General features: G+C 37.6%; 2 protein-coding genes across 2 annotated transcripts; both read left to right on the top strand.

Annotated features, from left to right (window-relative positions):
- The first annotated feature begins 13000 nt into the window (after positions 1 to 13000).
- Positions 13001 to 24820, top strand: LOC139714163 (uncharacterized). Its single transcript, XM_071625882.1, has 5 exons — positions 13001 to 14299; positions 15494 to 15556; positions 18769 to 18834; positions 20197 to 20274; positions 22073 to 24820. The coding sequence occupies exons 1-5, from the start codon at positions 13015 to 13017 to the stop codon at positions 22273 to 22275; spliced, it is 1695 nt and encodes a 564-aa protein (XP_071481983.1). The 5' UTR covers positions 13001 to 13014; the 3' UTR covers positions 22276 to 24820.
- A 4215-nt stretch (positions 24821 to 29035) lies between these two features.
- Positions 29036 to 54185, top strand: LOC139714162 (protein unc-80 homolog; the record flags this gene model as incomplete). The annotated part of the gene is made up of 11 exons (XM_071625881.1): positions 29036 to 29044; positions 29435 to 29586; positions 31468 to 31676; positions 35636 to 35674; positions 48521 to 48636; positions 49557 to 49668; positions 50408 to 50601; positions 50903 to 51127; positions 52395 to 52530; positions 53088 to 53408; positions 54039 to 54185. Coding segments are annotated over exons 1-11 (1660 nt in total), but the record flags the coding sequence as incomplete, so codon positions are not given.
- Between the last annotated feature and the right edge of the window lie 1411 nt (positions 54186 to 55596).

Below are 55596 nucleotides of genomic sequence, written 5' to 3' on the forward strand. Positions count from 1 at the left end.
AAGTTCATTGTTGTATTTGCAGTGTAATATTCTCACACATTTTTGCAAACAAGTTGTGTGTTCTTTAATGTATCAGGGGGAGGGGCATGTCTACACCATTGCCAGCACACTGGACCAAAAATGAAATAGAGAGAAAGACAAAGAAGAGAAATTAGCATAGGAAGCAATGTAATGTCCTCATTCATGTAAACAATTTCTGTGTCAAATTTGCAGTGTAATGTCCTCATACATTTATTGAAACAAGTTCAATGTTGCATTTGCAGTGTAATATTCTCACTCATTTATTTCTCTCCGAAACTACTTTGTTCTTTAGTCTATAAGGATGGGGGAGGGGGAGGGGGAGGTGTATGTCTACACCCTTGCCAGCACACTGCACCAAAAATGCAATAGAGAGAAAGAATAAGAGAAAAGAAGAGAAATTAGCATAGGGAGCAATGTTGTGTCCTCGTTCATATATGTAAACAATTTCTGTGGTAAATTTGCAGTGTAATGTCCTCATACATTTATTGAAACAAGGTCAATGTTGCATTTGCAGTGTAATATCTTCACACATTTATGCAAACAAGCGCTGTGTCCTTTATTGTATATGTTGAGGGGTAGGGGGGTATGTCTACATATTTTCCAGCACACTGCACCAAAAATGCAGTAGAGAGAAAGAAAAAGAAGAGAAATTAGCCTAGGAAGCAATGTTGTGTCCTCATTCATATATATAAACAATTTCTGTGCAGTGTAATGTCCTCATACATTTATTGAAACAAGTTCATTGTTGTATTTGCAGTGTAATATTCTCACACATTTATTTCTCTCCTAAACTACTTTGTTCTTTAGTGTATAAGGGAGGGGGGAGGTGTATGTCTACACCCTTGCCAGCACACTGCACCAAAAATGCAGTAGAGAGAAAGAAAAAGAAGAGAAAAAGAAGAGAAATAGCACAGGAAGCAATGTAATGTCCTCATTCTTATATATAAACAATTTCTTGGATGAATTTGCTGTTGTGATGTCCTCATATAGTTCTATATTTCAATGATGAAATGTTTTATGTCTTTTTCTTATGAATTGCAGTCCACTCTGGCTAAGGAAACCCCAGTAAATGGAGGAAACAGCGGAAAAGATGCTCATGAAGATATGGAAGAATCTGTGGTAAGTAATACCTGTAAAGGGTTTCTATAGGGATCCTCAATAAATATGCTGATAGCTCAGCTATGGTATGTCCTCGTTTGAATATGATAACAATTTCTGTGTAAAATTTGCAGTGTCATGTCCTCATACATTTATTGAAACAAGTTCATTGTTGTATTTGCAGTGTAATATTCTCACACATTTTTGCAAACAAGTTGTGTGTTCTTTAGTGTATCAGGGGGAGGGGCATGTCTACACCATTGCCAGCACACTGGACCAAAAATGAAATAGAGAAAAAGACAAAGAAGAGAAATTAGCATAGGAAGCAATGTAATGTCCTCATTCATGTAAACAATTTCTGTGTCAAATTTGCAGTGTAATGTCCTCATACATTTATTGAAACAAGTTCAATGTTGCATTTGCAGTGTAATATTCTCACTCATTTATTTCTCTCCGAAACTACTTTGTTCTTTAGTCTATAAGGATGGGGGAGGGGGAGGGGGAGGTGTATGTCTACACCCTTGCCAGCACACTGCACCAAAAATGCAATAGAGAGAAAGAATAAGAAGAGAAAAGAAGAGAAATTAGCATAGGGAGCAATGTTGTGTCCTCGTTCATATATGTAAACAATTTCTGTGGTAAATTTGCAGTGTAATGTCCTCATACATTTATTGAAACAAGGTCAATGTTGCATTTGCAGTGTAATATCTTCACACATTTATGCAAACAAGCGCTGTGTCCTTTATTGTATATGTGAGGGGTAGGGGGGTATGTCTACATATTTTCCAGCACACTGCACCAAAAATGCAGTAGAGAGAAAGAAAAAGGAGAGAAAAGAAGAGAAATTAGCCTAGGAAGCAATGTTGTGTCCTCATTCATATAAACAATTTCTGTGCAGTGTAATGTCCTCATACATTTATTGAAACAAGTTCATTGTTGTATTTGCAGTGTAATATTCTCACACATTTATTTCTTTCATAAACTACTTTGTTCTTTAGTGTATAGGAGGGGGGGGGAGGGGTATGTCTACACCCTTGCCAGCACACTGCACCAAAAATGCAGTAGAGAGAAAGAAAAAGAAGAGAAAAAGAAGAGAAATAGCACAGGAAGCAATGTAATGTCCTCATTCTTATATATAAACAATTTCTTCGATGAATTTGCTGTTGTAATGTCCTCATATAGTTCTATATTTCAATGATGAAATGTTTTATGTCTTTTTCTTATGAATTGCAGTCCACTCTGGCTAAGGAAACCCCAGTAAATGGAGGAAACAGCGGAAAAGATGCTCATGAAGATATGGAAGAATCTGTGGTAAGTAATACCTGTAAAGGGTTTCTATAGGGATCCTCAATAAATATGCTGATAGCTCAGCTATGGTATGTCCTCGTTTGAATATGATAACAATTTCTGTGTCAAATTTGCAGTGTTATGTCCTCATACATTTATTGAAACAAGTTCATTGTTGTATTTGCAGTGTAATATTCTCACACATTTTTGCAAACAAGTTGTGTGTTCTTTAATGTATCAGGGGGAGGGGCATGTCTACACCATTGCCAGCACACTGCACTAAAAGTGCAATAGAGAGAAAGAAAAAGAAGAGAAATTAGCATAGGAAGCAATGTAATGTCCTCATTCATATATATAAACAATTTCTGTGCAGTGTAATGTCCTCATACATTTATTGAAACAAGTTCAATGTTGCATTTGCAGTGTAATATTCTCACACATTTATTTCTCTCCTAAACTACTTTGTTCTTTAGTGTATAAGGGAGGGGGGAGGTGTATGTCTACACCCTTGCCAGCACACTGCACCAATAATGCAGTAGAGAGAAAGCAAAAGAAGAGAAAAAGAAGAGAAATAGCACAGGAAGCAATGTAATGTCCTCATTCTTATATATAAACAATTTCTTGGATGAATTTGCTGTTGTGATGTCCTCATATAGTTCTATATTTCAATGATGAAATGTTTTATGTCTTTTTCTTATGAATTGCAGTCCACTCTGGCTAAGGAAACCCCAGTAAATGGAGGAAACAGTGGAAAAGATGCTCATGAAGATATGGAAGAATCTGTGGTAAGTAATACCTGCAAAGGGTTTCTTTAGGGATCCTCAATAAATATGCTGATAGCTCAGCTATGGTATGTCCTCGTTTGAATATGATAACAATTTCTGTGTCAAATTTGCAGTGTTATGTCCTCATACATTTATTGAAACAAGTTCATTGTTGTATTTGCAGTGTAATATTCTCACACATTTTTGCAAACAAGTTGTGTGTTCTTTAATGTATCAGGGGGAGGGGCATGTCTACACCATTGCCAGCACACTGGACCAAAAATGCAATAGAGAGAAAGACAAAGAAGAGAAATTAGCATAGGAAGCAATGTAATGTCCTCATTCATGTAAACAATTTCTGTGTCAAATTTGCAGTGTAATGTCCTCATACATTTATTGAAACAAGTTCAATGTTGCATTTGCAGTGTAATATTCTCACTCATTTATTTCTCTCCGAAACTACTTTGTTCTTTAGTCTATAAGGATGGGGGAGGGGGAGGGGGAGGTGTATGTCTACACCCTTGCCAGCACACTGCACCAAAAATGCAATAGAGAGAAAGAATAAGAAGAGAAAAGAAGAGAAATTAGCATAGGGAGCAATGTTGTGTCCTCGTTCATATATGTAAACAATTTCTGTGGTAAATTTGCAGTGTAATGTCCTCATACATTTATTGAAACAAGGTCAATGTTGCATTTGCAGTGTAATATCTTCACACATTTATGCAAACAAGCGCTGTGTCCTTTATTGTATATGTGAGGGGTAGGGGGGTATGTCTACATATTTTCCAGCACACTGCACCAAAATGCAGTAGAGAGAAAGAAAAAGAAGAGAAAAGAAGAGAAATAGCACAGGAAGCAATGTAATGTCCTCATTCTTATATATAAACAATTTCTTGGATGAATTTGCTGTTGTGATGTCCTCATATAGTTCTATATTTCAATGATGAAATGTTTTATGTCTTTTTCTTATGAATTGCAGTCCACTCTGGCTAAGGAAACCCAGTAAATGGAGGAAACAGCGGAAAAGATGCTCATGAAGATATGGAAGAATCTGTGGTAAGTAATACCTGCAAAGGGTTTCTATAGGGATCCTCAATAAATATGCTGATAGCTCAGCTATGATGTCCTCGTTTGAATATGATAACAATTTCTGTGTCAAATTTGCAGTGTTATGTCCTCATACATTTATTGAAACAAGTTCATTGTTGTATTTGCAGTGTAATATTCTCACACATTTTTGCAAACAAGTTGTGTGTTCTGTAGTGCATCAGGGGTAGGGGGATGTCTATACCATTGCCAGCACACTGCACCAAAAATGCAGTAGAGAGGAAGAAAAAGAAGAGAAAAGAAGAGAAATTAGCATAGGAAGCAATGTAATGTCCTCATTCATATATATAAACAATTTCTTCGATGAATTTGCTGGTTTAATGTCCTCATATAGTTCTGTATTTCATTGATGAAATGTTTCATGTCTTTTTCCCATGAATTGCAGTCCACTCTGGCTAAGGAAACCCCAGTAAATGGAGGAAACAGCGGAAAAGATGCTCATGAAGATATGGAAGAATCTGTAGTAAGTAATACCTGCAAAGGGTTTCTATAGGGATCCTCAATGAATATGCTGATAGCTCAGCTATGATGTCCTCGTTTGAATATGATAACAATTTCTGTGTCAAATTTGCAGTGTTATGTCCTCATACATTTATTGGAACAAGTTCAATGTTGTATTTGCAGTGTGATATTCTCACGCATTTTTGCAAACAAGTTGTGTGTTCTGTCGTGATTCAGGGGGAGGGGGATGTCTACACCATTGCTAGCACACTGCACCAAAAATGCAGTAGAGAGTAAGACAAAGAAGAGAAATTAGCATAGGAAGCAATGTAGTGTCCTCATTCATATATGTAAACAATTTCTGTGTCAAATTTGCAGTGTAATGTCCTCATACATTTATTGCGACAAGTTCAATGTTGCATTTGCATCGTAATATTCTCACATATTTATTTCTCTCCTAAACAACTTTGTTCTTTCATGGATAGGAGGGGGAGGGGGAGGTGTATGTCTACACCCTTGCCAGCACACTGCACCAAAAATGCAATAGAGAGAAAGAAAAAGAAGAGAAAAGAAGAGAAATTAGTTTAGGAAGCAATGTACTGTCCTCATTCATATATGTAAACAATTTCTGTGTTAAATTTGCAGTGTAATGTCCTCATACATTTATTTCTCTCCTAAACTACTTTGTTCTTTAGTGTATAGGAGGGGGGAGGGGGAGGGGTATGTCTACACCCTTGCCAGCACACTGCACCAAAAGTGCAGTAGAGAGAAAGAAAAAGAAGAGAAACTAGCATAGGAAGCAATGTAGTGTCCTCATTCTTATATATAAACAATGTTTGGATGAATTTGCTGTTGTAATGTCCTCATATAGTTCTGTATTTCAATGATTAAATGTTTTATGTCTTTTTCTTATGAATTGCAGTCCACTCTGGCTAAGGAAACCCCAGTAAATGGAGGAAACAGCGGAAAAGATGCTCATGAAGATATGGAAGAATCTGTGGTAAGTAATACCTGCAAAGGGTTTCTATAGGGATCCTCAATAAATATGCTGATAGCTCAGCTATGATATGTCCTCGTTTGAATATGATAACAATTTCTGTGTCAAATTTGCAGTGTTATGTCCTCATACATTTATTGGTACAAGTTCATTGTTGTATTTGCAGTGTAATATTCTCACACATTTTTGCAAACAAGTTGTGTGTTCTTTAATGTATCAGGGGGAGGGGCATGTCTACACCATTGCCAGTACACTGGACCAAAAATGCAATAGAGAGAAAGACAAAGAAGAGAAATTAGCATAGGAAGCAATGTAGTGTCCTCATTCATATAAACAATTTCTGTGTCAAATTTGCAGTGTAATGTCCTCATACATTTATTGAAACAAGTTCATTGCTGTATTTGCAGTGTAATATTCTCACACATTTTTGCAAACAAGCCGTGTGTTCTGTAGTGCATCAGGGGGAGGGGCATGTCTACACCCGGCCTTGCCAGCACACTGCTCCAAAAATGCAGTAGAGAGAAAGAAAAAAAAAGAGAAAAAAAGAGAAATGAGCATAGCAAGCAATGTAATGTCCTCATTCACATATATAAACAATTTCTGTGTCAAATTTGCGGTGTAATGTCCTCATACATTTATTGAGACAAGTTCAATGTTTCATTTGCAGTGTAATATTCTCACACATTTATTTCTCTCCTAAACTACTTTGTTCTTTAGTGTATAGGGCAGGGGGAGGGGGAGGGGGAGGGGGAGGTGTATGTCTACACGCTTGCCAGCACACTGTACCAAAAATGCAGTAGAGAGAAAGAAAAAAAAAAAAGAGAAAAGAAGAGAAATTAGCATAGCAAGCAATGTTATGTCCTCATTTATATATATAAACAATTTCTGTGTCAAATTTGAAGTGTAATGTCGTCACACATTTATTGAAACAAGGTCAATGTTGCATTCGCAGTGTAATATTCTCACACATTTATTTCTCTCCTAAACTACTTTGTTCTTTAGTGTATAAGGGAGGGGGGAGGTGTATGTCTACACCCTTGCCAGCACACTGCACCAATAATGCAGTAGAGAGAAAGCAAAAGAAGAGAAACGAAGAGAAATTAGCATAGAGAGCAATGTTGTGTCCTCGTTCATGTATGTAAACAATTTCTGTGTTAAATTTGCAGTATATTGTCCTCATACATTTATTGGAGCAAGTTCAATGTTGCATTTGCAGTGTAATATTCTCACACATTTATTTCTCTCCTAAACTACTTTGTTCTTTAGTGTATAGGGAGGGGGGAGGGGGAGGGGAATGTCTACACCATTGCCAGCACACTGCACCAAAAATGCAGTAGAGAGAAAGAAAAAGAAGAGAAAAGAAGAGAAATTAGCATAGCAAGCATTGTAATGTCCTCGTTTATATATGCAAACAATTTCTGTGTCAAATTTGCAGTATAATGTCCTCATACATTTATTGAAACAAGTTCAATGTTGCATTTGCAGTGTAATAATCTCACACATTTATGCAAACAAGTGCTGTGTTCTGAAGTGTATCGCGGTGGGGGTGGGGAGGGGGAGGGGGAGGGGCATGTCTACACCATTGCCAGCACACTGCACCAAAAATGCAATAGAGAGAAAGAAAAAGAAGAGAAATTAGCATAGGAAGCAATGTTATGTCCTCCTCATATATGTAAACAATTTTGTGTCAAATTTGCAGTGTAATGTCCTCTTACATTTATTGACACAAGTCAGGGAGGTGAGACAAAAAGGAGTGGGCACTCTGCCCTGAGGGTTTTCCCTATCACTCAACACAGGATTATAGGGATCAGTGCCCCAACGAACAAGTAAACGACCTCTTACGTAACGAGGTCAGTCTGATCGTTATCACTGCTGTTTGATGTTCGATCCTCGGGGCCGCGGTGATTTGGCCCTCTATCGTTAGGAGTATGGACAGGCCAGTTGACTTGTGTCTGTTCACAAGGACGTGTATGAGGGTTTTACATTCTTTATGCAGGCTCACAGGGCATATACTCTTGGGACCTGCTAGTCTAAGAATTCAGCTCTCGATAGATACAAAAATTTTGAAAATCGGCCAAGAAGAAGTTGAGTTTTGACAATGTAACTGTTTAACAATAGCCATTGTTTTGTTCTTGTCTTAATCAAATTACGACGCAATGTCAAGTGTAAATCCTGACTAGTGCTGACGAAATTCACCTGTAGATCAGCAGATGTTGGGGTTTTTCTTTAGTCTGATGTATCACTTCATTGTTCGCTCGTGTTGGTTCTCTTGTCATATTTTTTGGGAAACTTGCGTACATCCGCCAAGACATTTTTCTGGTCCCACTAACATATTTTTGTGAGCAATTTTAATTCTCCAGGGGATGAAAACACTATTTGAATGTTTTTTTGTTGTATGCTGGGGATATATTGAGGCAGGAGGGCTCGAATCTACAACAGAGTGGTCATGATGGAGACTACTATAGGACCTAATCTTGGTGAAATAACTTGCCTCCTTGCCTGGTGTATGGTGAAAACATGTGAGAGTTCAGTGAGAGCTGAACTATCTCACATGTCCTGTATCACTGTATGCCTGATAAGATATTCACCATGGCGCTTTTTTTGTCTGTCTCTCTGTTTTTGTTTTATTCTTATTTGAAAGCTGAATGGGTATTTTTATGATGGTTGTTGCTGTTGTGGTTGGTATTTTCTGTGCTAGCTTGGTATTAAAATTATTATTATCATCAGACATTATTAGGGCCTGTGTTCCACTACTCAGCTGTTCATGTTTCCTTCATATTCTTACAATCAGTATATCATTATTGGTGCTGCTAATCATTATCATTAAATGTTTTTAAGTCTGTGTTAATTTGTTTCCATTTCATGTAAAAGTTATTTCACCATAATAGCATGCAAAGTACATTTGTTCCCAAGAAATCTTATAGTACATGGACATGTAAATGCACATTATAATACCTTGAATACTAGCTGCAAAATTCAATATGTGACCATGCAACCAGTTCACTGCACATCACAATGCACCAGTGTTGTTTGCAGCAGGGAGGTGAGAGGAAAACCTCCCTGTTTGCAGGCACAGCAATGGGTAATGCACTAGTAATGCACCAGTATACACCACCCATCCAGTACCACGTGGAGTAATCCAGGTTCTGGCCAGGGAGGGGTGAGACCCACCAGCCTGTTGACAAGGATTGCGCATGTGCACTGTGCGGCCAAGCGGCAGTAATCTAGTTAGTGGAGTGGTCTCTTGGGGAGTGCGGCTCCGAGGATGGTTCAAAAGACACTAATCCAGTGCCCACTCCTTTTCCTCTCACCTCCCTGCACAAGTTCACCGTGCATTCGTGATGTAATATTCTCACACATGTATTTCTCTCCTGAACTACTTTGTTCTTTGGTGTATAGGGAGGGGGGAGGGGGAGGGGGAGGTGTATGTCTACACCCTTGCCAGCACACTGCACCACAATGCAGTAGAGAGAAAGAAAAAAGAAGAGAAAAGAAAAGAAATTAGCATAGGAAGCAATGTACATAATGTCCTCATTCATATATGTAGACAGTTATTGTGTCAAATGTGCAGTGTAATGTCCTCATACGTTTATTGAAACAAGTTCAATGTTGCATTTGCAGTGTAATATTCTCACACATTTATTTCTCTCCTAAAATACTTTGTTCTTTAGTGTATAGGAGGGGGGGGGGGAGGGAAGGGTGTGTCTACACCCTTGCCAGCACACTGCACCAAAAATGAAGTAGAGAAAAAGAAAAAGAAAAGAAAAGAAGAGGAATTAGCATAGGAAGTAATGTAATGTCCTCATTCTTATATATAAACAATTTCTTTGATGAATTTACTGTTGTAATGTCCTCATATAGTTCTATATTTCAATGATGAAATGTTTTATGTCTTTCTCCCATGTATTACAGTCCACTCTGGCTAAGGAAACCCCAGTAAATGGAGGAAACAGCGGAAAAGATGCTCATGAAGATATGGAAGAATCTGTGGTAAGTAATACCTGCAAAGGGTTTCTATAGGGATCCTCAATGAATATGCTGATAGCTCAGCTATGATATGTCCTCGTTTGAATATATGCAAACAATTTCTGTGTCAAATTTGCAGTGTTATGTCCTCGTACATTTATTGAAACAAGTTCATTGTTATATTTGCAGTGTCATGCCGTCAATCTCTCGTTTGAGGCGAGACCCCAGCCGAATTTTTCCAAAGTGGGGTGCTTTTATTTGTCGTTTGAGAGTTGGGAGTCGAAGTACTTGTCCATTGCAAATAAACTTTCTGCTCGGCGTGACAAACCTGGAGGCCAAGCCAGGGTTTGATGACTCCAGCAGCTGTCGTATTACGTAAGAGCATGATAAGGATATCTGCCTGTGGCAGACCATTCAAAGTGAACTCAATTTTCTCTATCCTTTTTAAAGTTTTCAATTTTATATTCTATTGAGAAATTCTATGGTAATCCATTTTACATTTCGAACGAAAAAAATTGACCCGTATATAACGAAAATACAGGAATAAGAAGGAGAGCATTACCAGTTTGCCGGTGCTGACAATGTGCTATTTGGCAGTGAGTTACAAAGGGGAGGTGAGACTACCTCCCTGGTTACAACAGCCTGCTGACTGGATCATTGAGAAAGCAGCTGTCGTATTACGTAAGAGCATGATAAGGATATCTGCCTGTGGCAGACCATTCAAAGTGAACTCAATTTTCTCTATCCTTTCTAAAGTTTTCAATTTTATATTCTATTGAGAAATTCTATGGCCATCCATTTTACATTTCGAACGAAAAAAATTGACCCGTAAATGACGAAAATACATGAATAAGAAGGAGAGCATTGCCAGTTTGCCGGTGCTGACAATGTGCTATTTGGCAGTGAGTTACAACGGGGAGGTGATACTACTACCTCCCTGGTTACAATCAGCCTGCTGAGAAAGAGAGAGAGAGGGAGAGAGAGAGAGAGAGAGGGGGGAGAGATGGGGGAGGGAGAAGGGGAGAGACAAAATGGAATGACAATAGTTCCAGTCACTGCCGTACAGGCATGCTCTGTCTGCATACGCTGAATGTCTACACTCACACACACACACGTACACACACACACACACGCACCATGGAGCTACATAGCCCATGCCAAAACCAAAACAATCTCCTCCTCTCGCGGTGCCCCCCCCCCCCTCCTGTGGTGCTGTGGCGATGACTGATGCTTAGATTAGGCCAGGGTCAAGAAACAGGTGTTTTATATCTTTGATTTTAAGTCATTGATTGCCAAGATATGCACTGGCATTATTTACTGGGGTGTAGCCTCTTCAAACGAGAGATTTGCGTCATGAATATTCTCACACATTTTTGCAAACAAGTTGTGTGTTCTTTAGTGATTCAGGGGAGGGGTATGTCTACACCATTGCCAGCACACTGGACCAAAAATGCAATAGAGAGAAAGAAAAAGAAGAGAAATTAAGAGAAATTAGCATAGGAAGTAATGTAACGTCCTCATTCTTATATATAAACAATTTCTTTGATGAATTTGCTGTTGAAATATTTTATGTCTTTTTCCCATGTATTGCAGTCCACTCTGGCCAAGGAAACTCCAGTAAACGGAGGAAACAGCGAAAAAGATGCTCATGAAGATATGGAAGAATCTGTGGTAAGTAATACAGTCAAACCTTGTTATAAAGAGCACTGATCTAACAAACTCTTGTTATAACAAGGTATTTTTTCTGGTCCCAACTCTTTGTATTCTATTGTATTTTATGCCCTGATATAACAAAGTTTTGAGAGAAAGAAGTAATTTCTCTGGTCCCAAGCACCTTGTTATAACAATGTTCCACTGTACCTTCAAAGGGTTCCTATAGGGATCCTCAATAAATATGCTCAAATTGCTTACGTTGTAGTAGTGATACATGTATGTCCTCGTTTTAATATGTAAACAATTTCTGTGTCAAAATCCATCCATAGAGATGATGCAGAAAATACCAAAGTTTAGGTATGAAACATATTTAGGGTTGACCATAAGTATGTGGCATTGAAAGTAAATTGAGACTTCTCAGACTTTCATGACATTTCTTCTGTTCCCCAATATTAATTAAACATGTAAATAATTTGTTTCCCTCCCTGTTTTCTTTTCATTAAAATTTACTTTTCCCAGGGTTTGGTTTCTTTCAATTGTTAGATAACTAAGTGTGGTCTATCAGTAGATTCTAGTTCCGTGGGGGGGGGGGGGGGGGGGGGGGGGGGGGAGGGGGTGCTGTAAAAGAAAGAAGCAGATATTTAAAGATTGATGTGTGTTGTGTCTGGTATCATGTCATAAAGTGACTTATAGAGATGACTCTTTATGGGGGGTATTAATAGAAATAGGTGATAATTATGAGGAGACATTCCTCAGCTATTTTCAGATCCAGCTTTGCTTGGCAAAATATTTCATTTTGATTATTGCATTTGCATTTACTTTGTGTTTTATTTGTTTCCATAGGAAGAAATAGATGATGATGATGATGATGCTGACCCAACATGGGTGAATCCAAGTGGAGTCAGCAGTGATGATTGTGATTCTGATGTCTTTCCATATCGCTTACCGCGTACATCCAGAGCAGCTCATCCATATGAGGCTAATACTAGTCAACCTGGCTTTACACATAGGTCAGAATCAGAAAACTATGCTGGAAATCAAGAGATGGACATACCGTGTACATCCAGAGCAGATCATCCATATGAGGCTAATACTAGTCAACCTGGCTTTACACATAGGTCAGAATCAGAAAACTATGCTGGAAATCAAGAGATGGACATACCGTGTACATCCAGAGCAGATCATCCATATGAGCCCAATACCAGTCAACCTGAATCAGAAAACCATGCTGGAAATCAAGAGATGGACATGGCAGAGAAACCTCAGGATATCAAGGTTCTAACAGCAAATAATGCAACTGGAAGGAAGTGGGACAAACGTCACTTTTGTGTCTTTTGTGAAAAAGACACACCAAAATTTGCCCGACACATTGAAATGCATCATTCCAATGAAATTGAAGTGAAAAGAATCATGGCACATCCAAAGAAGTCAAAGAATAGGCATAATTTACTTGAGATTTTGCGCAATAAGGGCAACCATTCCCATAATCTTCAAGTTCTAAGAGAAGGAAAGGGTCTGATCATTCCTTACAAACGACCAACATATGAAACAGCAGTGAAAGACTTCTTGCCTTGTACTCAGTGTTTTGGATGGTTCATTAGGAGTGACCTATGGAAACACAGAAAGAAGTGTGTTGGAAGCGAAATAAAGGGATCTGGAAGTTTTCAGTCTCAATGTTCCATGATGCTGCCAATGCCAAAAGAAGTGCCTGTAAGACTTCGGGATGAGGTCTTCCGTCGAATGACTCATGATGATGTTAGTTTGGCAGTGCGGCATGATGATTTAATCATAAAGCTAGGTGCACAACTTCTGTCAAAGTTCCAGGATTCAGAAAACCATTACAACTATGTTGGACAAAAGTTGAGGGAAATGGGTCGGCTACTCCTTCAAATGAGATCTATAAGACCAGGCATCAACTGCTTGTCTGAGACCATTGACCCACAGGTGTTTGATGATGTGGTCAGAGCTGTCAACAATATAGCAGGCTTGGATGAAAGCTCAGGGAAGTATAAGACACCTTCACTAGCGCTGAAAGTAGGACACTCACTCAAAAAGTGTGCCAGGATTCTTATGGCTGATGCACTGAAAAAAATGGACACAAGTCAGAAAGAAAAGGCTGAACAGTTTGGTGAACTGTGCTCTATTGAATGGGCTGAGAAAGTTTCAACAGGTGCCCTCAAGACTCTGTACGCAGCAAAGAGGAACAGACCAACAATAATTCCTTTGTCATCTGACATACAAAAGGTGCACAAGACCATCCAGGGCCAGGTGCAGGAGTCAATGGCACACATCACAGCAGGTTCTGTAAGCAGGGAAGATTTCTCCAAGTTGGGTCAAGCTATGCTTGCCCAGACTGTCCTGTTTAATAGGAAGCGTAGTGGAGAGGTGGAAAGGATGACAGTAGAAAACTACAAAAAACGTACTGGAGAAGTCAACAAAGACGTTCTACAGGGCCTCAACAAGCTTGAAAAGGAGCTTTGCAAGAAACTGTCAAGAGTTGAAATACCCGGAAAGAGAGGGAGAACAGTTCCTGTGGTTCTGACGAAGGGAATGAAAGAAGCACTTGATGTTTTGGCAGATGAAAACGTTAGGCAAGATGCTGGAGTCCTAGAGTCCAATATGTACCTGTTTGCACGCCCAGGTTGTACCACACCGTATAGGGGTTGTGATGCTGTGAGAAAGTGTGCTCAGTCGTCTGGAGCAGAACATCCAGAAAACATCACATCCACTCAGCTGAGGAAACATGTGGCGACCATGTCCCAGATATTATGTCTGAAGGACAATGAACTGGATGTACTCGCCACCTTTATGGGCCACAACATTCAAGTACATAGAGAATTTTATAGATTGCCCGAGAACACACTACAGGTAGCTAAGATCGCAAAAATACTGCTGCTAATGGAAAAGGGACAGATGAGCGAGTGTTCTGGGATGTCCTTGGACAGTATCAATGTCAATCTTAATGGTGAGTACAAGTATTCTTAAACATCTTTATTCCAAAACACTTTTCCATTCTGATATACGAGTACAACATTAATCCACAGAGGCTTATTCATATATGCTGGAAGTATACATTCACCCGCATGTTCCTAGAGTTGTGGTAGTACAGCCCAGTGTAGTGAAAAAAATATCCTGGTTCATTCGATGAGGAAAAGGGAGGGGGAAGGTATCTAGAAACCCATGGAATGATTTTTGATCCAGTTTAGTTCTTTAGATCTATTGACAGTCACAGTAACACAGAGGTACAAATTTCAATGTCTGGGAGTATGACATCTTTTTAAGACATTGTACAGGAAATGATCACACCCACTTTTCGAAAGAGTGCTGAAAGGCAGTGTTTTAGTATTTTTCTTGTAAAATATGCATAGAAGAAAAACATACGTGAGAGAGAGAGGTGTGCCACTTTTGTTTCTCATTCCCACTCAGTTTCTTTGACTCTTTTTTCCTGTAGTAGCGTTGCAGCTCATCGCAGATATGTTGATTCAGTTGCATTTGTTGCTGAGCTTGTTGTTGTCTGTACTGGCTGATCTGACTCGGTTCAACATAGTCCATCAAGTCAAGACTCTCCTTGATCTTCCTGAAGAGTTCATACTTCTCACACCCTTGAACCAGAATGTAGAACGTCTCTTTGTCCTTCTTCGCCTTCTTTGAGAAAGATGTAACGCCCACCACTAATGTCACTTTGCTCCAACCTCTCGAGGGGTTTCTTCTGAGGTGCTTTGGACATCTCAAAGGCTTTCTCTTCCGTTTTCCAATCCCTCCCTGGGCAAGCGCACACCCATGACATCCAACACCTGACGTCCAAGGATATTCCCACTCTTGTTGTCTAGTGTCGACCAGCTGGATCTTTCTCCTGTTGAGCCCACCTACACATGATGTAAAACATTTGAAGGTGAAGAGGTACTTGGAGTACTCTGTGCCCACTTGAGGTGCGGTGTATAGGGCCACAAGGCTGTGACGTCCAGAGGAGAAATCTGTATAGTAGGCTGTTGAGGGATCATTTAACATAATTAGAATGACAGCTACTGAAAGTGCCACATACCGGAGAATTGTGCTTTAAGTAGGTCAACCTTTCTGAAGTCAACTGTCTTTCTAAAATTTGAAACATTGGACAAAAACCCCCTCTCCCAAGTCTCTCATCTCTCTATTTTCACTGCAGAGTCGTGTGAAGAAGACGATGCCCCTGATGGAGATGTTCAAGAAGATGACCAGTCAAGTAGACGTAAGTTTATTTAATGGGCAATTGCACGATAACACTGTGACACTTTTGATTAGATTTTCACTCAATAAATGTAAATAATAAACAAACAGTGAGACTTGAGAACAAAGTTTTATTGTGTATCTATGACTATCATCACAAGCAACTTTGAAAAGAAAAGAATGAATAAAACTTCACAGTGATAAATGAGTTATGAGCTATTAATTAGTACCATAACACCATGACGCAAAATGGACATGGATATTTGCGCACTTGATTTTCTGTCCAAACTCTGTGAAGTTAATGAACATTTTGAAAACTGGTAATGTTGAATGGGTGTATCAGAGACTCAATGACAATAACCAAGTAGAACCCAGTGAAAGAAAATTTTGATTGACAGTAGAATTGTGACTTAGATTATAACTAAGTGCACAGTAATACCGTGACTGTAACAACGTGACTTCAACAAAGTGTGTACAAACTGTATGTAAAATCTTATTGTCGTACTCACAACTCATATATTTTTCCCTGTAGGTAGTTAGAAGCAATCATTTACAGTGAATGTTTGACATAGCTGTGTAACACGTCAAGATAAAACAAGACATGATTGAAATTATAAATCACTAATAAAAAAACAAAATAAGGTAAACTTTGAACTGTAACACTGACACTTTGATTAGATTTTCACTCCATAACTGTATTAAAATAATAAACAATCAGTAAGACTTGAGAACAATGTTTTATTGTGTATCTATGACTATCATCACAAGCAACTTTGAAAAGAAAAGAATGAATAAAACTTCACAGTGATAAATGAGTTATGAGCTATTAATTAGAACCGTAACACCGTGACGCAAAATGGACATGGATTTTTGCGCACTTGATTTTCTGTCCAAATCTGTGAAGTTAATGAACATTTTGAAAACTGGTAATGTTGAATGGGTGTATCAGAGACTCAATGACAATAACCAAGTAGAACCCAGTGGAAAGAATTAATTGACAGTAGAATTATGACATAGATTATAAATACATGTTCTGTAACACAGTGACTGTGACACCATGAGTTCTGAAAAGTGTGTACAAAACGTATGTACAATCTTATTGTCATATTCACAACTAATACATTTTCCCCTGTAGTTAGTAAGTAGCGATCAATTACAGTGAATGTTTGACATAGCTGTGTAGCACTCCAAGATTTAAAACATGACATGAATGAAATCATAATCCACTTATAAGAATAACAAAATAAGTAAAACTATGCACTGTAACACTTGTAAAATATGCATAGAAGAAAAACGGACGAGAGAGAGAGAGGTGTGCCACTGTTGTTTCTCATTCCCACCCAGTGTCTTCGACTTATTTTCCTGTAGTAACGTTGCAGCTCATCGCAGATATGTTGATTCAGTTGCATTTGTTGCTGAACTTGTTGTTGTCTGTACTGGCTGATCTGACTCGGTTCAACATAGTCCATCAAGTCAAGACTCTCCTTGATCTTCCTGAAGAGTTCATACTTCTCACACCCTTGAACCAGAATGTAGAACGTCTCTTTGTCCTTCTTTGCCTTCTTTGAGAAAGATGTAACGCCCACCACTAATGTCACTTTGCTCCAACCTCTCGAGGGGTTTCTTCTGAGGTGCTTTGGACCTCTCAAAGGCTTTCTCTTCCGTTTTCCAATCCCTCCCTGGGCAAGCGCATACCCTGACATCCAACACATGACGTCCAAGGATATTCCCACTCTTGTTGTCTAGTGTGAAGACCAGCTGGATCTTTCTCCTGTTGAGCCCACCTACACATGATGTAAAACATTTGAAGGTGAAGAGGTACTTGGAGTACTCTGTGCCCACTTGAGGTGCGGTGTATAGGGCCACAAGGCTGTGACGTCCAGAGGAGAAATCTGTATAGTAGGCTGTTGAGGGATCATTTAACATAATTAGAATGACAGCTACTGAAAGTGCCACATGCCGGAGAATTGTGCTTTAAGTAGGTCAACCTTTCTGAAGTCAACTGTCTTTCTAAAATTTGAAACATTGGACAAACCCCCTCTCCCAAGTCTCTCATCTCTCTATTTTCACTGCAGAGTCGGGTGAAGAAGACGATGCCCCTGATGGAGATGTTCAAGAAGATGACCAGTCAAGTAGACGTAAGTTTATTTAATGTATCTTAGAGTTACACCTTGTTTGCACACCATCCTATTACTGATATTCAGTTACTTTTATATTTATATTGCATCTGGCATCATTTCTTTTTTTTAAACAACTGTGTCCTCATGATATTCAAATTAAAAGAAGTTAAATGTACCTAGAAATACATCTACTGACATCACAGATATTTAACTGGTTAGTGTAGTGTTTGGTCAGTAATCCATATCTCAAGGTTTCTCAAAGGAATTTGTGTCTTCCAAACTTCTTTATTATATATTCTACTTCATTTTTTGCCAATAAAGTATTTCATGAAAACATTGTACTTCATGAAAATATGGGTGTATGGTGGGTATCCCTATGTCTACATGTAACATATCATAAGCTGAAATTGAGTAAACATGTTATTAGTAATGTGTCATGCTTAATCTTATTTTGCTCTTTCTGTTATCTTGAAGAATGTATGCATGGCCTAAATTTTGTATGCCTTCACCCACCAAAGGTGGGTGCTGGAGGGATTATGTTTTCGGGTTGTCCGTCCGTCAGTCTGCTGTCCGTCCATCTGTCCGTCCGTCCGTCGCGTTTTTGTTCTCGTGATGACTTCAGAACCATTTGACGAATCAACTCCAAACTAGGCTCATGTATGCATATGGGAGGAACAATGATCTGATTAGATGAGTGGGTCTCAAGGTCAAAGGTCAAAGGTCATAGAAGTCATATACATAAAAATGGGTTGTTCTCACAATAAGTTAACCATTTGACGGATCAACTTCAAACTTGGCTCATGTATGCATATGGGGAGGAACAATGGTCTGATTAGATTTGAGGGTCATGAGGTTAAAGGTCAAGGTCATAGATGTCACTGTATACATGAAACACGGTGTCATTTGAATAAGACCAATTTCCTACTTTAAATGTATCCTGATACATTTCCCATAATTAAAAGTGATATTCATGCACACTGGAGTGGTATGGTGCCATGGTATATTATTTGTAGTAATCTCAGATATTAAATGCAATAAACAGCATTAAGTTGTGTGGAGTGATTTAGTTGGCTATAAGATTGTACTTTGTGTTGCAACTATTTTTTTTTTCTAGAGCCCTCAGATGAGAGGGATGGAACTAAGTTAAGCAAGAGCCATGGAATTGGAAAGAGATCAAGAGGTAACTATTAGTACATATTTTTCTGATGGTCCTATTTCAACTTGGAAAAAGTTAAAAGCAAAGAACATGTATTTAGAAAGTTTTATAGAAAAGTACGAATGAATACAAAGTAGTCCAATTAATATCTGGGGGAGGGGAAATGCTTTTTCATTGGCTTTTAAAAGAGGTGCAAAAAAAGGCACAATAGAGAAAGAAAAAGAAGAACGGAAGAGAAGTTACAAATTCAACAATGGAATGTCCTCCTTTGTATAGGTGAAAAATGTCTGTGTCATATTTGCAGTTTTGATGCCCTCATACTTTGTGCGAACAAGCACTGTGTTTTTTTCTTTGCTGTTTAATGTCCTCATACATTTATGGCAACAATTTCTGTGTTACATTTCTGTGTAAGGTCCTCGTACATTTATGCATACTAGTTCTGTGTTTCATATGTAACATTAATCCAAACAAGAACTGTTATTTTTGCAATGTAATATCCTCATGCATCTATGGAAATAAGTTCTGTGTTACATTTCTGTGTAAGGTCCTCGTACATTTATGCATACTAGTTCTGTGTTTCATATGTAACATTAATCCAAACAAGAACTGTTATTTTTGCGTTGTAATGTCCTCATACATTTATTGAAATAAGTTCTGTGTTACATTCACAGATGAATGTCCTCACAAAGTTGTTCAGTAAAGTACTGTACTACATTAGGAATACAGAATTTCTACACAGACACATGAAATTTTGTCCCAAATATTTCTCTCGCCTGCATAGTAGAAGCGAGACATAGGCGCCGTTTTTAAATGGCGGCGTCATCGACATAAAAAAACCTAACCTAAGGTTAAGTTTTCGAATTTTTAACATAATTTAGAAAGTATGCACATGCACATTCTATACAACTTTTAGGGATATTAAAGAATTTGTGTGATATTTCCATGTCACAAAGTCAAGAATGTTGCCATGAATTGCATAATGCAGGGGAGACTGCCAGTTGCACTCCACTTGTGCTAATTTATATGATTTTTTTTTTTTTTTTAATACCACAGCCAAACTAAATTTGAAGGAGGTGTATAGGGATCAGCGTGTGGTTGGTCGGCTGGTCCGTCCGATGCAAATCTTCTTCCTCAGTTTCTGAGCAATGCTCATAAAATTTGGCACACACATTGGTCTTATGGTGAAGATATGCAAGACCTCTTTTTTGAATGTGTCAGAAACTGCATTGCCATGGTAACGGCATATGGCAATAAATCAGGTAGAAATATTGCGGATCGAACTACTTCCTAAGTTTTCAAGCAAGACGTCATGTTTTAATGTGTTGGAAACTGCATTGCCATGGTAAATTAATGTAGGATATTAATGGGTTGTTTTTTTCTTCCCAGAGCTCTCAGATGAGAGCGATGGACCGTGTGGGACTATGAAGCCAAGCAGGAGCCATCCTGTTGCAAAGAGATCAAAAGGTAACCATTACATGTAGTTCATATTTTGCTGGTAGTCCTATTTTAAGGGGGTGTATTTACTTATCTCTCGGTCAACCCAAAGGTGGTGCCAGAGAAATTGTTTTCAGGTTGTCCATCCATAGATCCATCAGCTTAACCTAATCTCAAGAACTGTTTGAGATTAAAACTTTGAACCTGTTCAAAGCATGTATCACCCTGGGAAGAAAATCTGGAGATCTAGAGTATGAAGGTTAAAGGTCACAGGTCAAATTTAAAGAAATTTCAGGTTATAGCTTCTTTAACCCGTTGCCTATGGGAACCGGGTGGGCCCTGTACAAAGTCTATGGGGATTTACAGAATATAGTAGTGAATGGGTTAATATGATATGTCAAGGTAGTGAAGAGTCAAGACAACATACCTGTCGCGCTATGTTCAGGTTTATAATTCTATCACAGTTAAGTTACGTGTGAATACACAGAAAGTTGACTCAGACGTGAATCCATTTTGTTTGTATTAATCTTGAAGACCTTATTGGAAGCAAAAATTTGAATTGACAAATTAAACACTAATGGAATGCTTGTAAGCTACAAAATACAACAATGCAAGTTTCATGCATTTTCACGGATTGCCAGCCGAGTATTTACTTTAGAACTCAAATTCACAAGCTCTGAAGATGGGCTGTATTGCATTGTACATCAGCCAGAATTCTCTGACATCGTCTCATGAGAACTAAGGTGTGATTACTTGCGTTAGTATTGTGTTTGTTTACTAGCCGGTTTCACGCAACTTGCTACAACCAATGACGTCACAGGCTTTGGAAAGGAAAAGACGACTGGTTTTTGCCATTTCTGGTCGCTAGGAGGTGCATATGAAAATTGTGACTGTAATTAACATATTTGAGCATTATAGATAAATTTCTTCTTACATTTAAGTTCTTTAGCTCACAAGCTTTCTATTGATTTATAATAAGCCATTCTTTGAGGTTCTACTATAAAAAATTCAAATTCTTGATGTGGAAAATAAAAAATAATCCATTTCTTCAATGTAAAACCAATGTAATCACAGCCTTGCTCTCTCATGACATGATGTCAGATAATTCTTCTTCTTCTTCTTCTTCTTGGTAAGCCCACGTCCTTCACTGGAACATGTGAGGGGTGCAATGAAGCCTATATTTGAAGCTTGCATATTTTAGTGTTGCTGAAGCAAAATGCTCAGCTGGTAAGCGGTGAAAATGCACGAAACTTTCATTGTTGTATTCTACTTCTTAGCTTTCTACTGATTGGTTTTGCTTCTGAAATGGTCTTTAAAGAATACTGCATGGACAAATTACCGCCATTTATTTTGATTCTTTTACCAAGCTTAAAATACACCACACTATTAGTAATTCAAGTGGGACAATATAGGGGTTTGAAAAAGGTCAAGTGAAAAAATGATGAAATAATACCTACCAACTGTACCTGTTTGACAGAGACAGTCCCTATTTCTCGGGTTAACAGGAAGAGCAAATTTCACCCTTCACAAACTTTTTTTGTAAAAAAAAAAAAAATAGATAAAAATTTGTCCATAGTAATGTATAGGGAATTCAGGAATGTCCCAGTGTTTGACATTTTCTGAATCATTTGTCCCAGTTCCTTCGTTCCATGGTTTGCACGTACATATATGTGACATCTGTACATTACTAAGTAAAACAGATTTTGAAAAGTTTTCAATTTTAGTCGAATTTTTGCATCACATGTGGCTGTCCTGAAGTTATCAAATACGTACGTGAATTCTTTTCACTCACCTACAAAAGCTCTTCTTTTCTTTTTCTTTTTTTCAGCTGAACGTATTACCTGGACAACAGCCCAACAGCATGCTGTGGACACATTCTTCAAAACAAATTATAGGACTTTCAAAGTCCCAGGGAAAGTAGAATGCATTGAGTGTCAAGAGAAATATCCTGTACTTGCGAAACTACCCTGGACTAAGATTAAATACAGGGTTTATAACATTATCAAACAAAAGAAACTAAATTCTCATTGAATTCCTCTTAACTCAATGAGGAAAAGAATACAAGAGCTATATATGTACACACACAAAGATATGGGTCGCAATTATTAGGGATCACCATGATGAAAATCATAGCTGCAAGAAATGGTTATGTGTATAAACTTCCATTGAATTATCAAACCATGAACAAACATTCCATGCACAATTGCAAATGTTTTGCATGACTAATTGTATTTTCTAAGAAGGTGTGAAAAGAAACTCATCACATGACACTTGTGAAAGGTAAGATATCATAAATTCATTGCTGAAATAAAACAAACATCACAATTGTATCTATCCTTCCTGAGAAGTATGGAAGTTATTGACATTAGATCTGCATGTTATACCATGGACTGCAATGGATTATTTGTAATCAAAGAGAATGTGTGTGTGTTTGCATTTAATTTTTTTAACAAAGTGTATAAAGGAGGAAAGCGTCCACTTGTGCAGTATACTACATCCACATTTTATTGTGCATTACTTGAAGCGGACATGTTTTTGTAGCATATCTGATATCTGTCCTAAGTATATTTGTGTCAAAGGTCAAACAAAATATTCTATATTTGCCCATTATTTGTCAATAAGCAATCATTGCCTTCACAGGAAGTGAAGAGGAAATAGAAGAATAAGGCATTCACTTGATTAGATTTAGGGTGAAATTGGCCTGAGGTCAAAGGTCAAGGTCGGATCATGAAATTTATCCGTTTACGCGATAACTCAAGACTGGAACGAGCAAATTTCCCCAAACTTGGTGCAAGGATGAAGTGTGATGGGGCAATCACTTCAGTAGATTTGGGGTGAAATCGGCGAGAGATCAAAGGTCAAAGATCATGATCAAATCAAGAAATTTATCCGTTTACATGATAACTCAAGACTGGTGGGAGCAAATTATCCCAAACTTGGTCCAAGGATGTTGTGTGATGGGGCAATCACATGATCAGATTTGGGTTGAAATCAGCATGAGGTCAAAGGTCAAAGGTCAAGGTCAAAGCAAGAAATTTATCCGTTTACATGATAACTCGAGACGGGAAGGAGCAAATTTCCCCAAACTTGGTCCAAGGATGAAGTGTGATAAGGCAATCATTTCATTAGCTTGTTAGTTAACTCAGCTGGAGGCCAAAGGTCAAATCATGAAATTTATCCTTCAATGCAATAACTTCAGACTGGAAAGAACAAATTTCCCCCAACCTGGTCCAAAATGATGAAGTGTGATGTGGTAATCACTTGATTAGCTTTTGAGTGAACTAGGCCAGAGGTCAAATTTCAAAGGTCTAGTGAAATGCTCAAATTTCACCCATTTTCCAAGTTTAAAGTGGCTCCATGTACTGTCCTGAAACTCTTTTTGTGAAAGCCCATTGTCTACAACATTGCACTGTTTGCATCGGACGCTAGGGAGCGTTGCTCAGGGAGACAAAATGTGTCAATACGATTAGGTTGTGAATTCAATTTTGTTTGTGTGTTATGCATGACGTGCATTTGATAGTTATAGGGACTACTTTTGAAATGTAGGAGAGCCCTTGTATTTGTTTTACTTTTTGACAATTCGTAGCTATTGTGTTTGTGTGTGTTACGATGGATATCGTATCGTTTTATAGTGGGATTTCTGGAATATAACCCGGATTTGGCTGGCATTACTGTTGGACTTGGTGGGGATGAAGTATAATGTTAATTCCCAAAATCTCAAAATGAGGCTGGGAATGCACTGGAGAAATACGGGCCAATTATTAGGAACAGTAGGGATTACCTTTTTACCTTTGCTTTTCTGTTAACCTCACAAAGAGACTGGGATGGATGCATTGGTAGCAGAGAGGGTTGGCCTTTGCGTTATAAAATTTATCTGTATGTTGCAATAGTGGATTATCATTTCTTAGTAGTTTACTAAGATATACGTCCCATTGCATGAGAGCTTACTGATATAATAACTTTGCCATTATATTAAGTACATGCACCATGGAAAAATTGATTTTGATTGCTTGCTGAGCTCTGTTACCATGGTAGTTACCATAATGGCAACGTTACCATGATAGTATTTATGCAACGGGACCCTGGAAAAAATCCATTGGGCATTACTGACATTATTTGTTCCTTTGTTTTGTTATGGTTTTTTTATTAGGGTGTGTAGAGGTACCGTAAAATAAATACTTATCAATTTCTTGGTGCTTAAAGAGACACTGTGTACAGTCATTGGGTAAATGCTATGAAGATGATGTGATTTGTTTGTTAGGGATACATGTAATGTGCAGATTTATGTAGGTAACTAAGGTTTGTGGTACAGGGAATCCAGAATTGTTGGGATCAGTTAGGTAGCACTTACATAACTTCTTTTTCTCCCTCTCTCTCTCTCTCTCATTTTTAGGTAGAGGGATAGAAGTTAAAGAACAGAACATTAGCCTTGCATAAGTTTAAAAGTGGATATATGCAACACTAATTTTTCCCCTTGTGTTGAACCAATTATATGTAGTTTGCACATGAGAAAGTATGCTTATGTACCAATGTAGTAATCTGTTTAACTTGTCATTTATAATTTCTATGCTAGAGATGAATATTAAAAAAAGAAAAATCGGCCCTAGAAGACAAAGATTCTAAAAATATTTTTTTGGTTGATTTATACTATGCTTTTTGAGTTCTTAAAGTAAATCCTTGGTCGTGGACAACAAAAGCCATCACCTGGGCATTTTTTTTTTTTTTTACCCGATTTTTTGTAGTTGAAATTTAACGAAGTCCTTCTGTAAAGGGGGTTTTCAGGTTAAGTTACTTCTGTCCTTTTAAGTGAAATGAAGAGGTGATTTCTGGAGATTTTTGCATTCCATCAAGATTTTGTACATGTAAGAGAAAAGTTGTTTATACATTATGAATGCCTGACAGCATGTATGTCAAGTTCCTTCTTCCCTGTTGAGTTTTATTAAAAAAAAAATGTTAGAAAACAATCTATATGAATATTTGTAGTGGATGAATTTGCTTGTATCTGAATTCTATAAGTAAAATGGAACCTTGTTATGATAATCTCCTTATGATAGCTAAAATTACCTAATGTAAAATGCATTTATATTACTGCTTTTTTGTTTTGTTTTTTGTTTTTTTTATAAAGAACTGGCCCAGGGCCTAAACGTACTTGATACACGTTACACAGAACACAATGATTTTTTGTTCCTTTAAAGTATGGTTCCACCTTATTGAATTATTTCCTCATCTATTTGGCTTTTATTCTTTCTTTCAGAGGTGTTCCACTGTTAACTGAATCTCTGTCACTTGTCTGCTTGTCTCTACGAATAATTCTGAAACAGGCCAAAGCACAATAACTGTATTAAAATCTTAGTCTTATTGCTGTTCACTGGATTGCAGTAAGAATATTAATGATGATGATGTTAATGATAATAACAATAATATTCAAGATTCAAGATTCATTTATTTCACTCATCAGTATAAAAATACATAAAAGTGCACAGTTGCACATGATGATCATACATAATTATAAAGTACATACAAATCTGAATGAGTGAGAATCGAGATGAAAGATCATAAGGAACTTGGCTGTTCGACCCCAAAGTCATAAAAATCATACCAGGATTTCTGGCATTTACAACACACACACACACACACACACACACACAAAGATGAAGAGGGGCTGGGTTGCAGAGAGAAGAGAAATGAGAAGAGAGAAAAGGAAGAGATAAGTGAAGATGAGAGAGAAAAATAGAGTTTGGAAAATTGAAGAGATTATAAAAATGATAAAAAGAAGAAGACCACTGTGTTGTTTGAGATAATAATAACAACAATAATGATAATGATAATAAAGATAATACCAAAAGTACTCTTTTCAAAAGATACGAAGTCCATGGTACACCAAAATAAACAAAACAGTACAATGAGAAATTTAAAAAGGGATTAGAAAAGATGCTTGTTTCCAGATACACGTACTTCTTGAATGTTGTGAGAGTTAATAAAACGAAACGTATGAGGACATTAAATTGTATAGGAAACACATACCGGGTTTGCAAAAGCTTTCGAGGACATTACATTGCAAAGGTAACACATATCAAGTTCGCGTAGACTTATAAGGACATTAAATTGTACAGGAAACAAGGACATTAAATTGTACAGGAAACACAAACCAAGTCTGCAGCAACGTATGAGGACCTTACATTGTACAGGTAATTTACACAGACCGAGTTTGCATGAATGTATGAGGACATTGCATTGTAAAGGTAACACAGATCATGTTTGCATAAACTTATGAGGACATTAAATTGTATTGGTAACACAGACCGGGTTTGCAAAAGCTATCGAGGACATTACACTGTATAGGTAACATAGATCAAGTTTGCATAAATGAATGAGGACAATGAGTTGCAAAAGTAGCACATTCCAGGTTTGCATAACTGTATGAGGACATTGCATTGCAAAGGTAACATAGATCAAGTTTGCGTAAACTTATGAGGACACTCAGTTGTATTGGGAACACAAAACGGGTTTGCATAAACGTATGAGGACATTTCATTGTATAGGTAACACAGACCAGGTTTGTAAAAACATTCGAGGACATTTCATTGCAAAGGTAGCACAGATCAAGTTTGCCTAGATGTACGAGGACACTACACTGTATCTACAACACACATATCCGATTTACAAAAGCGTTCGAGGACCTATCATATGCGTTTAAAAAGAACATTTGTATGAATATTTATGAATGTGCAACATTATTTTGGAAAGGAAACAAAGTACGTAGGAGGACGTACAATGTAAAAGTGATTTACCAAAGCCCTATTGCATTATAAGTTACGATTAAACACTCAACAATAAAATTACCGATCTTTAAAAAGTGAGGCATGTTGGAGATTTTACGACTCAAAAGGGGGGCATGTTCAAGGATATATTTTTCAAAAAAAGCGACCCATCTGAACGGCACAGGCCGGTATACAATATTAGGCGAGTGCTCCCCCTAAAGAATAATAATAATAAATGGACATTTCATTATGCTTTTCAATGTATAAATGCATAAACTGTAGCTATTGACCTTAGTCACAGAAATCTTATTTTGTTAGAATAGCAAGTTTTAATCAAACAGAACCCAGGTTTGCATTATAATGTCTGACAAATGTAATTGTGTGTGGTTGACCTCTGTCGAATGTTGAAACATAAAATGTTAACATCAGAGAAAGCTATCTCGGACGTATACCAAAACGAGAAATCATGTCCTCTGATGTATAGGTCTATGATTATTTTGTAAACTTAAAAAAACGCGCGTAATCTTGTGAGCGTCGTTAAAGGCATTCTTTTTTATTATGAGTCTTTTAACCGTATGACGATTGAGAGCTAAATAACATCTGTCCTCAAGAGGAGGTAGTTTGTCATGGTCCTCGGACATACTAGGCATGTACGTATGTGTGTGTGTGTGTGTGTGTGTGTGTGTGTGTGTGTGTGTGTGTGTTTCTGTGTGTGTTTGTGCATCTGCGTTGGTGTGTGTGTGTTGGTGTGTAGAGAAAATTTTAATGCATGTGTACAGTGTGTCAGCATTCATACAAGCTGAACACCCTGCTGTGCATCAGCCGCCGCCGCTCCCTGCATGCTGGAACGTCAACGATGTAACTTACACATGTCAATCTTTGTCGCAAAGAATTGCAGGGAAAAGTGGGGGGGGGGGGGAGCGGGAGAGGGGCACCAGAAATGTGACAGCTGCACATTGATGTTGCTGTAATGGCGGACCTCCCAGCAAATATTGCATGCCAATTCCTACAGCTGTGGAATCTGTGTGGTGAGAGGAACAGCTGTATTGAATTGTTAGCAGATAGATTGATAGGTAGATGGAGAGAGAGAGAGAGAGAGAGAGAGAGAGAGAGAGAGAGAGAGATTGAATGAATGGAAGAGAGGAAAATGGAGAGGGAGATGTAGAGAATGAAAGAAAGGAAGAGATACAGAGAGATATATAAATATGTAGAGAAGAGGACAAAGCAAATATATCACATTTTACCCATCTGGAGTAATAGAGAAATATATGTATATATATATATATATATATATATATATGTAGAGAGAGAGAGAGAGAGAGAGAGAGAGAGAAGTAGTGAGAGAGAGAGAGAGTGATAGATAGATAGATAGATAGATAGATAGATAGATAGAGGTAGATAGATAGGTAGATAGGTAGAGATATATAGATAGATAGACATTGATAGATAGATAGATAGATAGATAGATAGAGATAGAAAGATAGATAGATAGATAAATAGATAGAGAGATAGATATAGATAGAGAGATAGATAGATAAATAGATAAATAGATAGATAATTAGATAGATAGATAGATACTGATAAATAAATAGATCTAGATAGAGACAGAGAGGGAGAGGGATTGATTGAAAGATTGGAGTTGAATGTTAGAACAGCTAGAGAGAGAAAGGAGAGGTGAATATTGAAATAGAGAGGAGGAAGGAAAAGTATTGAATTACATAGTGCTAGAGTGAGAGAAAAAGAATATGGGAAAGGAAGAGATAGATGTGTAGAAAAAAAAAGAAAGAACAGGTATATTGAATATTGACAAGACAGATAATTTGGTGGAAAGAGAAATAGATAGAAAGTGAAAGAGGGAAAAAATATTCTGTCTGATTTTTATGCCGTAGAGAGAGATAGAGATAGATAAATAGATAAAGAGGGAAATAGAGGGGTATAGACTGTGATGGAAAATAGGCTGATGCAGGAAGAAAGAGAGAGAGATAGATAAAAGATTAGTTGATAGAGAGGTTGTAGACCCAGGATACCAAATGTACAATGTAGGTGTGATTCATGGCATTTATATTTTGCCATGCAGTAACACAAAAAAGTTCTAAGTAAAAATGAAAGTGCTGTGCAAGTGCTTTTGCACAGCATGTGGCTGTGTAGTGAGGAATGCAAAACTGCATCTTCTCATGTGATCTGTCCTACTTTGTATGCAATGATTGCAGTATCAGTGAACACGAATCACTGTACTGTAGCCGAGAGGTACAACATACTGTGATGACCGTCGAGTTACGGCCATCTCAGTACAGATGTAACTTTCATATGCTAGATTAGGTACTTTTGTGTGTGTGTGTGTGTGTGTGTGTGTGTATGTGTGTGTATGGAGTTTGTTTTCAAGTGTAAACTGCCCCATTGCAAGTACCTGCCCCCTTTTGCACCTGTAGAATCTGTACAGCGATGTCCGGCAGCTGCTGCACTATGTGCGTGAGGCTCATGGAGGCGTATTTCGACGCGTCGCCCTGAGCGGCCTGATCGACTCGGCGGGCAAGGGGCAGAAGGACTTCTGTGAGAAGAGCAAGCTGCCAAAAACAGACAGGTTTGTGTTGCTGCCTTTAATATGCACTTGCACATTGATAATGTGCCCCACCCCCCCCCCCCCCCACAAAAAAAAAAACCCAATCTGCCAATCGTACCCTGATTTACAGTGTCTTGCAATTTTATGATCCACATACATCCATATCCAGTACTTGTGTGGAAAGAGCATCAGAACACTGTCAATAGTCTTTATTATCTTGATTATTGCAGACTTTAAAAAGAACATATTTTTTTCTTAGAGAAAGCAGAAATTAAACAGAATGAGCCGTATATGGTCTTATGACTCGTATACCGGAGAATCATATTCTATAAATACTAAAAGTCAACATATTTCTCATGTTCATATTTCAACGTGCTCATTTTTGTAGCTCTTAGAGAAAATAATTGTGTCAGCACTTTTCAATAGATAGCTGTTGTTATTATTACTGTTTCAGCTGATGTATTCATATTCGTTAGCCGTATTACAGTGATTCAGTATCATTTTGTGTGTGTGTGTGTGTGTGGCTTCACATGGAAAACATACTCCAAAGGCCGATCCTGTCGATGGCTGATAAGCTAGTGTCATAGCGCCACAGCTACGGCTTGTGACGATAAGATTAATGGTGCAGCTATCCATAGGTGGTTGACATTGTATCTTTTTAGAATTAATTGCCTTGTTTACAGACGGGGATTTACTGTTATGGAGGTCATAGGTACGGTCATGTGGTACACTGCAGCTGCATGCATGGCGGTGACTGTTTGACTTTTAAAACGAAATCACTGCACACCAGCACCGTGTAATACCCAGACAGTGTACAAATATTCCTGCCTATTTTGCTCCAACATTCCATTCTGATCCCTCCCAAATTAGTTTTCACTATTTTTGAAGCATTTAACATTCATTTTAACTGTGGGTCATTCCCCCCCCCCCCCCAACATTGCACTTAAATTTTTATACTAATATCAGAGATACTGGTATAGCATGGAAGACCATGTATCTCTCTCTCTCTCTCTCTCCCCCCCCCCCTTTTAAAACTGGAAATATTGTTAAACAGTTGCCATTTATAGGTCATGTCATTTTCTTTTCTTTTTTTTTGGGGGGGGGGGCGATATTTTGTCAGTAAAAGATATCAGCTATTTGTGTCCTACAATGTACTTTGTATGTCACGGGCTAAAAAAGGAATAGAAGAAATAGAAGTCAATGGTGAAATTTGAAACAAGCAGAAATAGAATGCAACTATTATGTAGGGATGATATTCAGAAAATAGTAAGCCTGTAGAGTTGCATGCATATTATTACTTAGGAATGATTATACTTTTCCTCTGATATCACATTCTCAAAAGGCTTGTTCACATGTAGACGTGAGAATGAGGTTTGGATAGTGGTGATCTGTAAACTTGCCCTAAAACATGCTAAAAAAATCTCACCGAATATCGCAATCTATATACCAATAAGCCAGTTCGTAATTATAGCTCATGTACACATTGGTACAAATGACCTTTTTTTTTCTCAGTTGGTTAGGCACTTCTTTTGTTTCCAAAGCGGCATAATGCATAAGCTTGCCCGACGTAACAACAAACAAAGAATGAACTTGCGTTTAGATCAGGTGATCAGAATACTCCATCAGTTGACAAAATGGAGCAGCCGGCATCCATTTCATTGTTTTGTATTGAATGCAATAACAGCCTATTTCCTTTTATATTGCGAAATGCCATTCTTGCTGTCAGGTGGATTTGTTGGCAAGCACCATTTAGATAAGGATCACATGAATAATCATCGCATCACAGATGCTTATCTCAGTGAATTTACAAACCAAAATGCCTGTTGGTACAAATGACCTTTTTTCTGCTCGTGCGCAAAGTGGAATTACGAACTGGTCTATTTGCGTCCTTCGTGCACACAGTGAGGGTAACATCTGCAAGCCTGACATGGACAAGGTCCACCCGGCATCCATGATCGGCAAGGACAGCGGCATGGAGTCTGGGAACGTCAGCCCCGGCACCCGCCTCAGGCGCTCCCTGTTCCGCAAGAAGTTCCCGCACTCGGAGTCGACGCTGGAGGACGATCTGGGCGACGGGACCGGGAAGCGCCGCTTCAGCGTCTTCCAGTTCGGTGAGTTCCTCCCATCCCAGCTATCCTTTCTCATTAATGATAAAGCTGAATGTGGCTTAATGTCAACAGAGAGAGACGTAGTGGCCCAGTGGATAAAATCATGGACTCTTATTCTTAAGGTCCCAGGTTCAAGTCCCGTGGCAGCAGCAGTTGTGCCCCTGAGCAAGGCACTTGGTCCCCATTGCTTGTGAGTCCTTCATAGGAGAATTAAAGCCATCGGCCCTGTGGTAGGTTGCTCATAATTATAAAGCATGTACTGAAATAGATTTTGCAGTGGTCTTGTAAGATAAGTCCAATCACAAACACAAACACAGAAATGATATGGTAATGATGATAATGTAGTAATACACATATGGTCATATTTTATTTTGTATTCGCAACCAGGGTAGTCTGTTCAGTGCTAGCACACTGTTCTGGAAAATGTTTTTGTAGAAAAGCCAGGTATGCATTTATATACATAGATCAAGGTGGACATTGTGGATGAAACATTTCGTCTGAGGATGTGCTGTTTTCTCCACCAAGGAGGTTATGTATTTGCCGGCATTGGTTCGTTTGTCTGTCTGTCTGTTTGCAAAATATCTATATAAAAAAAAAGAAGAAGCTAGCTATGAACGGATTTGGATGAAATTTTGCAGGAAAAGTTGATGTAATGACACAAGTTACAGATGATTCAAATTTGGTAGCAATCTGGATGAACGTCTGGATCCAGGAGATTTTTTTGTTTATTTTTTATTTTTTTAAGGATTCTTTATCATCGTTTGGATCCATTATGAATGATAGATGGTATGCTTGCTTTTGTGACCCTCACAGCCATTAATTGCGCTGATGGCCAGAAAGTGCAGTGGAAGCAGTGATAGCTGGGCCCCGTCTTATAAAGCCTTCAAATCAATCACAAGTCCCCAAATCAATCGCAACTTGCATTGCAGCTCTCACAAAACTTGTGATTAATTTCTATCACAAGTCTTTATAAGACAGGCCCCTGATCTGCAGTGAGGGTATGTTTTGATAGTCAAGGAATCAGATAATGCAGATGAAATGAATGCAGAACTTGTGATGTAGGGTGGAAATTATACAGTGGACTCCCGTTATAACGAAGTCATTTGGACCTTCAGTTTTCTTTCGCTATATCGAAATTTCGTTATAACCGGACAAATAAACAATAAAAAAACCATAGAGCGGATAATGGTGTGGCCTGAATTTTTACTTTGTTGTAACTGGTATTTTGTTATAACCGTGTTCATTATGACAGGGGTGCACTGTAATATGATGGTAATTAGGAGCTAGGTGGAGGTCTGCGCTCTCCGAGTGCTTTTCTTGTCTCTTGTGGAAAAAAAAATGGGGCTTTAATTGAAAATAATTTCACCTGGCCTATACTGATCTCAAAGCAAATGGTATCATAAACAATCATGCAATATTATCATTTAAATCTATGCTAATAGAATGTCTCCACAAGGGAGCTTCTAATATTTATTGTCTAAATAGGGGAGCACATATGGGTGGCGTGACATTGTCCCAAAATTGACACAGTGTGGCAATATGAATATGGAATTTTCAACAGCCAATCAACAGCCAAAGCAAATATGATGCCTGTAGAACATTTACACGATGGCACTCAAACCACACACCAAAGCTGCACAGAGATGCAAACCTTTATTAAAGATAATATAAAGTTTTGGTACCTCAAAAGTTTCCCTGAGTTTCCTTGTCTTAGTTTGTGTTTCAGGTTAAAGTACCTCTCATATAACTAACACTGTGAGACTTACTCGCCCCAAAGTGCTCTCATGTCTTAGTAATCATGCAATAATGGTTTCGTACAATACGTGTATATTGATTGTCTTGGTACTGCGTCGAGTCAAACTAACGGCTTGTTCGAATTTTTCAGAGCCCGCTCTGCTCTGGTACGAAACCATTATTGCATGATTACTAAGACATGAGAGCACTTTGGGGCGAGTAAGTCTCACAGTGTTAGTTATATGAGAGGTACTTTAACCTGAAACACAAACTAAGACAAGGAAACTCAGGGAAACTTTTGAGGTACCAAAACTTTATATTATCTTTAAGAAGTTTACATAGGAAGGAAACACAATAGCTACATGAAGATTTTGGCACCACTCATGAAGTTGCTTCTTGAGCCTGAGAAACTCCACCAGTGGTCATACGATGACTGAGGTTATGCAACACAGAGTAATAAGTGCAGCGCCATCTTTTTTTTTTCATAATTTCTCCTTTTTTTGACAATTTGATGGTGTAGAGACATAACTATTACATCTATCGCACTTTCAAGATGGACTACAAAATATCACAGGAATTAATAGAACACACATATTTTGCCATTTTGGCAGTTGTACTACTGTTTTGGAAAACCTGTGTGTGAATAGTTATTTGCACACATGGGAAGATTAAACCAGGAAATGCAAAAAACGTAATAAAACAAAACAGTCCCCACATACCTTCTGTCGTACAGGGAAATGACAGTATCATTACAATATCCCCACTTGTCAATATAGAATAAAAATTTTGTTTACCACACAGGACAGCACATGCCTGTGTAGTAGTACACCCACGATCTAGACAGAATTATGACCTCATACACATTCCATTCTGTTAGAGAATGGCTTTCATATTCTTCTTATTGTTATTTCAGAATACAGCTTTGCTTGTATATGTCTGTCCTTATTTGACAACAAAATGCAAACTGGAATTTTTGTTTGCTTGTTTTATTTTCATAAATTCTTTTTATACCCCTGCATACACAAAGTGTATAAGGGGTTATATGGGAATCATTTTTTTTTTTTTTTTGTCAAAGGATGACACTTGTCTGTTAATATGTGTTTTCTTCTTTAGTGCAACAACCCCATCCAGTATTGAACCGACCTGCCTGTCTTGGTTCTGTACTACACACTACCGATTGTTTGTACTGTGTAGTCCCACCAAATGTCGTAGCTTCTGTGATATGTGCTTACATTTATTTTTTCCCCCTCCTACAGCCGTGATGCCAGTTGAAAATGGATCTTGTGTCTATTTTAGATGTACGTTGTTGGTTCATGTCTAGCAAACCCGCTTCTTTGGTTAAAATCTTTTTAAACTTTACAGTATGTATGTGGTACTCTTTTTTTATGGTTCAGTTGTCAGGCATGTACTTATTGGTCAAGGTGAACCAACCTACTTTGTACGCTAATGATACAATATGTATGTCAAGTTCAATGTCATGTCCTTGATAAGTTGTGAATAAATTACAGTATTTTTCTCTCTTTAAATAAGATACTGGTATTGCTTTCACTCTATTAATTTGCATTCTTATGATGTTTTCTTTGGCTGATTTTCTCAATTGTCGAAATATGGAATACAGGCAAAATTTATTTTGCTTAAAAATCTACAGTCATATTATGCAGTTTCCATACAATTAAATTGTATACTGTCAAGGAAATCAGTATGTTTAAGTGCAATACCACCAACAACAAATATTTATTTCTTTAACCTATTGATTAACTGAACAGATATGTGCTATACCCCATCCTCGGACTAAATAAACAACAACTGAGGCTTCAATCTGAGCAATAGACGTCTTTGTGTATGCTGATCGAAAAATCTTTTAACTGCAAGTCGGGCTCAGAACGAATGACAGAAAAGGAGGACCAGTGGTTTGAAGATGTTTTGATCAAACTCCTCTAAAGCGGCTTGATCTAATCTTCATTTTGAAGATCGTTTTGGGCTTTTGTCTAGGAGCAAGAGGAAAATTACGGTCAGAAAAAACAAATAATACTTGGAGCTTATATAGTTGAAAAATGAAAGTACTATTTGAATTGGGAGCTGAAAAGAGATATAGAAGTCTCAAAGTGTGGTGATTTTGGTGTACTGAATTTGTTTTTTGGCCCTTTGCAGCCCAACCTTCTGTCAAGTTCTTGCATTGATGATTCTGTTTTTGCATTCCCCCGTATGATTTCACGTATATCCAAAAGGTCAACCCATGGGTGTAAGAGCACGACCATTACCCAAAGGTAACGTTTGAACTTTGCACTTTCAGCTTTGAACTTTGACCTGAGCCAGCCAAGTTTCCTTTTCGTTTTCCACTCTGTGGGACTGTAGCCACTTCTGATAATTATTCTAATCACTCTAAAATACTCTTAATCTTTTTGTTTTTGGTTGACTTATTAACTTGCCCCCTTTTTCTTTATGAGGTAGACTATCTTTAATCAATACTGACAACCTACCCTTTTGCGAGTACACCACTTTGACACATTTTTGGTTTACGTAACAAAATGTAGCATGGTTTTCCTACTGAATCCTTCTTGAATCTTAGTGACTCTCCCATCCTTAATCAGTTAATTACCCAAAGGTTCCTTTTTTTATGATTAATCATAGTTCTTTTGAAGTTCCTGAATACTTGTTCTTGTTACCATTCCATTCTGACATCACCATCATGATCCATCCTTTCCTTTGATAATGATAATCTGTCTCGATCACTAAAAAGGCTTCATTAGACCATTCTGTGTCATCCAATATCCATTCTGCATGTATTTTTGATGGGCTCGTAATGGGGGGAGGGGAGGGGCTGGGGAGATTTTGGTTGATGGATATTTAAGAGAGATCATCCAAGAGATTGGGGTAATCCCTCAGATTTAATCTCTCTGCACAGACATTTCATTAAATAGCGGAAGCAGCTGGCTCATTCATTTTCCCAGCATCCCTGTGGGGGTCATTTTCCCCAGAGAGCTGGTCATGAATAGAGTAAACGCCTTTTCATGCTAGCAGCTGCCTTCAAAGCCTGCAGATGCTGTATCTACACTTCATTTGCATGCTTTCTTGTGTTTCATATTTGATTTTGTAGCAAGTGCCTTTTCTCTTCCTGCTTTTTCTGTTCATTTCTTTTTTTGTTTTGTTTTTATTTCACCATTTGCTTGGCCAACATTCATCACACAATTTCAGCAGATTGACTGCTTATACATTTGATATCAGTTAATTTTGTGTCTCTTGCCTACACCCAAGCTCTCGCAAGGAGATTGATTCATAATTTCATTATGTTAGCATTTCTTTTTTTTTGGGGGGGATGGGGGGTCAGTAAGTCTTCAAATTTGTCTTATTTTCATGCCGTGGTTCATCATTAATTGACACATGTTTGTATCATTCTATCCCGGGATACATTTTCCTTCAGATTCGATGGCCATTCCATTATATAGCACAAAAGAGGGGAGAACATAATTGCGCTTCAAAAGCATGGAGTGTCCTACAAATTATTTCAGCATGAGCTTATGCTGCATATGATTGTGGTTCATGAAATGTCCAATGTGCATGGCTGGGCTGTTCTCTGCCAAAGTGTGGGCAGAGAGTCACATGTCCCTTGAATCACATTGACTCGTTGAGAGGACGACTTCTATCGTTACCTTCATATACATGTGGATTGGGTGAATGCAGCAATATAAGTACAGTGTAGAACACATCAGTGAGAGTTTGGGGAAAATCGGACAATCCGTTCAAAAGTTATGAATTTTTAAAGTATTTGCACACTCTCTTCTGAATGAGAAGACTACTACAGTGTATGATTTCACATGCGTACAACGATATAAGGAAAATATAAAGAGAATTTCACAAAATTTCACTTTTTGAAGAAAATGCACATTTACTCGACTGGTCATTGACGTATGTTAAGGGTAATATTATTCCCCCTGCCTTCTCAAAGAGGAAAGTCAAGTATTCTTTTATTATGCAAGAAAAGTGAAAATATCTTGAATTTTCTTTATATCGTACACATATGACATCACAAGCTGTAGTAGTCTTCTCATCCAGCAGTGACTAAGCAGAAACTTAAAAAATTCTTAACTTTTGAACGGATGGTCCGATTTTCCTCAAACTCTCATTAATGTGTTCTACTAATATTGCTGCATTCACTCAACCCACATGTCTATGAAGGTGAACTTGTCCTTTAAATTCAGGGAGCAGTCTTACCTCAATATTAACATACAAGACTGATGTCAACTCACAACAAAAAATTCAGATGAAATGATTGAAAAATGAAATACACAACATTAGCAATGAGACAGCAACATAGTTATGTGCAAGGAAACAAGAAAACAAAAAGCAAAAATACTGTTTGATACAAATTTTGTATATTAAGTAATATCAAGCTTTCAGACAAACGCACAGTTTTTACTTTTCTTGCCATTTTTTTTTTCTCTGTGAACAGAAAGTCATTTCTATAAGAGACTGGTTATCTTTCAAATTCTCTTCAATACAACTTGGACGCTACCAACAAGTAACAGAGCGAATAAAGATGGATTCTTTTTTAGTTTTTGCTCCTCATCTACTGGTATCTCATTATTTCTGGTACCTTCAGTTATCAAAAGCATAATTTACTTATACCTCCACGCATATAAATTTTATGAGAAACCAAGCACACCAACCAAAGTTCAGATGTTTTGAATGCTTGTGAACAGTGATCTTTCAGATATCAAAGTACCAGTATGTGAAATGTGCCATACGCAATACATTACCCCTCTTCATCTGCTATTTATACACTCATTAATGTATGGCTATACATGTATGTTCTCAAATCATCAACTGCATATGCAGCCAAAATGCTACGTTGATTATTTCTTTGCGGCATGAAGTATCGCTTCCTAGGAGCTTTGCATGGTTGATATACATTTCCTTATTATATTTTTCTTTCGAATACTTTTGTTGCGCTTGTCAGCTTTCATTTTGTATGAAGTTTCATCAAATCTTTTAAATGAATTTTAGAAGTTTTGTTGACATAGTCATCAGCTTTTGATTTTGTCCTTGTTTTGTAGCAGCAGAAGTAGATGCTGTTCAATTAGTCATGAAATGACAAAAGCAAAGATATGCATTGCGACCGCAAAGCTAATGAAAGATCTCTGTCTTGTTGTGTACTGCAGTGCCAAGATTGATTCGCTGCTTTAGGGTGACATATCTGCTCATTTCCCTGTTAACCCATATATCACTAGAATCTGGTGGGGCCCTGTGCATAGCCTGGGGGATTTCTGATTCATGTATATGGAACAGGTTAATTCAACGTAATGACTGAGGGGTATTCAGATTTCTATCGCCTGTTCTACAACATCCTTTCTTTATCTTGTAGTGGCAAATTATTATTATTATTATTTTTATTTCAAGACTGCCAAGGATGGCAAATATCTGTTTGTGGAGTTATGAGCATTGCACTTTTGTTTGATTTGATGTTGTTCTTCAGCTTGGATTGAATGAAATTAAAGTCAATAGACTATATTTCAAGCAGCTTAAGAGATCATAGTCTTAGCTTGCATAGAAACTTTGCAATTTGACTTTCCTATGACATAAAACTGCATAAACTGCACTTTAATTGCCTTCTTCTTTATAGAGTCCGGGGCCCGTTTCATAAAACTTGTCATCAGTGACAAGTTGTCATAGATGTGACAAGCTACTGAAATCATTGCATCTGATTGGCTGAGAGCAAATTTGTCATAGAAATGTGGCAGTTGTCACTGATGACAAGGTTTATGAAACGGGCCCCTGGTATTTATAAGCAGAATAGGGTACTGTTGTGGCTCAATTTTAAACTCGCTGTTCTTAACAAGCAGAAAATTTCATGTGGACGAGCCGCTAATGCATTGTATATTCAAAATTTGAGTTTAACAGTCTCTTTAAAACAAGTATGAAAAAGTTTGTCATGCATGCCTTGTACAACTTTACATTCTACATCATTTGGGTCAATTCCATTTCACGTTCTTATCCTTATTGAGTTTGATAATTTGGTAATATCACTAAAGCAGAATCATGAAAGTTGCAGCAAAATTGGGTGCAATAAACTGTAAATTCCAAACTTAGGTGATTGCATGGGACTCCTGTCACTGTTTTGTGAAAATACCTGAAGCTTAAAGATTCCATAACTTTGGCAGTTCTCATCAGATTTCAATGAAACAGCTATTAACTCTGTTTGAATGTACTCTGTTTATGAAGCCAGCTTTGATATGAAATGGAATTGCACCATACATTGTATGCAGTTATCATTCATCTTAATTCATACTTGCAAGTCAGCTATTGAAACGAGATTCACCTTCACCCAGAGTATGTGGAACCAAGTACTGTATACGCCGAATATTTTGCGAAGTTTGTATTCTCGCGAATTTCGCGAGTCAGGTGCTATTCACGAAATTAAAGACATGCAAAAAATATTGACTCGGATCAAGCTATGAATGTGACTTACGCATATACATTTCTCCATTCGGTACAGGACTCCATTATCGCGAGTTTAATCACTCGCGAAATCGTTGGGAAGTTCCGATTCGTGAAAATTTAGACCCCCTAAATATATGGCGTATACAGTATTATTGGATCATCTGCCGTTTGTTCAAGGAATGGAAAATCACACCATCACTAACATAAATACATTCATATCATCATAATAATCTAATTCTTTTTTATGATTTTAAACATCACCATGATCATCACAATGAATATTTAATCAGGATCATATATTTGCCTTTGATTTTTCTTTAGTGTTCTTTAGCAGTTTATTTTCTCTTTGTTTTATGGGTGTTCCTTCTACTAAGTATCTAATACATGTTCAGAATTATGTGTTAAACAAACCAGTCATTAGAACCATGTAATTGTTCATTTATATTTAGCGTTTGAACGGATTCTGACCCTGTTCTTCTTTCAGAGAATGTATCCATAACTTATTTTCTCTCTCTATAGACGAATTGAAGTGACTTTAAACTGTAATCATGTCTTGTACATGTGTAAAAAAGGTGTTGCTATCGTGTTTTTGGCCTATCAGTGTGCCAGCTATGTGCAGTATGTGTGCCACAATATACAGTGCACACAGTTGTAAGAAGTTGACCTTATACCAGTGACAATCTACACAATTATGTGAATGTTCTAGTGTTTTAATAGCAAATGTATATATGTTTATCCAGTTTACATTTTATCCCTTTGTTAGGATAACACTTCTTTGCCATATGTGAAGTCCAGATTTTGTTTTGTTTTTCTTTCTGTTGATGCAACTGGTTATTGCTAAAGTGAACTATTACCTTAATCATATATCTGGTTGTGTATGCTGTATCATTTACCGGTATAACTAACCATTCTAAGACTGACGTCCTACATAGAAATTTTATGTAGAAAGTTATGATTTTGAATAACTGCACTGTTAAACTCCTCATAAATGTCAACATGTAAAGCATTTACTGCAGGTTTCCTGAGCAGTTGGTAAGTGCTGCATAACAGTAAACATTGTACATACTATATATTTGTATGGTAATCATCTGTGGGCGTTGCAGATATGAAACTTGCAGTATACACTCTCTATGTCTTATGTCTTCACAAAGACATGAAATTGTGTCTTGGAATGCAGATCTGTTTCTTTTCTTTTTTGCCATTAATGATGTGGGAAAATTTAGGAGAAAATATGCCATACATAATAATGTAATAATAAGCTTCTTCCTTTTTTTTTTTTTTTTTTGAATGAGACACAGCATAAGCAATATGGGCAATTCCACGGTAACTGACGTTACGTGTAAGGATTTTCATGAAATTGTTTACCTTGTAGTTTTGTGAATGAAAGCACCTGGGGCTTGCAATTAGCATTGATGAATGAGTTCATGAGAATGAAGAAATAGGTGGAAAGTTTTTCTCTCAAACTGCATTTCTTATCACATAGCAAGTGAAAATGTGTCGGTAACTGACGTTACGGAAAAAGGACATGGGAATTTATGGTGTAGATTTAAATGGAAATATCTCATGTCCCTGACTTTTAACCTTTATGTGTTTAATATGGCAATACACTTAGGTTCTTAGGAACAGGTGTGCAAAATAATGTGCACTTTAGTTGTCTCCTTTTAGCACCATGCAAGTTTCAGTGAAGGCATGACGGTAACTGACGTTACGCTTACATTTGCCATAGGGTTTACACATGCAAAATCATGATTGGGAATAGCTTTGTGATTTTTCATAATTCTGACCATTCAGAATGATTTGTTTGATATGGAGTCATACCTTGGTTCATCAGTCATAAATACACAAATGAGATGAAACATTAGTCCATTTTCTTTGTGTTCTATGAAAACTTAAAGGTAAACATATCAGTAGCTGACGTTACGTAGCTGACGTTACACATACTTTGCCGTGGGGTTTACAGAGAACTAATTTCTTTAACAGGTTATTATACTGCTGCAATATACCAGTATCAATCCCATGCAACTACTTAGCAACAAATTAAAACAAAATCTATAGACACAAATGGGTTGGGTCCTTAGGGGGCAACCCCCCCCCCCCATGCCATAACACAGTTGGGCAAAAATAAAGTAAATGCACAAGAGGATATTTCTTGACATTTGTCTTAAGATTGAATTCTAATTCAACATTTATGATTACACAGAGCCATTAATAGATTAAGCAGTTCCAAGTATAAATACATGCATAATTGACATGACTAAGGGTTTTTTTTTTTTTTTATTTAATGAACAGGAAATTTTCTATATCTAGAGTGCTCCACCCATAATACCTTTACACAAAACATGGATATTTTTTTGCTTGAAAAAAAAATCAAAAAATCAAAATATATTTCAGGTCATGGGGAAAACACACTTATCAACTCATAAATATGCATAAATATGTATGAAATCTATTGTGATATATTTCTTCTCCTTTTCTTTATTTTACTCCTTCTCCTTCAAGGCATTGTTAGGGCCATAAATAAAAAAAAAAAAGGTCTCCATCATCAATCTAAATGAAAAGTGTAGCACTTTTAATATTTCTCTGTGAAGAAGAAAAATAAATGCTTTTTTGGTCAAAAGAGCATTATTGGTTTACACTATTCCTTGCTTGAAGTAATTGAACTGGTTTTCTTTTCCTTTACACTGATATATCACAGCTTGCAAATACATTCCAGATACCAAGAAATCGGACTTTGCAACGAAAGAATTCTAAGATCAATAAAAAAAAAAAAAAATCTTCCTGTTCATAATTATCATGTATTGTATTACAAAATATCCCTGCATGAATAGAATAAAGTAATCAACAAATACACACTGTATGAAAAAATTTTTTTTAAACCCTAGAATCCCCTCTCACTTTGAGCAACATCAGTGTCAAGTTTCAAACAGTATTGAGTACATGCCTTACGTACCATAATACAAGATGCGCCATGTTAACTACACCAGACATTTAAGTGCAAGAGAAGAAATATCTGTTTGTGCATTTGCCTTGAGGTAGAAACTTCACTAAGTTTCCAGAAAAAAAAAGAAAAATGCTGGCAGAAGCAAACATTGGTGAAGATTGTAGCTGTTGGTATAAAGCTGTGCACAAGTTTGCACGTTAACCACCTTTTCTATAAAAAACAATCATGTCACTGATTAGGCCTACAAACTTTGGTAGCTTTATCATCCCATAGGACTGGGACTGTACTAATTTGAGTGCATATACTGCATGTGGCAAACTAAACTTCCAGATGATTTAGCCTTAAACTTGTGCTGAATCAAAAATCGAAAGCTCAAGCCCCCTTCCCCCCCCCCAAAAAAAGATAATCATGGTAAATGAATGAATAAATAAATTTAGAAATAAAATAAAATGAAAAAAATATATTAATGGACATACCATGGTAATGACGTCATTCCCTATGAAAGGGATTGCTGCTCTTTGTTGTAAGTTGACTTCCCAGATGTATTGAAATGGCCAAGAGTCAAAAATTTTGCCTCAGTTATAATTACTGTCATGGTAAGTGACGTTACATACTCGTGTATGACGTTTCGGTGTAAACTGACGTTACACATTTTGTAGTGATCATTTTGACTCTCCAGTATGCCAAGTATCCTTATTTCTGATATTGAAATGAAGGCATATGGGCATACATTAGAAATCCCAAGTTACATCATAAAGCTCACTTTCTTTGATGAATAAAGTTAAAAATTCCTTGTTTTTGGTAACTGACGTTACATCCATCATTGTCAAAGTAATTAAAAGTTTTTATCAATTTCTTTAAAGCAACCAGCTTTTTTTTCTATCGTGTGGTAAAAGACTTCTCTGGTAACTGCATACATATAAAAGATTGTTGTTTAGAGTACTAATAAAGTGGATATACAGAGAGTAAGTTATGCCACAATCCACTCTTTTCACCATTGAGTTATAGGCATATTTTGGCAGCCATTTTGAAAATCAAAATGGCCACTTTTATTGAAAAACATAATGATTCTTAAAACTTCAACTCAAGTACTGTCTGAAAATGTATGGTGTTTGAAACAAATATCATTTTGAATTTTTGGCACCTGTGTCCTAGTTACCGTGGAATTGCCCATATGTGTCTTAAGCTATTCTTTTTTAATGAGGTTTAAATTGATGATACAGCTTTGTTGAGATGGGACTTCAGGTTTTTAACTTTTTTTGTTAGATAGTGAGAAACTTTTTCATATAAAGTATGAAAAAGCATACAAATCTAAGAGGAATTCAAAGTTTATTTGATGAAATGGCTGAGATATCCAGAAATATAGACATAGTTATATGATATTAAGGTTGGACCCACCTTTTACGAGAACAACATTGTTTCACTGTATTTTTTTATGTCTCTTCTGCCATTTCAAAACCGATTTGCATCAAATAAACTCTGGATACCTCTGAGAATTGTATGCTCTTTGATATTTCATTTGTGGTTTCTAATTATTTTGCAGAAAAGTTAAAATCTAGATCCCCCATCTCAACCAAAACTATACCATTCGTTTTAATAGAAAGTGTGTTTTGGTGCACCCAACTGTATCACAACATCGTTTATTTAGTGCAAAAAGGAAGGGTTCCCATTTCTCAGGTATGCCTAAGATTACATACACAAATCTTTGTCAGAGAGAGAGAGAGAGAGAGAGAGAAGGAGAGAGAGAGGTTAATTTTTCTCTATCTGTGCATGTAAACTGTACAGTGTATGTGTGTGTATGTGCATGTTTATGTGTGTATGTACACAATGTGTGTGTGTGGGGGGGGGTGGCTAGCATGTAGTGAGTAAGCAGTTCTGGTGAGTAATTGAAATTTTAAAGGGGAAGGCTAGTAACTGATCAATGGGAATCAATGGAAATGCTGGGAGATGATTGTTCCAATCCTTATGGGATTCATTCAAGAGTTCATTGTATGTCTATTGTTGTGTGAAAATGATTTGCTTCAGAACGGTCTCATATTCAAGTAATGTGCAGATTAATGCTCCGTCACTGACCAGGGACGCTAACCTGGAAGCATTAAACTGCACATTACTTGAATATGAGACCATTCTGAAGCAAATCATTTTCACACAACAATAGATATACAATGAACTCTTGAATGAATCCCATAAGGATTGGAACAATCCTCTCCCAGCATTTCCACTGATTCCCACTGATCAGTTACTAGCCTTCCCCTTTAAGAGCAGAGTATAAGGTATTTCAGGGTCAAGGTAATTCTTCATATTCATTATATATGGGATGCAAAGCTGCAAAATGTATCAACTGGTATTTTATGTTATTTTATGATATATGATACATGTTTTCCTTCTTCAAAAAGAAGTTAATATATCTATGTTTTTGTGTTGTTTTCTTTTTTTGTTTGTTTTGTTATTTTTTACTGCACATCCATTTTTTTTTTTTACATCTGCGAAGGTTGTTAGCTCTTGGGATGTGGCGGAAGTTAAAGGACACATATTTTGACATTCACATCAAACAAGAAAGTGCTGAATTTGTTTCGGTGTCACATCATGTGTACGCATTTCCATAAATTCCTCACAATCCCATTTGATGCATTCACATTCCAAGGAAAGGCAACAGTGATGTTGTTGTTCAAAAGATTATTTTGGGTGGCAACTACAAAAAAAAAAAAAACAACTGTAAAGGTGAGAAAATTGAGCAGTGAATAAAAAAACAAATAATCTCAAATTTGTGAGCTTCATAAAAAACAAGCAAGTTGGATGTGATTTTTTTTGAGGAGCTATCCAAAATGCCACAAATTGTGATCATGGCCTTTAATTTCCATGCCATTGTTCATATGGTCCTGCTTTGCAAATGGGATACTAGTACAGAGATGAAGTGCACAGTTGATGAAATGTGCATAGTTTTGCAAAAGCAAAATATATATCTTGCTTTAGGGAATGTGGAGGTATACAAACTTTTTAGCAAAATTATGAAGAAGACTTAAGAGATTTCGGTATTAATTTGTTTCGAATATGAACTTTGAGAAGCAGCATGAAAATGATGATAATAATGAATATGTTATAAATTATTTCAATATTAGTGATAACAATTATGATGATAGTAATTGTGGTTTTTAATCATCCAGTAGTTTATTTATAGTTTATTTATTTCAATCAAAGAAGAAAAAGAAAACATGATTCAAAGTGGTACAAGTTGTCAATTAGACTTTGATTCATCTGATAAGAGGACAGTTCGTCGAATACAATATAAAGTATATGCTCGAATGATATCTTTAAAAATCACACAATTATGACAGTGATAATATTGGTAATCATGAACATTTATGAACTGCTCTATACTTGTCTTTGAGAGTAGAGTATTCTTACGATTTCTATGTCAATACAGATTTAGAAAATTTATGAAAATCAGGCAGGTAACTGAAGTCATACATTCCAACAAATTACATGTTAGAGACATGTATCCAAAACATAGTCGAAAAAAATTAGTTCAAAAGTGTATTTCCAGACATCTATGGTGTTATCTCGCATGCATAAACGACACAATTTAATAGTGCTAAGAGTCAGTCCTGCTGGTATGCTTTATTAGCTTTATCTGGCAATTTCTATGCAATTTGCAAGCACGTAATGACCCTTTTTTTTTTTTTTTTACTGAGTGACATCTTTTCTTTTTCTCTGCTATTATGCCATTTCAAATGATACACTGTTTAGAGGCAATTCACCCCATATATGAAATAGAATAAGCTGAAGATGTTCTGCATGTCTCTGTTGCTAGGCTTAAGATCCTCACTTTGTTCTTTCCAGAAGTAACACACCATAGAACTGATCAAAAAGAAAGTTTAGCTCTTCAAGCAGTGTGAAAAAATGTGATATCTGATGTTTTCAGACTCGACGCGGCTCTCTCTTCAGAAACTGTGTAGAAACGCAAAGCATGCATGCATTCTTGTCCGCTCCGTAGTGCGATTTGTGAATCATTTGCTGAATTTGTGCATTTGCGTGCCAAGGGTACGCTTGTAAGTAGTCTTCATAATTGCGAGAGAAGCAGGTACGTCACATGAATTGGACTCAAACTTACGACCAGAGGCAAACTCCAGCGAGATGGCCTTGTTTGGAGACCCATCCAAATTTCTTCATGCGCACCTTTGAATTAACCAAATTTTGCTAGAGGGGTTGACATGCTTGAGTTTTCACTCACTTCTCTTGCAATTGTCAGTGCTAATAACAGCTCGAGGGTCTTTGAAAAAGACTAATACACATCTTTACAAATGTATTGGAGATCAATATTTCATTTCCTTGTTTAATTCCTCAAATCAAACTGAAAGAGAAAGAGAAGACGACTTTTCAGTTCTATGTAAATAAGCTTTAAATGCAAAGAAAGATAAATGACAGTTGTTGTGTCTTTGAATTTAACATGGAATAGCGTTTAGTGGTAAAGTGTTCTTTGAATTAGATTTGATGTTACCTATCTAAACTTGATATATCTTCAAGATGTAAACCCTCTAGCACAAGGCATTTGTGTCTATCAGTAGGGCACAAGACTTTTCATTATGATGAAATAAAAGTGGTTACTGATCACTTTAAATACCATGACAACTCTTGAAGTCTTCAACTCTTGAAATGAGTGTACGTCACCACAACATGAAACATTTTTAAAGGTTACAACAGCAAGGATTTATGTCAAACTGACATTATGTAGCTATCCCACTGCTTTGTAAAATATTGTATCAGGTGATAGTCTCATTTGAAGTTGAGTGGCACCGGAAATTGTCCTAAAATTCATAAGATAGTTTAGACAAAAGTGGAACGATTACTGTATACGCTATATATTTCGCGGGGGTTTTATTTTCGCGAATTTCGCGAGTCGGGAGCTATTCGCGAAATTAACAACACGCGAAAATATTACCTTCCAAAATGAATCCCTTGCCTTGATGATACGAACATTGCAGTACGTACTAGTATACCATGTCACGGCTTACCGAACAGACCATACTGGCTAAGCTTGTTTACGCACGTCCACGTCTACTTACGAATACTGTTGAGAGCCAATCCATTATCGCAAGGGGACCACTCATCAGAAATCTAGCGCGATGGACTTAACCACTTCAAAAATGTTGAATTCTAACTTACTAGTTCGCAGAGTTTGGTAAGTTTTTTTTCATGCAGTGTATAACTAGTATCATTCTTATTTGCTTGTAAGTTGAAAATTCACACTTTCTTTGCCACTTCATATTTTCTCTGGTCCCCCAATCGCGAATTTAACCACTCGCGAAAATGTGTGACAGCGGCAATTCGCGAAAATTTATGTACGCGAAAATTATAGCGTATACAGTACTTCAAATTGTGCGTGGAGACATTGCAATGCTAGAAGGTGCCATCATAAATGGTGAAAAGGAAGTACGTACAAGCTTCTACATTTTTGTGTGTGTCACCCCTTTTGAAGCAGAGTATATCTGTGATAATATCGGTACAGCATTTGACATTGTGCACCAGACGACTTGCATTGAAAATGCACATGTTTGTCTGTATGTGTGAGATGTGTGTGTGTGTGTGTTTGTGTGTGTGTGTGTGTGTGTATGAATCCCATGCGCTGTCTGTCCATTGTTGGTGCTGCCCACTAATCAGTATCACCACCGGGGTCATATGTTTTTTGTTCCGTTTGTTTTTCTTTTCTCTGAATGTGCACTCTCGCCTCCAACAGCCCAAGCCGTTACAACGTGGAGGAACAGAGCAATTCGATCCAGCATCATCCCAGACGACAGCTCGCCCGACTTGTCCACCCCGCAGCCGCAAGACACGCCCGGCAGGAACAAAAAGGTACAAATTCAAGCACCAGAAATGGTTGAGGGCATATGCTTCAGATGCTGCGTGTAAAAATTACAGTTGTTGATAATTTGTGGCATGAGTATTATTACTGCTAAGCCAGAAATTTTTGTGTGCATGAAACTTTTGTGACTTTTGCAAGGAGCCAATAAGATTTGCAAAAATGAAATACGTGTGATAGTTTTGTCTTCTCAATGCACTAAATGGCAGTTGCCAATTTGCAAAAATTTCATGCCGCAAATGTTTTTTGTTTGTTTAGTATATGTTATGTTAGTTTCTGCTGTATGATCCCTTTACAAATACTCGTTTTGTGTTCGACATCCACGTGAAGTATCCAAACAACTCATCAAGCGCAGTTGTTTCTGAGAGGTGCTTGTAATTGGGATTAAAGCAGCGTGGTTCATACAGCATGTACTGATCTGGGGGGTGTTTCATCAACGTTTGTCAGTGCTGACAACTGTCAGCGCTGACCAATTTCAGCAAAATCCTTGGTTTTGATTGGCTGAGATGCTCTGGTCATTGACTGTTACTATGGTGATTCAAGTTGTCAGTGCTGACAAACGTTGATGAAACACCCCTCTTATTCTAAAAAAGGAAGTAGAGATACATGTATAGAGACCAATTGCTAACAATTCACATGTATTGCATGGCTGAAACATAGTGCACTCCCATTATAATGAACACAGTTATAAAAAATTCTCATTACAAAGAAATAAAAGTTCAGGTCCCAAAATTAGCATCTATATGTTACACACTATACCGTTCATTATGACAAAATTTCGATATAACGAAAGAAAACTGCCAGTCCTGAGGACTTCGTTATAATGGTACTACACTGTATAGTAAAAAAATTGTAAATTGTGTTGACAGTTATTGACCTTTGACCTGTTCTTGCTACACTTTGTCCTACCAAGGAGACCCATGCCAGCATCCACATGGGGGGACGCAAGAAGATGGAGGACCATCTTTTCTTCATCAAGTTCCGCAAGAAGACCAGGCGAGATGCGGCACCAGAGGACAAAGATGGTGAGATGCTCATGTTTCCCATCACTCAACCATTGTTTTGAATAAACATTACTAGGATTATGAATATTCATGAGGTACACGCATGGGAGGAGAGACTGCCTTGTAGATGTACGCATGGTAGTTAAATTTGTGGGAGGGTCGACTAATTGGGTAGAATTAAAAAAAAAAATTGCTGCTCCATTATGCATTGAATGTGACGGATTTGTATACTCTGAAAGTGGGAATTTTTGTATGAGTAATTTTTCTTGCTCAGTTAGGTAAAAAGAATTTTGCCTGTTTTTAGTTCCTTGCAATCAAAGAGAAGAAATATTATGTGCTTCAAAAAAATATTTGCACACTTTTCTTTTTGTGCCAGTTTCTTGTCAAGTGAAATGCACAAAAATATACACTTTTACAGTATATTATGTAGGGAAATACAATCACATACACATTTTAGTTCTCTCATGTGCAATCCTTGCTCTTCTTCGGAAGTTTTCTTTTTCTGCTTTTCTTTTTCCTCTTTTTCTGCTTTCAAATGCATGTATATGTTCATATACTTTATATTACATTTATTTTTTTCTTAATGTATATTTGAAATTTGCAATATTAGAAATTTGCAATATTAGAAAGAAAAATTGAATTGAATTGAATTAAAAAAATGTCTTCCAATGTCTGGATCACCTGAATGACTGACATCTTTGCTTTTGTTTCTTCCATGTTCACCCCCACCCCCCACCCCCACCCCCACCCCCCACTCCAGAATGTGAAACGCCAAAGTCCATCGAAGAGGAAGAGGATGCCTCGGACTCGGTGGACCTGACAGGAGAGCGGGAGAAGCGGCCGGTCAACAAGGCGGCCGTGGCGTCCGGCATGAAGCGGCTGACCTTCTTGATGGACTGCTGCAACCCGGGCAGCGTGCCGGACGCTGAGTTCCTGGCAGCGGCCCTAGACCTAGTGAGACTGCTTGACTCTTCCTTCTCCATAACCCCAACTCCCAAGAAGAAAAAAAAAAGAAGGCAAACATGCTTAAATGTTGCCATTTCTTAAAGGAGAGATGATTTTGGAAGAAACCGGTTATAGAGATAGATATTTTGTTCAAAATCTAACTTAGTAGGAATGAAACTTCAGTAAAGCTCAGTTCAGTAATTGTAAAGCTCAAATAGTTGAGAAATTGTCCTCACCAGAAATTATGCCACTGTGACAGTTATAGTATCCATCATGACTTGTTTGCTATGTGTCGTATGTTCCTTCCCAGCATGCTCCTGTGGTTGCGCGGGCAGCTCTCTTCCTGGAGTGCTGCCACTTCGTGCACCGCTGCAACTACGGCGACTGGCCGGACTGGATGCGCTTCAACGTGCGCGGGGCAAATAGGGGGCGGGGCCTGAGCAACGTGTTTGGCGCGAGGGCGACTTCGTCGTGCTATCGGAAACACGCCTCCCTGCAGCGGGCAGCCGCCAAGATGTTCTACATGTGGGCCGAAGTGAGTAGATGGTGTGCTTATACAGCAGCTGCTGTCTGTAGAGGCTGAATGAATGTCAATGAATGCTATGATATTGAGACACTTTGAATTGTTGGTATATTGCTACTAATTAAAGGACAAGTTCACTCAAATATATGTGTGATTTGAGTGAATGTAGCAATATTACTTATAGTTGAACACATCAATGAAGTTTGAGGAAAATCAGTCAATCCGTTAAAAAGTTATGAATTTTTAAAGTTTCAGTGCCTCTTTGGCTGGATGAGAAGACTACAGCTGATTGTGACATCACTGCAAGAAAATGATACAAAGGAAATATAGAGAGAATTCCACCAAATTCAATTATTTTAATGAAAAGTACATGTACTCTTTCCCTTGGCTTGTCACTGACATATATTAAAGGGTAATAAAGTGTCCCTGCATTTTGAAAGAAATAAGTCAAGTGCTCTTGCTGTTTGCTAGGAATATAAGAATATGTTGGAATGTGTTTATATCTTTTTAATATTGTCCTGCAGTGATGTCACAAACTGTTGTAGTCTTCTCATCCAGTGATGATAGCACTGAAACTACAAAAATTCATAACTTTCGAACAAATTGTCTGATTTTCCTCAAACTTTCACTGATGTGTTTAACTAATATTGCTGCATTCACTCAATCCACACTTACTTATATTTGGGTGAATTGAAATTGTCATTCAAACTCAAAGTAGTGTAGAATGCTGAACACTAATTCTCAATGTTGCAACATCAAGCTTGACAATTAGATGGGGTGGTATGTCTTCGCATACAGAATATATGTTCTAGGATACGCTCAAATATCAACATTACTCAAGAAAATGATATTTATTTTGTCCAAACTCGAACATGTAAAACAAAAATATTAGAAAAATATATTTTTGCAATATTTTTGTAGCCCCAAATCATAAAGGCATTAAAAATAGCTAGAAAACTTATTTTTACAGTATTTTTTTGCTGTAGCAGCACGACGTGACAAAAAACATTCAAAAATTATATTTTTAACATACAGTATTCGGCGTTCCAAAACTGTACGAAAAAAATATATTTTCAAAAATATATTTTTGAGGTATTCTTCTTATATTTTTAGTGTTTTTTTAAATACAAAAATATCATATTAAAGATATATTTTTTGGGTGATTTTTGAGATATTTTTATGATATTTTTGTGATATTATTTTTTCGAGCAGGGATATGGCGCTATTGTGATTTTACTCTTTTTATTGATATTTTTACCCCTCCCCTCCTTGCCATCAGGCCATAGGGACAAGACTGGAAGAGATAGAGAAGCAGGAATCGCAGGGCGTTATCTTCGTCGTGGGGAAAGTGAGGGACGAAGGGCTCAAGAGACGACTCCGGAGGGAAGACGATGAAGAGGATTTCCTTGATGAAGGTAGGGCCATCTCTGTCAGCTTCTCACTGAACACCATCAGCATTTTGTCCTTTCAAGAAGTTTTCCACTATTCCTTGGTTAACCCAAGTAGATAATATTGCATTCCTTTGTCACCAAGTTAGTACAAACTTATCTTAACCCGTTGAGGACGGGCTGATTTTGCTACAACACACGCATTTCCCATAGACACTTACCCGCGAGTATACTCGCGACTCGTCCTCAACAGGTTAAGTGTATACACAGGTGTAAAAGAATGAAGAGAATGTTTGGTATATACATTGTATAACCAGCATGTTATCATCTAAAAGGGGCTGAAAATGGTTTCTGTTGCAAGCATCAGGTGTAGCAGAAGATGTGGTGTTTTACTGTTGGTAGTTGTTCTGTATAAACAACCACAAACCAAGATGCATCAAAGTTCTTACAATATACGTAACATCATAAAAGAGCATAATGATACAAGTAAAGCTTACTTGATGCACACTCTGTCTTGTACATTGTGTATATTTTGTTCATCATCTTTTTTTTTTTGTGTGTGGTGTGTTTCTGTGTTTCTGTAGCGACGGTGAACCCTGGAGGCACAGCTTGTCCCCATGCCCTCAAGATGGTGGCCTGCCAGCTGCTGCTGGAGATCACGTCCTTCCTCCGAGAGACCCTCCAGAGCCTGCCGAAGCCACGCAAGATGGACCGGGGCGGGGGGCTGAGCGGCATGAACCGCGGTGCCCGGGACAGCGAGTTCCTGGAGATACCCACGGTCACCATGGCGCCCGCATCCCCCCAGCCCCTGACGAGGAATGCCAGTGGCGGTTCCAGCACCACCTCCAGCCCACCTCACCCTAGGCACAGCATCTGCATCAACCCGAGTGTAGAGAGTCCATTAGGTACAATGCGTGTATGTGTCTGTGCATTTCAGTCACTATGTATTTCTCCTTTAAAGTCTTTAAGGAGGGGGAGGGCCGGGGTTGGTGGAGGATTTGGAAGCAACTGTCCTGTGTCCCAGTATAATTATAATTATGTCAAAATTGAACAGGTCGGAGTTTGTTCGTATCATCAGTACTGTGGTCTTTTTAATGGACAGATTAGTTAATGAAGACAATCAACATGCAATATAAATAATTTTATTTACTCTCTATCATGACATGCCATGTGAGAACATCCCTGATATCACTGAATTGTAGTGTGTCAATTCAATAAATTGAAAGAAGAACAACATGTATGTAGGAAACCATCCACAATGCTGTGGCATGGAAATGACTGTATCCATTGTGTCAAAAGATTTTGCATAAAATCCTTTTTCCTCAAGAAGTGGAACTATCCATGGGGAATGTCAAATCTTTTCCTGAGAAATTGGCTCATCTGTCCTAAAGACTCCTTGTTTTATTTGGATAGTTTTGTGCTGATATCTATACAAATTTCTTTATATGTCATCTTGTAACTCTTGTTCGCTCTGCACGCTGCATTTCTCAACTGTATAATCATACTGATGCATTCATTGCTAATCCGCTTAACAGCCTGGGGAAGTGAGCGGAAGATCAGCTTCGCCCTCGGCGGGATCGAGAAGATCGGGGAGAAGGAGAAGGAGAGGGGTGGAGGGGACGACGACTCCCAGCACAGCAGCAACACGGAGCTCAACAATGTAGAGCAGGAGGAGCGCAGAAGTAAGATTCAATGATATAGATGGCAGTCTATGGGTATAGATCTTACGTAAACATCCGCATGTGGATATTTCCTTTTAACCTGTTGAGTCCCATCAGAAGATACATTTTTGTGGTTGGTGCTAGTATCTCAGTATCACTATTTTAATTGCAGGTTGTGCATTCATTTGAGATCAAGGAGTAGATCCAGGATGGGAAGAGAAGGAAAAAAGAGAGACGGATTAGAAAGAATTAGAAGATTTAGTTCATCAGGTTGATAATAATAATAATAGTGGATATTTTTAGAGCACCTTTTCCACTGAATACAAAGCACTATGAGGTATCATCCCTGGTTGCCATAGGAGATAAAATATATGAAATATATAAAATTTGTAAAATATATAAAATTTGTAAAATATATAAAACATAAAATATATAAATATGATAATAGTTTTTTTTTTGTTTCACATAACTTTACACTTTGATTCTTTTCCAATTTTGGTCAGAACTGATTCTTTCTCAACATTCATATGAAGAACAAAACTTTCTGAGAAAGCAGAGCTTCAGAATCAGGGTATTAAAGTACCATTCAGTGACCGGTCGACAACTGGTGACAGAAAATGGAATGTTGCATGGAAATCCCGTCGCCCGTCGGCTATTTCAACGGGAAAATGAATGAAATATCAATATCCTATTTTCAACTAAAAATGGAACACAGGATAATGGATTTGCTCTTAAATTCTGTTTTTCGCGTTTCATTATAATGAAAGGTCAAAAAATTACTCAAAATCCTATTTTCTGAACATTTCAAAAAATAGGAAATGGAAAACAGGATATCGGTTCGATATTCGTTTTTCCATTTTTCATTTGCAACGAGCGACGGGATATTGAAGACCGCCCCCAACGGCCACTTTATTTCGACACATAAATCAGTGGTAGCGGTTCCGTATTATTCAGCGTCTAGAAGAAGAAGACTATACCTTGGCTACGATATGCTACGCACCTCATCAAACTATCCAGCTGTAGCTCTTTGTAGCGACGTGCTCTGCTGCGAAACGACAAGTTTGGAGAGACTTCCGACCATAATTATGCGATATTTCCATCTACTGAAAACCTTTTTCTTCTCCGACTGAAACTGAGATGAACTAAGAAAATAGTTTAAGATGAAATCCTCGAATTTCAACAACTTCACCAATTATAATGTCGGTGAAAACCGTGAGAAAGGAGTTGCGTTTCCTTTGTCACTGTACCAGGACAACAGGGAGAATAGTACCAATCATAGCTTTTCATGGGGGGGGGGGGGGGGGACTGGTAAATTATTCAACGTAGGCCCTTCTCATTTCCAAACTTATTCAGCAATTCTATATAATTATAGAGACTCTGTTTTGAATTTGTTTATTATTTATGACCAGACCATTGCGCTACATACTTCGTT

Source organism: Diadema antillarum, unplaced genomic scaffold (assembly GCF_040938485.1).
Source record: "Diadema antillarum isolate AM-2024a unplaced genomic scaffold, OU_Dant_1.0 seq00002180_RagTag, whole genome shotgun sequence".
Classification (NCBI taxonomy): Eukaryota; Metazoa; Echinodermata; class Echinoidea; order Diadematoida; family Diadematidae; genus Diadema; species Diadema antillarum.

Excerpts from the sequence above, each read along its gene's own strand:
- LOC139714163 (XM_071625882.1), top strand. The coding sequence starts at position 13,015 with ATGATGCTGCCAATGCCAAAAGAAGTGCCTGTAAGACTTCGGGATGAG. Across the intron at positions 14,300-15,493 it reads TATCAATGTCAATCTTAATG|AGTCGTGTGAAGAAGACGAT; the intron begins GTGAGTACAAGT and ends TTTTCACTGCAG. Across the intron at positions 20,275-22,072 it reads TGTTGCAAAGAGATCAAAAG|CTGAACGTATTACCTGGACA; the intron begins GTAACCATTACA and ends TCTTTTTTTCAG.